This window comes from Perca fluviatilis, chromosome 15 (assembly GCF_010015445.1).
Source record: "Perca fluviatilis chromosome 15, GENO_Pfluv_1.0, whole genome shotgun sequence".
In the NCBI taxonomy this organism is placed as follows: domain Eukaryota; kingdom Metazoa; phylum Chordata; class Actinopteri; order Perciformes; family Percidae; genus Perca; species Perca fluviatilis.
In genome coordinates this window covers 38098636-38170724 of record NC_053126.1, presented here as the reverse complement: position 1 = coordinate 38170724, position 72089 = coordinate 38098636, and the positions used below count along the sequence as shown (strand labels likewise).

The 72089-nt window shown below is 42.9% G+C and overlaps 2 protein-coding genes across 9 annotated transcripts in view; one reads left to right on the top strand and one right to left on the bottom strand.

Moving 5' to 3' along the window:
- The window catches only part of samd14 (sterile alpha motif domain containing 14), a 42441-nt gene extending 31708 nt beyond the window's left edge, over positions 1–10733 (bottom strand). Inside the window, exons 1-6 of one of the 2 annotated variants that reach the window (XM_039826179.1) lie at positions 10303–10731; positions 4776–4797; positions 4494–4543; positions 3498–3652; positions 3197–3307; positions 2952–3102 (exon numbers count right to left, since the gene is read on the bottom strand). In XM_039826179.1, the coding sequence (XP_039682113.1) occupies positions 2952–3102; positions 3197–3307; positions 3498–3652; positions 4494–4530 (454 nt within the window). In that variant the 5' untranslated portion in view covers positions 4531–4543; positions 4776–4797; positions 10303–10731. Of the gene's footprint in view, positions 1–2951; positions 3103–3196; positions 3308–3497; positions 3653–4493; positions 4544–4775; positions 4798–10302 lie in introns of both variants that reach the window. The other variant, XM_039826180.1, reaches the window with a different exon arrangement.
- Positions 10734–18705: 7972 nt separating this feature from the next.
- On the top strand, positions 18706–63799 carry arhgap27l (Rho GTPase activating protein 27, like). 7 transcript variants are annotated; one of them, XM_039826161.1, is made up of 24 exons: positions 18706–18791; positions 33023–33155; positions 33984–34304; positions 42899–43059; positions 43096–43626; positions 46655–46852; positions 48735–48902; positions 52008–52163; positions 53448–53507; positions 53693–53749; positions 53826–53921; positions 54068–54148; positions 55278–55343; positions 55760–55827; positions 55920–56007; positions 56324–56425; positions 56555–56653; positions 56784–56856; positions 57535–57654; positions 57748–57846; positions 59874–59951; positions 60697–60831; positions 60996–61101; positions 63357–63799. In XM_039826161.1, the coding sequence occupies exons 2-24, from the start codon at positions 33125–33127 to the stop codon at positions 63532–63534; spliced, it is 3072 nt and encodes a 1023-aa protein (XP_039682095.1). In that variant the 5' UTR covers positions 18706–18791; positions 33023–33124; the 3' UTR covers positions 63535–63799. The 7 variants fall into 7 exon arrangements, with proteins under 7 accessions (XP_039682095.1, XP_039682091.1, XP_039682097.1 ...); XM_039826157.1 differs by having other exon boundaries at positions 42899–43626; XM_039826160.1 differs by lacking the exon at positions 18706–18791 and adding an exon at positions 26258–26390 and having other exon boundaries at positions 42899–43626.
- Positions 63800–72089: the final 8290 nt, after the last annotated feature.

Sequence of the window (72089 nt, the reverse complement as noted above, 5' to 3'; positions counted from 1 at the left end):
CTTATATGCAGTGGCATAACGAACCAACACCGGACCCCTATGCAGGATTATCAAGGCGGCCCCCCTACTACAGCACGTGATGACGGCGCAATGTCCCCGAGTAGGCTACCATGAATAGGACAGGAGAAGATCATAGACACACTGCAAGTCCTGTTTTCACCTTTATGAGGCAAAACAAATAATAACTGGCTGGTAAAAAGTCACAGTGACTGGTGGTCAAAAAAGTTAACTTCATGCCCTGTGTGTGTGTGTGTGTTGTTGTTGGGACCAAGCAGGGGGTTAAACATTGATCTTAACCAAAAATGGCTCAGATTGAGCAGACTGCAGAGACAAGGGACACAGGAAAAGCAAGACAAAGGATCTTGGCCTACATGTGAATCCCAAAGCCAGTTTCACCAAACTCCTACAGGCCGCCACTTGGAAGCAGAGTCGCCAAAATGGAGAATCTACCTCCAACACGAGGAGGTCAAGGCAGACTGGTGGTGAGACAAAGAACTGCTTCACACCTGTGACAAGGTTGCTCTTTTCCCATTGGCTGTCGGGCCTTTGAATGCACCACCCCGCCACTAGGAGGTGGAGGAAGGATAAAAGCTGTCGCCGTTGGTGTCTCTTGGCTTTCCACGGTAACCCATTTTACTGACAGGAGGTGCACTAGTCCGGACTAGCTAGCCAGCGTCACCTCGCTGGTCGAGATTGAGCTGGGACATTTTCTATCTTTCTGATATACAAGGGGATCCCAGGAATACTGGCCCAGTATTTCCTCTATCTGCAGCGGGTTTAATCAGCCCGGATTCAAGAAAGGGACTACATTCCGGTTTGCTGCCGTCCCTGATCGCGTGGTCGTCCCCGCTCTGGACGAAACGGATCGTTAAACTCTGGCGAGAGATTAACTACAAACAACACATGTACTGTAAGAGGCTTACACAGTTCTGGGCAGATGTTAGAACTAGTGTGTTTGGTTTGTTTATTAATGAGCAAAGGGTTCGCTACCACTTGTTGCCATTAATGTGATCTCTGATTTTAATTATGTATTGGTCTATACTTGATTATTAATCTGTTTCTGTGAATGTATCATTGATCACGATACTGTTGATATGTTGTGTTAAGTAGCTGGGTAAAACCGTAAGCGCTACCTGCTAAATCACTCCTTTCACGGAGTTTAGTTACTGTCTGCAAGATCATTGCGGGAATCAGCTGTTAGCCACTGAGCTGGCCGTTATCAATAACTAAGATCAGAGTGTTTTGTTTTTCCTCCTTTTACTCTTCTCCTTTTACTAAAACACACACAAACATACACACGGACATAAGCTAGCCACGTAGCTCCCGAGCTAACGTTGCTAGCTTAACCACGTGGGGATAGTCGGCTTACGTTTGTACAGAGCTAACACATGACCAGGGCTGGGTTAAGCGTGCGCGTTGCCTAGCAACCCCCTTGACCTTTTCAGCCCCTCCTCGTGCACCCAGCACCACTACCGCCACAACCGGCTCGTCAGACACCGCCTACCAAGAGTCTGGGTCTGTCCCAGGTTTCTTCCCAAGAGGGAGTTTTTCCTCCCCACTGTCGCACTGCTTGCTCTTGAGGGAGTTACTGGAATTGTTGGAATTGTTGGGGCTTTGTAAATTATAGAGTGTGGTCTAGACCTACTCTATCTGTAAAGTGTCTCGAGATAACTTATGTTATGATTTGATACTATAAATAAAATTGAATTGAATTGAATTGAATTGAGGCTAAATAGTTTTGTGCAGCTCACAGGAGTAGCCATTTTGGGAGTTGCTTTTGTGTTAGAACTACATTTCGACACCGCCCCCTTTACTTTCACTCACCCTTACACAAACACACACACACACACACACACACACATCTCTCACACACGCCCACACACACACACAGACACAGACGTGTCCATGACATATGCTGCTTTGTTTTTGCTTTGTTTGGTTGTGATATTGTAAAAGGTATATACGTTTTATTATTGAAGGATTATTGATTGGCTACTGATAATTGTGACGTTAATAAATTCGATTATACTTAATTAGCAGTTGCTGGTGATTATTTGTGTACTGTTTGTAATAATTGCTGGCTGAACAGGTCCGTGCTCAAATTCACCCCTTCCTTTGTTTCCTTTTTAAAGGATTACCACAGAAATGAGTCTGTTCCACAGTTTGATTATTGGTCCCTGACTTGCAGGGTGGTGCCCCGTTTTGATTGTTTGTTGATTTGATAAAGTTTAATTTTAAATTTTAAATTAATAACCATATTCATAACTTTATTAATATTGATAAAACATCTTTGATAATTTGCCAATGATCAAATCTGTACCCTACGTGTATCCTACAGTGTGTGTGTCTGTGTCTGTGTGCGTGTCTGTATGTTGTGAAAATGTGTGATATGCAAAAGTGATGGTTTGAATCACTCACCTTTTCAAGCTTCATGCTCCATATCTATGTTATCTATAAACAACGAATCTAAGTTATTAATGGTCTACTTATGTATCTTTTCATTCTACTTACATTGAATCTGTAAATTAAATCTTTATTTAACAAATGCAATAATGTTTACATTTACTAGCTACAGATGCATGTCATTTATTATTATTACACTTGTTGCAAAGTCCCCACTAATCACATGGGAATTTGGGTGAATTATGTAAATAACATTCAAATGAGGTCCCCACCAGCATTGTTATCTCAGTTTTTTTAGTCCCTACATAGGATGGTCAAGTAATTACTTTATCAGTTCAGATGTTTGAAGTCGTGTAACTAACAAAAGCTATGCTGGGTATACCTGATTTTTTTCATACCTCTAGCACATTTAGAAACGGTGGTCCCCACAAGTGATTATTTTAAAGTTAGTCCAACATGCAAACCAGTATATGTGTGTGTGTGTGTGTGCGTGTGTGTGTTTGTTTGTCTGTGTGTGTGTGTGTGTGTGTGTGTGTGTGTGTGTGTACCTTCACTGTCCGGCCTCCTGTTCCTCCTCCGTGTGGGTGAGCTGTTTGGCGTCACCAGCGGCTCCTGAGACGTGGCGTTGGTAAGCTGACGGTAACGACCCCTGGGGGGCGGGGCCAATGGCGCTCCGTCATCCTCCGGAGAGCCACGCACCTGAGTAGCCAACGCCAGGTAGCTTAGCTTTAGTTAACATTGCTTAGCGTGCGTATTTCCAACATAAGCAGTGCTGAGCTCTGATTGGTCTCACCAGGGATGTGTCGAAGGAGAAAGCGGAGCTTCGGGCAGACAGCAGCGAATCAGGAGAAGGGGAGGAGCCTCGCAGGTGGAGCGGAGAGCGGGCCCAGTGTAAGGGACTGTCCTGATAACACGCACATGCACACACACACACACACACACACACCCACACACACAAACACACACACAATCATCAGAATACAGTAGTATTTTATAGATTATTGTGCAGAGGAAGGACTTTTACTTTCAGTACTTAAAGTTTATTTTGATGCTGATACTCTGTGTACTTGTACTGCAGTAACAAAGGACTGTACCTTCCTCTCCAGACTGTCGTCTCCCTCCGTGGAGCTCACGCTGTCACGGTAACGAGACCGGGAGGGGCGGGACCGCCGAGCTTTGACGGACAGCTGGGCTCGGCCTTTCTGGATGCTGTTATCCAGCAGCTCCGTCTCCGGGACCTCGTTCAGGTCTGAAACACACACACACACACGGAGGTGTTGCTTTGCAAGCCTTACGTGTCTCAATTTGAAATATTGTATGTTGTTCTTGCACAATGTGTAACGTTGTTTAGGTTGGAAATGTGCAGCTCTTAATTATTATATGTTCAGCTGAATTTGTTGTGTATTGTTGCAGTTAATGTGCAGCAAACAGTGATATAGTGTACTATTGAATTTTAAGTTGTGTGTGTGTGTCTGTGTGTGTATGTGTGTGTGTGTCTGTGTGTGTGTGTGTGTGTGTGTGTGTGTGTGTGTGTGTGTGTCTGTCTCTGCGTGTGTGTGTGTCTCTGTGTGTGTATGTGTGTGTGTGTGGTCTGTGTGTGTGTGTGTGTGTGTGTGTGTGTGTGTGTGTGTGTGTGTGTGTATGTGTGTGTGTCTCTGGTGTGTGTGTGTGTGTGTGTGTGTGTGTGTGTGTCTCTGTGTGTATGTGTGTGTGTCTCTGTGGTGTGTGTGTGTGTGTGTGTCTCTGTGTGTATGTGTGTGTCTCTGTGGTGTGTGATGAATATTTAATGGCACTCTGAGTGGGAGGATGAAGACTCATTACGGTGAAAACTTGAAGCGTCATCAGAAATAAAGCTGCAGCTGTTAGTGAACAACATTCATTCATTGATTCATGGTTTCATAAACAGAGAGATGATTTAGGAAACACACATAAATTAAAGTATTTTTTCAAATTCAGTGCTATTTGTGAACTTTTGTCATACATATTCCAACATTTTCATGATTTCTAATCTGAAGTTGTGTGTGTGTGTGTTTGTGTGTCTGTGTGTGTCTGTGTGTGTGTACGTTTGTGTGTGTCTGTGTGAGACTCACCAAACACGTTGTCTGTATCGTCCAGGTCGGCAGACATGACTCAGCAGTTTCTGTTCAGAGAGAAAGACACATAAAGAAACAGTTTAACATTCAAACATTTCTTCTGGTTTTCTGTCTTTAAGACGTTGTGGGGTCTAACGTTATAGAGATTTAACGTTAGAGTCGGGTTCAGGACACCTTAGCCTAGCATAGCACTCAGAATTATCTGTGTATGAACAGTTGACTTTATATTTTATTTCAACAGAAATTCTCTATAAAACGTGAAACAAAATGAAGACTCACCCAGGAAACAGGTGTTCATGTCCTGAAGAAGTTAAGGAGAAAACACAAGACTATCACAGAGGAAACAGGTGTTCAAAAACAACATGTTGGGTTATAAAACACAGGAAATGCATGTTCCTGGGATTGTTTTAATCCTAAACTTAACTAGTCGTTTTTGTGCCTAAACATAAATTTACTCACCGCATAAGGCTCACACTTTTGGCCTAAAGTTAACCTTAACCTCCGCTGAAATGAGCGGCAACTCTTGGTGCTCTGTACCCGGCTCACAGTCACCTATTCTGGGGGAACTGAACCACCAACTACCGCTGATACAACCGAGCGGTTTTGGAGGATAGCTCACGTGCTGGTGTGCGTACATTTTAGTACGATATGATACCAACCCGTTCATGAGAATGCGTTGATTTGTTACACTGTTTTCTTAACTTCACTGACTGCAACATGGGGGAATGCATAGTAAAGCCTTCATAAGTTTTGGCAGCGCACCGTCTCTGTCGTAGCGTCCATCATCCGTCTCTGTTTTTTTTCTTCTTTTTTCCCCGCGTTGTCACTCATCATCTGACCTCACACACTAACCTCGCGACAACTGCCACCTACAGTACCTGTATTAGGCTACTGCAGGTGGCAATTATCGCGAGGCTAGTGACAGAGCTCAGATTGGGAATGTTTTTTTTTGTTCCGCTCGGGCCCGGGGTATTATTATTTTTTAATAACACAGGTTAAAATAATGGAGATTTACGGGAAAATACTAATACGGGAGGACGGCGGGAAAGAAGAGTAAAATACGGAACTTTCCCGGCCAAAACTGGATACTTGACAGGTATGTGTCTGCTACATGTACAGATGATATATCTGCTATATCTGCTACATGTACAGGTGATATATCTGCTACATGTGATATATCTGCTGCATGTACAGGTGATATATCTGCTACATGTACAGATGATATATCTGCTACATGTGATATATCTGCTACATGTACAGGTGATATATCTGCTACATGTGATATATCTGCTGCATGTACAGGTGATATATCTGCTACATGTACAGGTGATATATCTGCTACATGTACAGATGATATATCTGCTACATGTGATATATCTGCTACATGTACAGATGATATATCTGCTACATGTACAGATGATATATCTGCTACATGTACAGGTGATATATCTGCTACATGTACAGATGATATATCTGCTACATGTACAGGTGCTATGTCTGCTACATGTACAGATGATATATCTGCTACATGTACAGGTGATATATCTGCTACATGTACAGATGATATATCTGCTACATGTACAGGTGATATATCTGCTACATGTACAGATGATATATCTGCTACATGTACAGGTGCTATGTCTGCTACATGTACAGGTGATATATCTGCTACATGTACAGGTGCTATGTCTGCTACATGTACAGGTGATATATCTGCTACATGTACAGGTGATATGTCTGCTACATGTACAGGTGATATATCTGCTACATGTACAGGTGATATGTCTGCTACATGTACAGGTGATATATCTGCAACATGTACAGATGATATATCTGCTACATGTACAGGTGATATATCTGCTACATGTACAGGTAATATGTCTGCTACATGTACAGGTGATATATCTGGTACATGTACAGTTGATATATCTGGTACATGTACAGATGCTTCATGAGGACAGACTGCTGCGTAACAAGCTCTCTTTAAATCCGGGCTCAGTTGCATTTTTCTGTCTTTTATGCCGACCTTCCACCAAAACGACTCCTCTGTCTCAAACTAATGTCCAATAATCTTGCTAGAGTCGGGGTGCTCTACCTCCAGCACCACACAGGAAGCAGCCAACGGCTAGAGCCAGTGGTCTTTATGGTTTACGGAGATTTACCAGCAGATAAATACAGACCTCCAGGTACTGGAGACATTCATCTGCAGACTCTCTTAAAGTTAGCGGCCTACACTAGCGGTAGAATCTAGTTGTAGTCTTGCAATGTGTGACCCTGCAAAATCTCCTGTCTTTACATAGATCACCACAGTCTCTAACGTCAGACTTTAGTCTTCTTTAGAATCTGCTAGGCAGAACTTGTAATTGTGATATTCCTGGGCCACATTTCATGCATCAAGTCTAAGAACCCTGCTGATTGGGATGAATATAGGAGGTTACGAAATCTAAGTAAAACTATGACGAGAAATGCCAAATCTAACTATTACAAAGAATCTCTTATTGAAGACTTCAAAAATCCTAAACAATTCTGGTCCAAGATAAAATCAATAACTAATGCATCTGTTAAATCTGTACCTAAGCAAATTAAAGTTAATAATGAAATCTTACATGAACCGCTTTTAATGGCCCAGGCCTTTAATAAGCATTTTTCATCAGTCTCTTCTATATTGCCTGAATCATCTATTTGTGGTAATTTACAACTTAAAAAAACACTGACTATTAACAGTGTATTTTCTTTTAGGTTTATCACACCTGTTGAGGTACAGAATGCTATTAATGACCTTAAAATGAGTAATAGTTCTGGGTTGGATGGTATCGAAACTCTGATCTCTTTAATATGTCTTTGTCTACATATGAATTACCCAGTATCTGGAAATGTTCACGCATTATTCCCTTACATAAAGGAGGAGATATACTAGATTTGAACAATTACAGACCAATTTCTATTATTAGTTCTGTTGTTAAAGTGTTCGAAAAATTTATATATAATCAATTGTCATGTTATCTTAATGAAAACAATATCCTTTCACCTTTTCAGTCTGGCTTTCATTCAAATCACTCTACAACTACTGCACTGCTAAAACTAACCAACGATATTCTTACTGCCTCAAACAATTCGGAACTAACTGGTGCTATTTTCATTGATTTGACAAAGGCTTTTGATTTGGTCAGTCATTACGTTCTTCTGGATAAACTTTACGCTATTGGCCTTTCACGCACTGCATTACTCTGGTTTAACTCATACCATCACAATAGAAAACAACGTGTTGTTATTAATGGAAACAAATCTGACATTCTAACTCAACAGTGTGGTGTGCCTCAAGGATCAACACTTGGTCCACTTCTTTTTTCTATATTTATTAATGATCTTCCCTCTATATGTAAGTGTTCTGTTCAGCTTTATGCTGATGATACGGTTATATATACTTCACATACAAATTTAGTACAGATTGAGGTAGATTTACAGTCTGATTTTAATAACTTGCAAAACTGGCTTGCAGTTAATAAATTACTCCTCAATAAAACTAAAACACATACTATGATTTTTGGCACTCAACAGAACATTAAACTTAAATGCTAATCACATTCATGTCGTATTTCTTGTCTTGATGGCATTACATTGCAGAAAGTTGACCATATTTAATATCTGGGCTTATACTTGGACTCTGAGCTTTCTTTTAATTAACATATTAATCACATTGTACATAAATTGAATTATAGTCTTAGTCTTCTTTTCCGTTCGAGAAACTGTTTTCCACTTAAGGTTAAAAACAAAATTGCCTTTCAACTTATATTGCCAATAATGGATTATGCTGATTCTGTGTATTGCATTGCTTCTAATGCCTCTCTTACTCCTCTTACTAGAGTGTATAATAGATTGTATAGATTTTTCTAAACTGCGCATTTACAACTCATCACTGTACAATGTATGATCTTCTTGACTTGCCACATATAAGAAGACAGATTCATTGGTTGCACTTTGTCTTTAAGTGTGTTCATTTCAATTATCCTTTTTATCTAAAACAGTTTTTGGTTCCTTTTTCCTCCAATCATCATTTAAGACATACTTTTCAGCTTTTCTTTTCAGTACCTCATGTTTCTAAGTCTAGATCAAAAAATGCTTTATGTTTAAAGCACCTTCAGATTGGAATAAATTAAATAATAGTAAATATTTGTTCCATTTCATCTTTCAGATTGTTTAAACATGCCTTGGCAATTCACTTTCATACTAACTGTACATGTAGACTTTAATTCTCTCCAGTTTTATTTTATCTCATTCTTCACTCTTCTTTACTTATTGAACCACTTGATTTCACTGTCTTTCTACAGTAACGTTTGGTTATAGTTTGATTGATCATTTTTCCCTGTTATTTATTATGTTGTAATTGTAGGCTCTGTTTTTATTTTTTATTTTTTTTATTGTTGTGATATTGTATATGTTTTTGTTGTGTTTTGTTTATCATGTTTGTATGTCTGTAATGTCTTTTGTTTAGGACCCCCTCGAAAACGAGATGGTACATCTCAAGGGGTTATCCTAATAAAATAATTCAAATATATCTGCTACATGTAGAGGTGATATGTCTGCTACATATACAGATGAAATATCTGCTATATGTACAGATGATATATCTGCTACATGTACAGGTGATATATCTGCTACATGTACAGATGATATCTCCACTACATGTACAGGTGATATATCTGCTACATGTACAGGTAATATGTCTGCTACATGTACAGGTGATATATCTGGTACATGTACAGTTGATATATCTGGTACATGTACAGATGCTTCATGAGGACAGACTGCTGCGTAACAAGCTCTCTTTAAATCCGTGCTCAGTTGCATTTTTCTGTCTTTTATGCCGACCTTCCACCAAAACGACTCCTCTGTCTCAGACTAATGTCCAATAATCTTGCTAGAGTCGGGGTGCTCTACCTCCAGCACCACACAGGAAGCAGCCAACGGCTAGAGCCAGTGGTCTTTATGGTTTACGGAGATTTACCAGCAGATAAACACAGACCTCCAGGTACTGGAGACATTCATCTGCAGACTCTCTTAAAGTTAGCGGTCTACATTAGCGGTAGAATCTAGTTGTAGTCTTGCAATGTGTGACCCTGCAAAATCTCCTGTCTTTACATAGATCACCACAGTCTCTAACGTCAGACTTTAGTCTTCTTTAGAATCTGCTAGGCAGAACTTGTAATTGTGATATTCCTTTAATGTTCTACGTGACACAAGCATTATTTAGTTTGGTTTTAAAGCTGCTTTAGTATTCTTTGAGGGAATCTCTCTCTCTCTCTCTCTCTCTCTCTCTCTCTCTCTCTCTCTTATATCTTGTTTGTTGGTACCTTGAGGATTTATGCCAGATTTTAAGTGCTCACGCCATCTGAGAGAGGAAACATTTAGAGAACATGAGATTGATCTGTTCACTCGGACTGGGTGGAGATGGACACACACACACACACGCACCCACACGCACACACACACACACACACATGCACACACAGAGACACACACACATACACGCACACACACACACACACACATACACGCGCACACACACACACACACACACACACACACACACACACACACAGATGTAATGAGGCTCGGTCCCAAAGGACTGAAGCTTCGACAGGAAAACGCAGCATCAGACCGAGAGAGCAGGAAGATGTTTGACGGCAGAAAAGATGGAGGATGAAAAACACATTAAAGGAGTGATGATGGAGAGGTAGAGACAGAGAGGAGAGAGACATGATGACAAGCAGCAGAAATATGAAGCAGGGAAACAGAATAAACTCACCTTCCTGTCTCTCCAATGGCTGTCATCGCACGTCTCTGTCTCTCTTTCTCTCTGTCTGTCTGTCTCTCTGTCTCTCTGCCTCTCTGCCTCTCTGCCTCTCTGTCTGTCTCTACCTGCAGCCGGGTAGCAAGGACTGCAACTCCCAGAGTTCCATGGGACTTCACTCCAGGCCCAGCAACAGTCTGGGCTGCGAGCTGAGGATTGTGGGTGCTGAAGTTTCCTCTTCCAGGACTCTGTGATTCTCGTCTCTCAGTCGGCTGGAGGCAGAGAGAGCGAAATGCTGGCTCACCGCGACTCAGCAGAATACTGCAGCCTCCGACTGGCTCACCGCGACTCAGCAGAATTCTGCAGCCTCCGACAGGCTCACTGCGACTCAGCAGAATACTGCAGCCTCCCACTGAAACAGGAAGAGGAGGAGGGATAATGGAAGAGGATGGGGAGGGCAGGGGATGTGTTAGGATAGAGAGGAAGAGAGGATTGGATTAGAGAAAGAGAAAGACAGAGAGAGAGAGAGAGAGAGAGAGAGAGAAAGACAGAGAGAGAGACAGAGAGAGAGAGAAAGACAGAGAGAGAGAGAGAGAAAGACAGAGAGAGAGACAGAGAGAGAGACAGAGAGAGAGAGAGAAAGACAGAGAGAGAGAGAAAGATGGAGAGGGAGAGAGACAGGCAGAGACAGACAGACAGACAGACAGACAGACAGAGAGTAGGGAGTAGACCAGTACTAGTGTCTGGTAGCGGTACACCAGTACTAGTGTCTGGAGGGAGTAGACCAGTACTAGTGTCTGGTAGCGGTACACCAGTACTAGTGTCTGGAGGGAGTAGACTAGTACTAGTGTCTGGAGGGGGTACACCAGTCTGGAGGTGGTACACCAGTCTGGAGGCGAAAGCGGGCAGTAACTGGTAACCAGTGAATGGAGCGGAGGAGCGGTGTAGTAGAACTTGGGGAGGTTGAAGACCATTCGAGCTGCTGCATTCTGAATGATCTGCAGGGACCGCATGGACATTGTAGTTGCAGCAATGTTGGCAGTGAAGGAGAGTTGGTCGTCAAGCGTCACACCCAGGTTCCTAGCAGTCTGGGTGGGGACTACCACAGAGTTGTTAAAGGGGTAGAATGATTATATAGGGTATTTTACACTGTTCCTTAAGGTCTCCTAATGGGGTATGTAAGATTGGTTGGGCTGAAAATTGCCCGAATGCTATTTTATTAGGGCCTTAACTACCCTGTGAATATGGCTCTATTTGGAACAAGAGCCTTTCTTCCAAATATGGTATGCTCATGAATATTCAGAATGAGCTACGCGATGATTGGTTTGAGCAAACTACATAGAAACATATGGGAGACTCGGCAGCAGGCCTCATATTTCAGACACTGTAAAGTTATACATTGTTTGTCGGGCCATTTCGTTATTAAATTCACTTCTGAGACTTTTTTAAGCGAGAAATCAACTATATAAAGCTCAAATATGGGCTGTTTTACGAAAATTGATGGCTAATTGCAAATTTGGTAAGACTGTGTGTCAGAGTTCAGCCGCTGGTGCTGCCTCGCCGCCCGCCGGTGCTGCCTCGCCGCCCGGCCTGCCTTCCTTCCTTCACATACCCCGGCCTGCTATGAGGTACTTGGAGCTCGGTCACGGCTCGCAGCCCACAGCAGGGATTACCAACACCGCTGCCCTGACAGAGCTCCAGGGCCTTCAACTCCCCTCTTCCTGCTAGCTAAATGGCCCGTTGTGTGAGAGTGAGAGCGCCGTCAGCGAGCTTGTTACACCAGCAATCTCTTACCACATGTCACACATATGTCACGCCACTTATACAAAATCTAACTAAAGGTCTTATAAAGCTAACAACGGTGTCCGATTTCAAGTTAATGAATATTTTTGAAGACAAAGTGTTTCGTTAGCTGCGACTGTCCCTTCAATCCTAGCTATGTGTAGCTACAAACCACGGATAGTTAGCTTCCTTTTCGCCTTAATTCAAGTATATTTACAGTTTGAATTTCGTCACGCCACTTACACAACATCTAACTATATGTCTTATAAACCTAACAACGGTGTCCGATTTCAAGTTAATATTTGTGAAGACTAGCTAGGTGTTTCGTTAGCTGTGACTGTCCCTTCAATCCTTGCTACAAATCACGGATAGTTAGCTTCTTTTTCGCCTTAATTTGAGTATATTTACAGTTTGAATTTTGTCACGCCACTTACACAACATCTTTACATTACATTACATTACATGTCATTTAGCTGAGGCGTTTATCCAAAGCGACTTACAATTAAGTGCATTCAACTGAGAAGGTCCAAACTCTAGACAACAAGTAGTAAGTGCAAGTACATTAGCTTTAAATAAGCTAAGCTACAAAGAAACAAAAGTGCAGGTTAAAGAGTTGTTGTTGTTTTTTTTGTTGTTTTTTTTTACCGAGGTGTAGTCGGAAGAGATGTGTTTTTAGCCTTTGGCGGAAGATGTGTAGGCTTTCAGCCATCCTGATGTCGGTGGGGAGCTCATTCCACCATTTGGGAGCCAGGACAGTGAACAGTCTGGATTTGGTTGAGTGATTAGTTCTCCCTCGCTGTGGGGGGGCAGCAAGCAGTTTGGCTGATGCAGAGCGAAGTGAGCGGGTTGGGGTATATGGTTTGACCATGTCCTGGATATAAGCTGGGGCTGATCCGTTCATGGCCCTGTATGTAAGTACTAGTGTCTTGAAGCGGATGCGGGCAGCCACTGGTAACCAGTGAAGAGAGCGGAGGACAGGTGTAGTGTGAGAGAACTTGGGGAGGTTGAACAAGTCTTCTGCTGCGTTCTGAATGAGCTGCAGGGGTCGGATGGCACATGCAGGCAGGCCAATCAGAAGGGAGTTGCAGTAGTCTAGACGTGAGATGACTAGAGCCTGAACCAGAACCTGAGCCGCCTTCTGCGTTAGAGGGGACGTATCCTTCTGATGTTATGCAGCATGTATCTGCACGATCGGGTGGTTGCAGCAATGTTGGCAGTGAAGGAGAGTTGGTCGTCAAGTGTCACACCCAGGTTTCTAGCAGTCTGGGTGGGGACTACCACAGAGTTGTCAATTGTTATAGTCAGGTTTTGGGTAGGAGAGCCCTTCCCTGGAAGGAAAAGGAGCTCAGTCTTGTCAAGGTTGAGTTTCAGATGGTTAGTGGACATCCAACAAGAGATGTTGGTCAGACAGGCCGAGATACGTGCTGCTACTTGGTGTCAGACTCAGGAAAGGAAAGAATTAGTTGGGTGTCGTCTGCGTAGCTGTTATAAGAAAAGCGCGTGCGACTGAATGACAGACCCAAGAGAGAGTTGGTATAGAGAGAGAAGAGGAGCGGGACCCAGGACTGATCCCTGAGGAACCCCAGTTTTGAGTGGGCAAGGCTCTGAGCTGGATCCTCTCCAAGTTACCCGGTAGGTTCGGTCTGACAGGTAAGATGTCAGCAAAGAGACGCAGAGCGCCTGAGACACCGATTCTGGAGTGTTGAAATGAGGATCTGGTGGTTCACTGTGTCAAATGCAGCTGAAAGGTCTAGAAGGATGATGATGGAAGAGAGAGAGGTTGTTTTAGCAATGTGAAGCTGCTCAGTGACAGCAAGGAGGGCGGTTTCTGTTGAGTGGCCAGCCTTGAAGCCAGACTGGTGGGGATCGAGAAGGTTGTTCTGGTTGAGATAAGTAGAGAGTTGATTATAAATGGCACGCTCAAGAGTTTTAGATAGAAAAGGAAGAAGGGAGACAGGTCTATAGTTATTTACATCAGAGGAGTCGAGTGTTGGTTTTTTGAGTAGTGGGGTCACTCTTGCCTCTTTGAGGGCATCGGGGAAACAGCCAGTTGACAGGGAGATGTTAATGAGATGGATGAGGAAAGGAAGGAGGTCAGGAGCAATGGACTGGAGAAGGTGAGAAGGGATAGGATCCAGGGGGCAGGTGGTTTGGCGGGCAGAGGTAATCAAAGTAAGAATTTGATTTGGAGATAGAGGGGTGAAAGAGGCAAGAGTACTAGATGTGACGGATGGTAAGGTGATTTCAGAAGGTGTGGTGGAGAATGAAGAGCGTATATCATCTATCTTTTTTACAAAGTAGTTGACAAAGTGGATTGGTCGAAGGGAGGAGGGAGGAGGTGAAATGGGGGGGATCTAGCAGGTTAGAGAAGATGGAGAAAAGTTTTTTGGGGTTTGAGTAAGAGGATTCAATTTTGGTTTGATAGAAGGAGCTTTTGCTGCAGAAATAGAGGCGCGCAAGGAGGAAAGAAGAGAACTGATAAGTAAGCAGATCATCTGGGTGTTTAGATTTCCGCCATTTCCTTTCCGTGCCCGTATAGTTGATCTTTCAGCACGCATACTGAGTCAGATAGCCACGGGCGCTGGGGAGGATACTTACGAGCCGGTCTTGAAGTAATAGGGCAGAGAGAGGTCGAAGAGGAGGATAGAGTAGAGAGTAGAGTGTCTGGGAAAGCGTTGGGAGGCATGAGTAAGAAAGAGTCAGATGGAGGGAGGGTAGCTAGAGAACATGCCGCCAGAGAAGAAGGAGAGATGCGCGACTATTCCGGCGGGCAGGTACAGTGTCTTTGCGAATATATGGTTGTGAGCTTGTGAGAGTGGGAGAGAGTATGAGATGAAGAAATGGTCTGAGATATGGAGTGGGGTAACAGTGAGGTTGGATGTAGAGCAGTTTCTGGTGAATATGAGATCTAGGTGGTTACCAGCTTTGTGAGTGGGTGGTGAAGGAGAGAGTGAGAGGGCAAAAGAAGAGAGAAGGTGAAGAAAGACAGCTGACTTCTCTGTCTGGATGTTGAAATCACCCAGAAGTACCAGCGGAGGGCCAGTTTCAGGGATGTTTGAAAGAAGGACATCCAGTTCCTCCAAAAATTCCCCCAGAGGACCAGGTGGGCGATAGATAACAATGATGACTAGTTGCACCGGATGAGTTATGGTGACAGCATGAAGTTCAAAAGAGAGAGGAGTGAACTCTGGCAGTTGGTAGAGAGAAAATCTCCACTTGGGGTTAATGAGAAGGCCAGTACCTCCACCTCTCCCAGTGGGTCTGGGTGTGTGAGTGAAAGAGTAGGCAGAAGAGAGAGCAGCAGGGCTGGATGTGTTGGTTGGTGTAATCCAGGTCTCTGTGAGAGCAAGGAAGTCAAGGGATTGCAGGGATGCAAAGCCAGATATGAACTCAGTCTTGCGAGTGGCAGACTGGCAGTTCCACAGGCCACCTGCAACAAGGTGTTGTGTGTGTGTGGAACGGGTGGGATAGGTAAGAGAGTTAGGGTTGCGGAAATCTTGCGAGCTAATGCGTGGTTTGTAGTATCTCCGAGAGGACACGCGGACAGGAATGGAGAAACAGCACATTTCCGGATTAAGTCACCAAGCAATGTAGGTCGGATATGAGATATCAGCCTACTTAGCTTCCCACTTAGCCTCCCGCAAAGACTCCTGCGTAGACTCCTTTGTCTTTGTCCTCCGAGTCTTCGTCCGCTGAAGCTGCCGCTTCACGCAAATACCAATGTTAAATAAAAAGAGGGGACTGTGTTGGCTACCGGTGGGAGGCCACACCCTCGCTAATCAGTCAAAGCACCTGGGAGTCGTTAGGCCCCACTCCCAAAGTCACACTTCACACTAACTAGTTTCACTCTAACAAAACCACTAACTTTGCTCAACCAAAAACCAATTACAGCAAATACACAGCAGCAGCAATAGAAAGAAAGTAGAACAGTCAAAGAAGCAGCAGAAAACCCAAATAAAGTAAGTACTTAACTTAGTAGCTAGCTGTCCAGTAGTCAATTCCTTCAGCAATCAAAAGCACTGAAGGAATCTAACTAAATGTCTTATAAAGCTAACAATGGTGTCTGATTTCAAGTTAATTAATATTATATTATATGAATTCCAGAGGTATTCTAAGAGGAAGCTAGCTAGCTTGCTCTCATTGATAGAGCTCCATCCAGCCGCAGGCTCTATCAATGAGACTCACGGACAAGCAGCGTTTATTTCCCCAATCGTTTGTTTAAATAACTCAACACATTATAATTACACACATTAAAAGAGTAACTGGAACCTGTGGTAAGAGAATGCTGGCGTAACAAGCTCGCTGACCGCGCTTTGACTCACATACACCGGCCATTTAGCAGAAAGAGGGGAGCTGCAAGCCCTGGAGCTCTGTCAGAGCAGCGGCGTTTCGTAGTCCATTAGCCCAAAACGGTGACTTTGCGCGGGTATGGAGTGCTGTGGGCTGCCAGTCGTGACTGAGCTCCATCTACCTCACAGCAGGCCGGGGCCTGTGAAGGAAGGCAGGCCGGGCGGCGAGGCAGCTACACAGGCAGCACCAGCCTCTGAACTCCGACACACAGTCGGACAAAATTTGCAATTAGACATACATTTTCGTAAAACGGCCCATATTTGACCTCTACGTAGTTGATTTCTCGCATAAAAAAGTCTCAGAAGTGAATTTAATGGTAAAATAGCATATGAACAATGTATACAATTTCTGAGATCTGCACGACCTAGATTCAGAAGACTAACTGATCTCAGGTCAGTTGTGTAGCCTATGCAAATGTTGGGGCGTGACAAAGAGAGAGACTAGAGCCAAATGAGGAGGAGCCGCAATAGTTGACGTCAACTATGGGGCTCGTTGAGATCCGCCCGTTTTCAGAGGCAGTTTCAAATAGTGAGATTTGCAGAGAAAAGAGATGTCAATGGGATTTAGAGGTTCTATGTATGTCCTAGTTACCCACTAAACTGTCGTTATTCAACTATGACAAGGTAAAATCAGTTTTGCATTCTATCACCCCTTTAATAGTTATAGTAAAGTCCTGGGTGGAAGAGCTCTTCCCTGGACGGAAAAGGAGCTCAGTGTTGTTGGGTACATCCAAGAAGAGATGTCAGTCAGACAGATGTCAGTCAGACAGGCTGCTACCTGCCTTTCAGACTGGGGAAAGGAGAGAATCAGTTGGGTGTCATCTGCGTAGCTGTGGTAGGAAAAGCCATGGGAATGAATAATAACAATTAATAATCTGTCCGTAAACCGCCTATAAACATTATATTGGTGGCTTTTATAAAGTTATGTATGTCTAAAATGCGCTACTATTTATTAACCATGTAAAGGTCTAATGTGTAATGTTTTTATTTGTTCATTATCAAAATCTGTGTTGCCCATTTACAAACTTGTCCTTTTTCATGAATATTTACCTCCACCATCAATTCCAAATATTCTTATTGGCTTGAAATTTTGAAATATGTTAGCAGTTAAGGGACATACAGAACATACTGCTCTGCCTTTCACGTTTTCTCTGTCACATGATAAACTCACAGCTGCTGCTAATGCTGCTAATGCTGCTAATGCTGCTAATGGGTATCGTAGCTTCCCGGCCCCCGGCACGTTTGAAGAAGTAAACATGGAGGACCACACATATTCAAAATCCTAATTTCAGGAACAGGAGTCTTCTTCTTCTTCGCCCAGAAAAAGTACAAGGATATTGAAAAAAGCAAGAGACCGGCATCGTTATAAAAAAAGAGTGAACAATGGAGCTGCCTTTCAAAGATGGAAGACACCGAACGGCTACCGTAGCTGTAATACCTACTTTGAACTGCGTGGTGCCAGAGAGTTGATTGCGATATATGATCTCAACGCTAGATGGGAGAAATTCCCACACACTGGACCTTTAACGAGGTATTATAATGATCTGTCCTGACACGTCGGCTGAACACCGTGGTAATGTTCAGGACGAAGAAGTTTAGTTATTTTGCACAAACGAAGATCTAAAGTACATAAGTTTAAAAATAGATTAAAAAACAATTTCAGTGCAGAAGAGAAGGAAGCCTGAAGTCCTCCCCTAATACAAATAAAACATTACAAACAAATTACTTTACAAAAGTAAAACAAGCAAACAGGGAAATATTTAACACACTATATATATCTATATATATATATATATATATATATATATATATATATATATATATATATATATATATATATATTCATATATTTTACAAAAAATAAAGCGCATAAAAAGACAAGGCAAACCATAGAGTCAGACAGTAAATACAAGAAGGTTTAAGATGAAATGAGAAACTTCTTTAAATGTGACCTAAAGAAAGTTCATGCTTTTAATGAATTCCACAGCTGTGGACTTCTGTATCTGATAGAAATAGATGTCTTTATGAACAACCACTAGACAAACGGTCATCTTTCTTTAGCTGAATCGGAGTGACTTCAGTAAGTGGATGGGACGATGCACCGGCCGCTAGAGGGCGCCGGTGGTCCCCCCAAAGAGAGACCTGCAGGTTTCCTCCTGTCAAACAGGATGGAAAGTCAGGGGGAGGAAGAGGGGGAGGACAAGCTGAGACTGGCAGCACAGGGAGGGGCGGGGCCAGAGAGAGAGAGAGAGAGAGAGAGAGAGAGAGAGAGAGAGAGAGAGAGGAACCTGTTTCAGTGGTTTGGACTCGCCCCTACAGGAATACAAGAGCAAAAAAACAGAGCAGGATGGTTGGATCTGACTTTTACTGCCGGTAAATATCTATCTATCTATCTATCTATCTATCTATCTATCTATCTATCCATCTGTCATTCCACACTCTCTTTACAGGGACTGTTTAATTTCAGGGATAAGACTTGACTTTTGGTTAAGTGTGTGTCTTTGTGTGTATATGTGTGTGTGTGTGTGTGTGTGTGTGTGTGTGTGTGTGTGTGTGTGTGTGTGTGTGTGTGTGCGCGAGTGCGTGTCTGTTTCTGTGTGTGTGTTGGCAGGGATGTGTCACCGGGTGTGTTTAGCTTGTGCACTGTGTCCCGACAACACACTAACTGTCAGCAGGTTCTAGTGTGGTTAAATGGAAGTTCACTTACAGGATAATGATGTCAGGCCTTCTCTACAGGAAACAACACCAACCTTGTAGCTAGCGAGTTACACGCTGAAATATCAAGTTATGAAGAAGATGTGGACGGTTACAACAAGACAGACCTGCTGGGTCTTTCAGAGAATGATATATATAATAAAGATTTATAAAGAATATGTTTAGGTAATTTCCTCTCTAACTGGGAGGTTTTATAAAGAATATGTTTAGGTAATTTCCTCTCTAACTGGGAGGTTTTATAAAGAATATGTTTAGGTAATTTCCTCTCTAACTGGGAGGTTTTATAAAGAATATGTTTAGGTAATTTCCTCTCTAACTGGGAGGTTTTATAAAGAATATGTTAGATCATTTCCTCTCTAACTGGGAGGTTTTATAAAGAATATGTTTAGGTAATTTCATCTCTAACTGGGAGGTTTTATAAAGAATATGTTTAGATCATCTCCTCTCTAACTGGGAGGCTTTATAAAGAATATGTTAGATAATTTCCTCTCTAACTGGGAGGTTTTGGGACTGATTGGTGGAATTACTGTGGATGAAGTCCACACAGAGATCCACTGGTAAGAGCCAATGAGGTTTAACCATGTATCAGCTGATTTAAATAGCTCACGTTACTGGATTGTGTCAACAGTTAACTTCATTTAATAGTGGATGTTTTCTTTTGCGGGGTGCAAATGTTCCACCAGAACCAGTTCCTTCCTGAGACTATTTAGCAGAGCTGGAGCTCAAGATGATTTTTGATTGGTTTAAAGAAATGCAAACAACCCAGAGAGTTTTATTGTCTTTATATCCCAGAATGCATCTGTGGTGTAGCCCTGTGGAGACAGAGCTGGCATCACATCTGTTCATCAAACAGCTGTTTAAAACGATCGAACTGGATTTTATTATGAAGCCTATTTCTACTTTCACCGTGCGATCTCTGTTGTTACGGTTCCCGGCACACTGGTTAACCTTCAGAGTCAGGATACCGTGAGAACAGGTTGAAGATGTTCTTTACAAGGTTGGAGGTTGGATTTCAGTGCTGATCACTTTATCGAGTATTTTAAGTATTTGTTAATGGTTAATATTTTGCTTGTAAACTGCCAACAATATTTGGGTGGCTATCATAAAGTTGCAATGCTACACAATATTTACTGACCATTTCACTGTATCTTGAGAAGGATGCAGAGAGCTGAATTCCTGTATTTGTTGGTGAGTGATCCACATGTTCAGTGTGTGATTGCACGCACACACACACACACACACACACACACACACACACACAGAAACATTCCTTTTCAGCCTCCAGGAGGTGGAGTCAGTCGGTGGTTTTATGATTTAAACTCAGCTATTTCTGTTTCTGTGTGTGTTTCTGTGTGTGTGTGTGTGTGTGTGTGTGTGTGTGTGTGTGTGTGAGTGAGAGAGGGTAAAGGTTGGAGCTTCTCCTTTAAGTTGTGTGTCTCCTCTGATTGGTCGGCGGGGCGTGTTGACCTCGGTTTTAATGATTGACAGTTTATTTTCTCTCACACTTCAGCCTTGTTTCTGTGTGTGTGTGTGTGTGTGTGTGTGTGTGTGTGTTACATTCCTGGCGGGGTGGGTGTGGCTGAGAGACAAACAGAGGGGGGAGGAATGTGATACTCTCTCTCTCTCCTACCTGCCTCAGGTGTGTTTCTGTGTCCCAGATCAGGTTGGACTGTTTACCTCTTAAAGGGCCGGCAGCAGATTCAGTTCAACACAGTAAAACTTTATTGAGCCCTGCTGCAGCTTAAACTGAAAACAATCAAAGGTTAGAAGGTCATAAACTTTAAACTGAGTTATTGACAAGTATGTTTAAATACCTACTAAACACGTATAATGACAAGGCAATCTGATTGGTCCTAAACTTAGCAAGCAAGCTAGCTAACCAGGTGGGCGGTCACTAAATTAGTAAAGTGTCTGAAATGTTCCAGTACTCAGCCATACTGAGTCCTTACTTCTCATTGTTGTTATCAGTTTAATAAATAAGCTGATATTTATCCCACAACAGGCTATATATCGTGATTTATTGGGGGGAAACTAAGGGATTCTCTGTACAATCAGACATTGTGCGCCCCATATATCCTGAATGGGTTGATCCTTTGTTTCATAAACACATTTTTAGACACTGAGACGACTCGACTGTCGCATCAGACTCCTTAGATCCAATCTTCCAAACATCATCTATTCAGGGTCCTCCCTGCAAGATCTACATATAAATATAGATATATCCGAGCCTGGATCCCGGTGCTGGCAGCTGTCTTTGATCCAGTTCAGGATCATTTTTCATCCACATGCTCTAGTCACATCGGAGCAAAGCAGATGAGTGACTGTCTTGCTTGTAATTTTGTGTTTTAGATATTTTATGATATGCTCCTGTGTGTAGAATTGAATTGACTTTGTTTGGATCACTTTCGGTAACTAGTGCTGTTGTGTGCACTACATACTGTATATGTTGGGTGGAATTAGCAATCTAGCTAACTAACGTTAACGTTAGCCTGGACGACGGCCCAGAGAGGGACAGTCTGGTTATCTCCCGGTGTCGGGGGGGGAAAGCAGCGCGACAGTAGACTCTGTTGGGTTCTGCCGCTGCTGATTCAGGCAAACACTGTTTCTATATCTATTTTTGCACATTATGTCCATAACAAGATACATAACTACTTGTGTAGGTATATTTATTCTCACATAAATATGTTTTCTAAAAGATCGACACATACCGACACATTACAAAATAAACCAACGTTAATAAACTGATGTTCTACCGTTAAATGTAACGTAGAGACCGTAACATTACACCTGTGTCTGTACTGTGGTTGGTGCTAGACCAACTATGCCGGCCGGCCGGCCGGCCTCTAAATTAGTAAAATATAACAACCTAACCCTTCTGTTGTCCTCGGGTCAAATTTGACCCCTTTTCAAAAGATTTTTATATCAGAAATATGGGTTTCTTACAACCAAATTGCCACAAAACAACATGGATGCATGCATGTACGTTGTATGGAACCCAGACAACATGTCCATGCATCCATGTTCTTCGCAGGTAAGATTAATGCTTACGTGGCCGGGTTGGCTCAGTGGGTAGAGCAGGCGCACTTATACTTTGAGGCTTATGCCTCAACGCAGAGGTCCAGTGTTCGAGTCTGACCTGTGATGATTTCCTGCATGTCTTCCCCCTCTCTCTCCCCTTTCTCACCTAGCTGTCCTGTCAATTAAAGGCGGAAAAGCCCCAAAAAAATTATCTTTAAAAAAATAAATAAATGTAGGATTACATCCACTGAATTTTGGTTGATTTATTTAACTGGGGGGAGCAAGGGGACCGTAGGCTCTGTTGGGTTCTGCTGCTGTGTCCCCGGTGGTGGGGGGAGGGGGAGCAGAGGGACCGTAGGCTCTGTTGGGTTCCCTGCTGATGCTGTTTGTTGTGGGTATCATAGCAACGTTTGTGTCCGGTTTCCCTTATTAAATAGATAGATAGACATTTATTGATCCTTTCGGAAATTCATCTTGCACCATACAGCTCATCAAAAAGACATAAGACCATAAACAACAGACAACAAGGCCACCAACCCCTCCCTCCTCCCCACACAACCCCAATACACAATCAATCAATGCATGCAGTATTGTTAGCCAGAAAGGATCAAGTTATTTTCCCTAATTTATTTAGTAGTGTAATGCTGGTAGGAATGAATGATTGGTTGGTTTGTAAGGATGGCACCCTATATCTTCTGCCTGATGGAAGCACCTCATATGCCTGAAATAGGGGATGTAGCCCATCCCCGCAAATAGCTTGTCCTTTCCTCACTACCCTAGATTCGCAGATTGTGGTCAATAAGGAAGAGATCAGCGCCGCCTCCGTCACCACGAGTTCTTGGCGGTCTGCTCAGTGGTCAGGGCCTTTACTGGAACCCATGCTCTAGACCAGGGGTTGGCAACCTTTTTAATATGAAGTGCCCTTTCAAAGTGTCTTGTTTATTAGTGTGCCATGTCAACATTAAGTTTAATTATGACATCACATTGAAATGTAATATCCAGGGAATCTGTAATTTTATTCCATAGCAACATTTGATACCATTTATTTCCCATAATCAGGACATTGTAATTATATCTGGAGTATGATACAAGGCTGCCATCCTTATGAAAACATCCACATCTGAGTTTATTACACCCATCTTGTTTATCATCTTACACTTCCCTCAGTTATAATGGCAGTACATGTCAAAAAAGGAGAATTAAGAGTAACAAACAGAAATATGAGAACTATACAATAATGCTGCCATGCTTATGAAACATCTACATCTGAGTTGAAATCATTAATCTTATCAGCAATACACTTAATACTTGTATTTTTTATAGATTTATATGCACAGTTCCCATTTTGCATGTGCTTGCAGTTATATTCCCTCATTTCAAAAAAGGTTGCAATGGCAGTAAATGTCACAAAGGGAGAATTAAGTGTAGCAAACACTATACAAGATGAAAAAAAGGGACTGGGACCGAGCCCTTGTATGTAAAGTCATATGTGCTACTACATTAAACAGATGCCTACCAGTCAATGTGATCCCTGGCCCTGCTTTTCTGTACTTAGTCACTTTAAGTTGCACACAAGCTTCGGAGTGGTCAGTTGTCAAACGACTGCGGGAGGGGCTGAGCACGCTCTTCATGTGTGAGAATATCTGCTCACAGAGATAGGTTGATCTGAAGACTGTCAGTAAAGCCAATGTAATGTTCCTGAGACAGCAACACTGCTCTGGTACAGATCTCCAGCAGGTGAAGATGCAACTTCCATGATCATGCGTTGATCAAACGTTCCTGCAGCTTAGCCACCTCACTGCTGTGTGGAGAGGGATATCTTTGTTTGCGCAGTTCATTTCCTCATATATTTTCTTGGTGTATTATGCAGTGAAGTTACATGATGGGGCGACCAACTTGTTCCTCGATTAATGTGACTGCTCCCCGCCGTTTCCCGACCATGGCGGGGGCACCATCTGTTGTCACTGCAAAAATCTTGCTAATGTCAATCCCTCGCTCCTCAAAATGCTCCAGAAAAACTCTGGCTATGTCCTCACCTTTGGTTGTTTCAGGCATGGCTTTAAGCAGCAGAGTTCCTCTCTTACAGTCACATCACCGTATCTTGCCATGACTGCCAAACGTGGTATGTCATTTACAGCCACACTCTTGCCGGCATACCGCTACCGAGCAGGCTCTGCCAGCAGCGTTACTAGTAGCCTACTAGCCAATCAGAGCAGAGCAGAGCAGAGCCAGAGTAGGGTGGGTCTTTGCTGCAAGAGGACGGGGATAGTTTTTACACACAGTCTATGGTGGGGATACAAGTCAATCAAACTACTGTAAATAACAGGTCGCGCAACTATGAACGTTGTCATTTGGCATGCGGATGACAGAGTGCTTCAGCATTTCAACCATGATTTCAACACATCAATAACTCACATACACACATATTGGCAGCGTGCCATTGGTTAAGGCCTTAACCAATGGCACCACGCCAAGGTCATGCGGGCCTAAGGTTGCTGACCCCTGCTTTAGACCCAAGGGGGTAAGCTTCGCTTCAGAATTTGAACCTCCTATGGCGCCATTTTGATGCTACCAAGCCTTCACCTCCCGTTAGCATTCCACTGACTGGCATTCATTTTGACGTCACTTGACAGTGAATAACTTTACATCTGAAGCTTTTAAAGACTCTATTTGTCCATTGTTTATTTCTAAAGCAACACTGCAACAATGTATAAAAGGCTCCATTACCTTGTACCTTGGTTGTGCGTGTTGTGGCTTCACAAATGCTTTGCTGCATACCTCGGTTGTAACGAGTTGTTATTTGAGTCAAAGTTGATTTTCTATCAGCTGGAATCAGTTGGCCCATTCTCCTCTGACCTCTAGCATCAACAAGGCATTTTGGCCCCCCCAGGACTGCAGCATACTGGATGTTTTTCCTTTTTCAGACCATTCTTTGTAAACCCTAGAAATGGTTGTGGGTGAGAATCCCAGTAACTGAGCAGATTGTGAAATACTCAGACCAGCCCGTCTGGCACCAACAACCATGCCACGCTCAAAGTGGCTTAGATCACCTTTCTTTCCCATTCTGACATTCAGTTTGGAGTTCAGGAGATAGTCTAGACCTGTACCACACCCCTAAATGCATTGAAGCAGCTGCCATGTGATTGGTTGATTAGATAATTGCATTAACGAGAAATCTTACAGGTGTTCCTAATAATCTTTAAGGTGAGTGTATATTACGTACAATATTCATTTTATTTCAGCAGCTATCTTAGTTATAACACAATTGAGCTACTACAGCAGTTTAGTGTTTCTATGTGTGGTATTTATTCATTTTGGGGAAATCCCAGGACAACTACAAAGCTAACATTAGCTTAGCTTATCAGTCATTGATGTTCTTTGAGACAAAAAGACACATGAAGACGAGGAAAATCAAACCGTGAATGTTCAGCAGTCAGACTATTGTTGCTGCACAAAGACAGGAAACACACACAGACACACAGACACACACATACACAGACACACAAACACACACACACACACACAGAGTGAGATGTCACCGAGGGGTGGAGTTGAATGTGGGCGGGGCTTGCTGCAGACAGGAAGAACAGACACTTCCCTCTAAAAACAGAACAGAACTGAGTTCAGCCTCCTGCTATTGTTCTGAGTGTGTGTGTGTGTGTGTGTGTGTGTGTGTGTGTGTGTGTGTGTGTGTGTGTGTGTGTGTGAGAGAGAGAGATAGAAAAAGGACAGAAAGAATATATATGTAGGCTATCCAGATAAATAAGTTGAATAAAGAAATCAAAACAGAGAATATGAACAGAGAATATGAGAGACATCTAGAGGTAGAGTGACAGCTCACAAATAAGAAATACTAGATAGTAAGTGGGTCATGTAACCATGGTTACTCCTGATTTCCTGCAGGATTTTCAGAGTAAAGTGCAGGTGAACACACAGTAAACAGAAGAGGATTAGGGCAACAAAAATGTATTAAAGTTCTCTTCAAACTCAGAACTCAAAACATTTTCCACGTGGCCCTAATTGTCTTCCGTAGCTGCCACCTGAGCAGCAGGTGATGTCACAGCTACAGGCCCCGCCCCCGTACCTGTGAGTGGGTGGGGCTTCGCTGTATCTCTGGTGTGGAAGCTGTGATATGATCCGGCTGTGTTTACTCTGAAGGGCTGACGCCAGAGAGGACTGAGCCTGTTCACAGAGACCGGGGAGGGAACCGGACTGTGCAGAACTTCCCTTAGACAGCAGGTGACTTACTTACAGAACACGCCGACACCAAGTGAAGACATGAGGGTGAAGACATGAAGACGTGAAGACATGAAGACATGAGGGTTAGCGTTAGCGTTAGCAGCAGGAGCCGGATGGAGCTTGACTTGTTGTGACAGGAAACATTCCTGAGTGAGTGTGTTTGTGTTCACATTCATCCAGAGATGGCAAAAGTACTCACTTCCCGTACTTAAGTAGAAGTACAGATACTTGTGTTAAAAAATACTCTTGTAAAAGTAGAAGTACTGATTTAACTTCTTTACTTAAGTAAAAGTAACAAAGTACAGGCTTTGAAATGTACTTAAAGTATAAAAGTAAAAGTAGCCTTGCGAATGACAACCACTTTTTATGCAAAGCTACCTGGACCACACGTTACTAGAGTGCAAGATGAGAAACTTCAGTGGACATAAAAACCAGGCTCTTTATATGCCATCGTCTACATTTTAAATGGATGTCTGCCAAACATCACATATATGATTATTGTGACAGAGACTGGGACTCAGCTTAATAAGATTCTGACTGAGTAGCAAGATATGAATTCAGTTGTGATTCTGTGAGAATTCACAGATCCAGTTTCTCTTTTTTAATCGTCCCCTTAACATTTAAAGGAATCTACATGTATGTGTGCTCAAATATAGAAAGAAAATAAAGGATACAATATGAATTACTAAACATAGATTAATTAAGAAGTTCCCCATACTTTTAGAGTTACACAGCACATTGGCCAGGAGTCATACTTGATGCCTCCTAGCCTATCTCAAACATCTCTCTCAGATAAGGCCAGGGATGATTGGGAATGTCTTGCTGCTTGTCTGCCTAATCTCTGGGATCTCTGTTTTCTTCATTTTCAATCATGCGCCGTCCATACTACTAGTAATCGCGTTACCACCATCAAGCTGCAATTATTTGCCACAAATGAATGCAGAATGCGGCGAATCTGTCGAATTCGTCTTGTAGTGGTGCGTTACGTGCAACGTAGCCTACAGTATATTCCCATCCGTTAGATTGAATTCGGTATTGATCACGTGAAAAATAATAACGCGTAACTCCATTGAAATTATTTGAAACTTGCTAGTGAGGACTAGATTAGGACCGTATTTAAAGCTGATGCTGGTTTCAAACTTCGCCCCAGTTGTGTCTGAAAACACGGACAACTTCTCTCTTTTGATGCTTGGGAATGACGTTGCGTGTAGCACGTGAAACCTAAGCTAACAGGTGAAGAACACAAACAACTAAATCACTAGCTAACCTACTTTAACTGTGCAGGAACTATAGACCAATACAACAACAGGCTTACATGAACTGACAACATAAGTTATAAGACTTACAGTTCTCAAAGGACGTCACACACCATCTCAACTGATTATCCTCCGGACAGCAGTCTCTCTTTCTTTTTCTCACTTTTTTTCTGTGTGGCGCCGCCCGCGCTCATGGTGTGAGGTGCGTGTCCGCGCTATTCTCCGACATTACGACCTCTTGTACAAAACTAAAGTAACGAGCCAATTTTTAAAATGTAAGGAGTAGAAAGTACCGATATTCGTGTTAAAATGTAAGGAGTAAAAGTAAAAAGTCGCCACAAAAAAAAATAGTAAAGTAGAAATATCCGAAAAATCTACTTAAGTAAAGTAACGAAGTATTTGTACTTCGTTACTTCCCATCTCTGCATTCATCACACCTGTAACACATCAGCTAACTGCTCTACTACAATACTCTACTATACTACAATACTCTACTACAATACTCTACTATACTACAATACTATACTATACTACAATACTCTACTACAATACTCTACTATACTACAATGCTCTACTCTACTAGAATACTCCTGTAACACATGTATCTATGGATGTCTGTGTGTGTGTGTTCTTCATGGTTTCAGTCTGTCTTGTGTTGTCTCTGTGTGTGTGTGTGTTCTTCATGGTGTCAGTCTGTATTGTGTGTGTGTGTGTGTGTGTGTGTTCTTCATGTTGTCAGTCTGTATTGTGTGTGTGTGTGTGTGTGTGTTGTGTGTGTGTGTGTGTGTGTGTGTGTGTGTGTGTGTGTGTGTGTGTGTGTGTGTTCTTCATGGTGTCAGTCTGTATTGTGTGTGTGTGTGTGTGTGTGTGTGTGTTGTGTGTGTGTGTGTGTGTGTGTGTGTTCTTCTTGGTGTCAGTCTGTATTGTGTGTGTGTGTGTGTGTGTGTGTGTGTGTGTGTGTGTGTGTGTGTGTGTGTGTGTGTGTGTGTGTGTGTGTGTGTGTGTTCTTCATGTTGTCAGTCTGTCTTGTGTTGTCTGTGTGTGTGTGTGTGTTCTTCATGGTGTCAGTCTGTATTGTGTTGTCTCTGTGTGTGTGTGTGTGTGTGTGTTCTTCATGGTGTCAGTCTGTCTTGTGTTGTCTCTGTGTGTGTGTGTGTGTGTGTGTGTGTGTGTGTGTTTCTTCATGGTGTCAGTCTGTATTGTGTTGTCTCTCTGTGTGTGTATGCAGGGCTCCAGACTAACTTTTTGCCTTGGTTGCACTGGTGTGCCTACATTTTTTTATTTAGGTGCACCAGCACAAAATTTAGGTGCACCCAAATTTTTCCTCGCGTCGTCATTAACGCCACAATTTCAAGGTCACCTTTTTATCACACTCCATATACATTCATATATATATTATGTCAATTATTTTAAACAAGAATAAGGAGTAGGTACATTTTTCTTTTTTTATTTGAAGCACAATTATACTGTACTCAAAGTCTTATAGCGCCCCCCCCCCTTGCTGTCAAATGCCCCTCAGATGGCCAACACCTGTAATTTGGCCTTCTTTCCCTTTGACCTCGGCTAAACCAGCTCGCCACACTCCCTAGCATCAAAATCCTCCAAACTGGGCCCCTCCACACTGATTATTATCAGATCTTTCACTAGTCCACTAGTCACTAGTCACTAGTCTCTGTATTTTTCAGCTGAATGGCGATACACAATATATATCTCTACCTCAAATCTTTTACAAAGTGGGCTAAATGTTGAGTTTTAAGTCAAAGCCACTTTTCACAAGCTCTTTTATTAAAACAGATGTGATTAAAATAAAATGCAAAGACAGAGTTTCCGTCCCAATTTGAAAATATACAGCTGCAACACGTAAATTATCTGAAATAAATAGCCTGGGATATATTTAAAAATATATATCTCTGAGAAAGCTCCTTCACTTGTTTTAAATAACAGACCTGGATACCCAGTAGCTCATATAGGGAGAGAGGGGGAGACAGAGGGAGAGAGGGGGAGTATGATGGACTGAAGCTCCTCCCAGAGTGACGGCTGACTCATTATGAACGGGTCCAGCAGGGGTCGAATGCGGGTCAGCGGCGTTACACTTGTGTAGGCGATGAAATGTCTGTATCGTCACTGGCTGCGCTGCATTTTTATGAACTATGATATTCTGGCCATGGGTCACATCTCTGGCCCAGGTCTCACACGCTATTACTCAACACACTGAAGTTAGTTCCATTTAATAACTTCTAATGTGTTTTTCGCGGTGGCGGCCGCAATAACAGATAGTTACCAGCGGAAACACTGGTACCAATACAGGTTTCCTCTCATACTTAACAATATACAGCTGTGTTAATAATACAGGTTTCCTCTCATACTTAACAATATACAGCTGTGTTAATAATACAGGTTTCCTCTCATACTATTAATATACAGCTGTGTTAATAATACAGGTTTCCTCTCATACTATTAATATACAGCTGTGTTAATAATACAGGTTTCCTCTCATACTTAATATACAGCTGTGTTAATAATACAGGTTTCCTCTCATACTATTAATATACAGCTGTGTTAATAATACAGGTTTCCTCTCATACTATTAATATACAGCTGTGTTAATAATACAGGTTTCCTCTCATACTTAACAATATACAGCTGTGTTAATAACAATTAAAACTGTAGATGAATGTCAGCAGTTTGGATCGACGGCGCTGTGTCTCTCCATGTTGCATGTTGCAGGGTGTGAGTGAATGGGGGGGAGGGGGGGCTGCGCGGAGGAGAGATCCAAACACAGGCACGGCTTTCCAGAAGGAATGGGTCATATAACGCAACATTAAACCATATCCATAGAAACGACATCGCTTCATTGGTGGAGAGGCAGCGGATGCGAGGACGTTAGGTGCACCGGTGCTACCTAGGAAAAATCTTAGTCGCACCCTTACACAGTTTGGTCACATTCTAGAGCCCTGGGGTCTCATTTATAAAACTGTGCGTAGGATCCTTACTATAAGTGTACGTGCGCCCAAAAGCCCAAATTGGCGTACGCCGAAAAAAAGTCAGATTTATAAAACCGTGTGTACGCACACCTGTAAGCAATGTTCCCTTTATAAATCACAGATTGACTACAAGTGTGCGTACGTGGATCAGCCTCTTATCCCGCCCTGTACACGCCCATTTTTAACCATAAATAGTCAATGTAAAGCACCTCGTGAATGCTGATCAGTACGTTAATGACCCTGGCAGTTGTTCTTCGTTACACCGAAACATGCCGAATCATGACGACTGGCGGAGAAAACAAACAACCAAAAAAAAAACTCTCAGATACTCGGGAATTGCTGCCAATTGAATTATAATTTCGGCCTGTTGTCGCACAGCGTAGGGAAACCGGATCTATAGACTACCTTTATTAATAACCTCTTCCAAATCAGCAGGCATTACGGTACTCGTGGACAGCTTCGATATACCAGACGTATATAATAAGATTTAACAGAACTATATATTATATCCAAACAAGCCTTAGTGATGAAGTTGAAGATTATATATAATATTTATTTAAAAAAACACTTAGCTGTCAGCCATTTCCCTCTGAAAACAGCCAGTTTCACCCAGAGTGGCGAGGACCTGTATTTGGACCGGGATGGCAAGGTTCCGGCGCGTTGCCCTCTCTACTGGGCCCAATTCAGTACATAAATCCAAGAGCGCAGCTATATTACTATTACAGCTACATTAGGGAATTTAAATCGGCATATTAGCCAGTCATCGTCATGGTCCCTGAAGTCTCTTTTTCTCCTGATTCTTCCATTCCAGTCCTCCAGCAGGGCCATCATGCAGCATTACGCACGGGTTCACCGCAGTATTTATATGTTTAGTCTACAACAATTTGTGATTGTTAACACCTTGCTAAAATCACAGCAACAACTAGTGGTATCCCCCACCCCGAGATACAATTTGAAATCGAAATGTAATAAGCAAACACACTTTTCTTCATGCAGGGTTTGTTATAAACAGTATTACATTTTAGACCGATGTTGTGTGTGTGTGTGTGTGTGTGTGTGTGTGTGTGTGTGTGTGTGTGTGTTCTTCATGGTGTCAGTCTGTCTTGTGTTGTCTGTGTGTGTGTGTGTGTGTGTGTGTGTTCTTCATGGTGTCAGTCTGTCTTGTGTTGTCTGTGTGTGTGTGTGTGTGTGTGTGTGTGTGTGTGTGTGTGTGTGTGTGTGTGTGTGTGTGTGTGTGTGTGTGTTCTTCATGGTGTCAGTCTGTCTTATGTTGTTGTCTGTGTGTGTGTGTTCTTGTTGAGTTCAGAGTTGTCCTGTCTGTCTGTGTGTGTCTTTCTGGACTTTGGGTTGTGTACTGTGTGTCTGTTATGTATTGTTGTAGAGTTTGATGTATAGTAAAGGCCCATTTAGGGACTCAGGGAGTCAGGAATGTAGAAGGATTAATAGTATCCCATGCAGCAACAATACCTTAATGAATGCATCAGTTAAGGTTTATGATTTATTAATGATGTCTTCTTCATAGGTACATGTGTTGTTAAAGAGACCCTAACCCTACCTCATCTCTTCAGTGATTGGATGGAGTTAAAGAGACCCTAACTCATCTCTTCAGTGATTGGATGGAGTTAAAGAGACCCTAACCCATCTCTTCAGTGATTGGATTGAAACGCTCCGCCCAGTTCTTGTGAAAGGTGTTTGGTGGGAACTCACCATCACAGTTTCAGTTCCTCAGGTTGTTCTGAATGAACAACTATCACAATACATACTACAGTAGTACTCTGTAGTTGTGTGTAAAAACTTCATACTTTAAATGTTATTACACCATTATTCATGTTATCATATCATCTTATTTATCAAAGTTAAAGATGTTAAAGATCAGGTCAGCACCACAAACATGAAGAAGTAATTTATTGGCCAAGTATACTTACATACACAAGTAGTATTAAACATTCAGTTGATAAATAGTAATATAGACACATACTGTACTGAGACAACAATATACATACAGGCACATATCAACATAATCTACAAAAATACAAACATACAAATAAGACATAATATCAAGACAAGTACACATGGACTGGGATGGAAAGTGCAAAAAGTAATAGTGCAAAGTAGTGTGCAAGATGCGTATTGGAATGATAAGTATGTAATGTGTAGAGAAGAGGGTGAGTGGCCAACAACATACAAGTGATAACAACACTACTATTCAGTCTCTTTAACTACAGATGGACCTTTGAAGAAGATATGAACATCATCAATAAATCACAAATCATGATGGTTGATGCATTCATTAACGTACTGTTCCTGAATGAGACTATTAATCCTTCTACATGACTGATAGTTCATCGACAACTACATGAATGAATGAATGCTTCTGTTTCTCTCTCTTCAGACGGCTTCGATGATGATCAGCTGTGACCTTTGACCCCTCACCTGCAGACTCACCTGCCCTGTCCACCTGAGTGGGGGGGGCGGGGCCCGAGGAGCCGTCGCCATGGCAACAACCTCCTCCCTGCTTAGCAGAGGTGAGTCTTGAGTTGGCATCAAAACGGCAACCTTTTCTGTCTCTGTCACACAGATCTGATAACAATATGAACAGTAACAGAGTCCCACTCAAGTAACTGAACTAGTTCTGTCTGTCTGTCTGTCTGTCTGTCTGTCTGCCTGCCTGCCTGCCTGCCTGCCTGTCTGTCTGTCTGTCTGTCTGTCTGTCTGTCTGTCTGTCTGTCTGTCTTTCTTTAACCCCCAATGTTAGACCCAGTTCATGTTTTGAGTTGTTTGACCTCTTTGAGGTATGATATGTACGCCTACGGTTGTGTTTCTCTGCAGGTATTTCTCTCTTTGTTAGTCCTGGGGGTGTGTTGGTGATATCAGGTTTCCACCACACCCTCTCATGGCTTTCACACTTCTTCATCTCACAGTGTTTGTGTGTGCATAGGTGTGATTTACAGGGGACCCTCCCAATAATCCACTGTGGGCTTTTTCCAAAGTTTTTGTTTCTTTTTGGGACGTTTTTGTTGCGATTTTTTTTTTGAGTTATTTTTTGCAGACAAATAATAATAATAATAATAATAATAATAATAATAATAATAATAAGTTTATTTGATATAGCACCTTTCACAGAGTCACAAAGTGCTTCACATGATAAACATTTGTACAAAACATAGTAAGTTATACAACTAAAAAGACTAAAAGACTAAAAACAATCAATAAAAGACAAAATTTTACATACATGAATCAAAAGCAAATTTAAACAAGTGCGTCTTCAGCTGTCCCAGGCCCTCCCTAGAGAGTTGGAGATCTCAACCCCAACCCCCCCAGAGTGTGTGACAGTGTCCTCCCTGTGTGTGCAGGTCTGGGTCTGGTTCTGGTGGAGTTCCAGTATGAGTACCAGGGCCGGGACGGTGCGCTGGTCTCCATCAAACCCAACGAGCGCTACGTGCTGCTGGCCAAGAGCAACGACCACTGGTGGCAGGTGCAGAGCGACCACGACCGCGGCTCCAAGCCCTTCTACATCCCCGCCAAGTACGTCAAGGAGCTTCCGCCGGACGTCCCCTCGCCGCTGGACTTCCACCCGCCCAGTCCCAGTCCTGACCCGGTGCTGCTTCCTGCAGCCGCGCCGGTCCCGGTCCCGGTCCCGGTTCCCGTTCCCGTTGCAAAGACTCTGGACCAAGGTTATTATCTGTGTGTGTGTGTGTGTGTGTGTGTGTGTGTGTGTGTGTGTGTGTGTGTGTGTGTGTGTGTGTGTGTGTGTGTGTGTGTGTGTGTGTGTGTGTGTGTGTGTGTGTGTGTGTCTTTGACATCCCTTATATTGGCCCTAATTTATTTGTCCATTCTAAAGCTTTGGCTACATTACAGCGTACCGTATGCGGACCGTTAGCGTTAGCCGCTAAACATATCTTTTAAAGGAACACGCCGACTTATTGGGAATTTATCTTATTCACCGTAACCCCCAGAGTCAGACAAGTCCATACATACCCTTCTCATCTCCGTGCGTGCTGTAATGCTGTCTGACGGCTCCAGCAGCATCAGGCCAGCAGAACATGCAGGTGACTGGTTCCAGTAATCCTACTGCTCCGAATAAGTGACAAAATGACGCCAACATGTTCCTATTTACATGTTGTGATTTGTAGAGTCACAGCGTGTACAAAAAACAACGTAACATGAGACACAGCCATCTTCTAACAGTAAACAAACCGGGAACTATATTCACAGGCGGAAGAATATAGTACTTGGGCGGAGTGATATGCTCGCAGCAAGCCTGTCTGAGAATATAGTTCCCGGTTTGTTTACTGTTAGAAGATGGCTGTGTCTCATGTTACGTTGTTTTTTTCGCCTTCGACTCTACAAATCACAACATGTAAATAGTAACATTTGCTTATTTTGTCACTTTGTCACAATTGGGAGCAGTAGGCTAGTTGGAACCAGTTACCTGCAGGATCTGTGCTGGGCTAAGCTAATGCTGGAGCCGTCAGACAGCGTTACAGCACGCACAGAGATGAGAAGGGTATGTATCGACTTGTCTCACTGTGGGGGTTACGGTGAATAAGCTAAATTCCCAATAAGTCGGCGTGTTCCTTTAACCGTCTCCACCTGCAGCGCCACACGGCGTAGGATTGTGTGAGTCACAGCGAGACGGAGAGCTTTCTCTCTGGGATCGTTTTTGTTTCTTCAGTTGTTGGAGCCGGCACAGAGCTGAGAAACATCAATCTACTGTCAGCTGTTATCAGAGGACGCAGGGGAGGAAAACAAGAAATAAAAACAGAAACTCTCCAAACCAAACTGTTATCACGCTCACTGACAGTCATACAGGCGTTTCCTGTGTATCGGTAGTTTAATTTAAAAGAAATCGAGACACTTTATGATCTGTTTCACACCGCGCGTGAAACATATACACTAAATAGAAGACTGTCCTGTATTTAGGTTTGCAGAGTGGATCACCACTATGCTGCTCTCTGTACCGTGTCTCCAGTTTCTCGGATTCTAGTATTTACAGCAGCATCCACTCTGCAGACGTAATGCTACAATGTAGCCTGTAAGAAACATCTGTGTATTAACAGCTGTATGACTGTATGACCGCTGTATATTTTAACACAAATTGTCCATAGAATGTGATTCAGTTTGTATTTGTGTTAACCCAATTGCATAATTTGTGTTCCGACAACTTCCGTTGGCCACCGAGGGTTTGAGATTAGTGAAGTCCACACTGTTACTTTTGTTGATGTTTGACACTTTTTTACGACAATCTTGAAGATTTTTGCAACAATTTCAGAAGTTTACTAACTGAGCAGCTTTGTATGAGATAATGTTCTATAACGTACAGTGTATATATATATATATATATATATATATATATATATATATATATATATATAAAAAATAATAATAATAATAATAATAATAATAATTATTATTTGATATAGCACCTTTTACAGAGAGTCACAAAGTGCTTCACACAAGACATTTGTTAAAATAGAGTCTTCTACAGGCAGACACATGTAGAAACCATATCTCAGTCTGATCAGTCTGCTCTGTCCACTCTTGTCCACCGCCCTGTGCAAACACAGCTCTACTCTGGAAATAGCGACTTTTTACAAACAAGCTAAAATGAAAGATGTCACTTTGTAGTCTAACTTTTTATCTTAGTTTGCAACGAATCTTGAAGTTTGGACAAACTCTTGTAAACTTAGCTGCTGTCTAAACGAGCCATCCTCTCCGCTGGAGCGGTAAACCTGTGGATGTATAAGACCAAAACAGATACATGTGGCTACTTAATATGCACGTGAATGACGCCTCAACATGTTTTCAATTTACTAAGCGACAACTGTACATTTAGTAATAGGTAGGCTATGTTATGAAAAAATACATTATCCATCGCTACTGTAAAGGAAAAAAAAATTCCTACCTATCCCTTGCTGCCGCTGGGAAAAAAATTAAAGCTGCAAGCAGCGATGACGGGCCCTCGCTTCTTGCCCCGGGGGGGGCAAATGCAACATCACATGTAGACAACACATTCTAAGTTTCATGTAAATCGGAATAACTTTTGCCAAGATAGAACCGTTCATGTTTCGACACCCACCTACAGGAAGTTGTTCCTCCATAACTTGCGCATTGTGTTAGCTATCAAAATTCTTTTAATAGCTTTTAGTCACGAGGGTCCATCGAGTCTATATCCAAGTTTTCGTGCACATTGGACTCACGGCCCAGGAGGAGTTAGACAAAGTAGGTTTCCCATATATCGCAATGTGAAAAATTTATAAAAAAAATTCTAACAGCGCCATCTAATGGCCGATTCACTCTAAATTTGGCATGGATGCTCAAGCCCCTATGCGGAACAACTGTGTCATGGTGGGTGGCAATCTGAATAAGACTTGGTAAGATACGCAACTTCCTGTTTTGACAGCCCCCTTCAGGAAGTTGGTCCTCTGTAACTTGCACATTGTGTCAGCTATCAAAATTCTTTTGATAACTTTTTGTCAGGAGGGTCCACAGAGTCTCGCGTAAATATTTGTGCAGATGGTACTCCCGCTCTACGAGGAGTTAAAAAAAGGAGGTTTCGCATAAAGCGAATTTGTTAATTAATTAACAAAATGAAAACAGCGCCATCTAAAGGCCGATTGACACCATATTTGGCACACAGCCTCATTGGCATATGAGGAACAACTGTCTTAAGTTTTGTGTCTATCGGAACAGCCGTGTGCAAGATACAACCGTTCCTGTTTCGACACCCACCAACAGGAAGTTGGTCCTCTGTAACTTGCACATTGTGTTAGCTATCAATATTCATTTGATACATTTTTGTCACCAGGGTCCTCCAAGTCTATCTGCAAGTTTTCGTGCCGATCGGACTCACGTCCCAGGAGTAGTTAGACAAAGTAGGCTTCCCATATATCAATATTTTGCTGATTAATAAAAAAAAAAATTAAAACCGCACCATCTAATGGCCGATTGCCGCTAACTTTGGCACAGATTCTAAACCGGCCATGAGGAACAACCTTGTCAAGTTTCGGGGCAATGCGAATAATTGTTGCCACGATAAGGCAACTTCCTGTTTAGACAGGAAGTTCCTATAACTTGTGCATTTTTTCAACTATCAAAATTCTCTGGATAACTTTTCGTCATGAGGGTCAACAGATACTACCTGCAAAGATTCGAGAAGATTGAAATCACGGCCTAGGACGAGTTCGAAAGAATGTAAAACACCTGAAAAATGCATAATTAAAAATGGCCGCCTTCCGGTTGGGCGGAGCTAATGAAGGTAAATGGGAAATATGTCCGCAATGATTAGAGCAATATGTGTATTAAATCTGGTGATGATCGGAGCAACTATGTCCATGTTAAGGCCTTCCACACCTTAGGGGGCGCTATGGAGCCCGCTTAGAGGTATGGCCCAAATCACTGTACAGTCTCACAAAGCTCCCAGGTGTTTATGTGTGCACCAATTTTTGTGAGTTTTCGTGTATAAAGAGGCCGTCATGTGCCCAAGGGCTAAAATCAATTAGGGTCACATAGGCCACGCCCACTTTGACCAGTCCGTACCTTACTATAGGGGTGGCCTCATGAGTGGCCCTAGATGGTACCCATCAAATTTTGTAAAAATCGGATGAGTAGTTCATGAGGTATAAACTTTATGTACTTGTAGTGCCCCCTAGTGGCCAATGTTCGTAAAATGTGTGGGGCACCTCCAGAGGGTCATGGCAAACAAGAATCTTAAGTTTTGCGTTAATAGCAATTATTTTGGTTGAGATATGGCAAAGTTGGTGTTTTCATACTTAGCTACACACATTTGTTTGTACGTAATATGGGCAATTTTTATCCTATAAAAATTCTTTGGATAACTTTTGTCAGGTCCATCTAGAGATGCTACCTGCCAAGTTTCATGCAGATTGGTTGCACGGTCTAGGAGGAGTTCGGCAAAGTAGGTTTTCAATAAATCGCCATTTTTCACGCATAAAAGTCTAGGCGGAAATGGGCGTGGCCTATATCAGGAGATTCAGCTGGATCCAGGGAATGTGAAGATATATGGTTTTTGAATGTGCGATGTACGGCTTGGGAGTTATAGGGCCAAACGCGGGTTTTTCTGCAATAGTGCCACCTAGTGGTGCATATGAGTAATTATTTTGAATCTTTGCAATTTTCACCAGTTGTGACATGTTTGCAAATTGTTGTGAGTTTTCGTGCATGCTAACCCCCTCAAAAATGCGACGATGGACTCGGAAAAATAATCTGACGAAAAACAATAGGTTCCTTCGCACTTTCAGTGCAAGGCACCGTTGGGGCCTTGCACTTTCGTGCTCGGGCCCTAATAAATTCCCTATCAACCCATGACCTCAACTGACAACCAACCAGAACCAAACAATTTTTTTTTTAAGCCTTAGCAATGTTTCTCAGTTGAAAGAAACGTGTGCAGGTTAGTGATTTGATATGTTGGTCAAGAAATATATTCTGATCAAATATGACACCAAGATTTCGGAGTTTGGCCTGTACTGCTGAAGAAAAAGACCCCAAAAGCTGAACAACCTTGGAGGCTGTAGTATCCGGAGCAAGAATAAGGACTTCGGTCTTATCTTCATTAAGCTGCAAGAAATTGTTTGCCAACCACTCCTTAATGGAAGACAAACATTTGAGCAGTACTGACACTTTGTTAGTTTCCTCCGGATTAAAAGAAACATACAGCTGGATGTCATCAGCATAGAAATGATAACATATATTTCCAAATTGCCTAATTATGTGGCCTAGGGGATGCATATACAATGTAAATAAAATAGGACCTAACACAGAGCCCTGCGGCACCCCACAAGAAATGGCAGCAGTTTCAGAGAAATAGGGACGCAGTGACACAGAAAAACTTCTATCTGAATGATAGGAGGAGAACCAATCCAGGGCGCGCCATGAGATACCAACCCAGTGCTTAAGTCTTTCAAGCAAGATGGCGTGATCCACTGTATCAAAAGCTGCGCTAAGGTCCAGCATCACCAAAACAGAACATTTACCCATATCAGAAGACATCATTAAATCATTGGACACTCTAAGAAGAGCGGTTTCTGTAGAGTGTTTCTGGCGGAAGCCCGATTTGAAATGTGTCTAGTATGTTGTGTCTGGCCAAAACAGCAGAGAACTGTTTGGCAAAAACTTTTTATAAAATTTTGGAAATAAAAGGCATTTTGGAGATTGGCCTATAGTTTGCGGGAATTGATGGATCCAGATTTGTTTTCTTTAATAGTGGCTGAACAACTACATGTTTAAAATACAATGGGACACAACCAGTTTGCGGAGAGCAGTGGATTATAGAGAGTACACAAGTACTTACAGACCCAAGGACATTTATAAATAGGGAAGTTGGTATAACATCTACCGGGCTCAAGGAAAATTTCATACTGCTCACCAAGTCAGTGAGTTCTTGCAATGAAATAGGAGCAAAACAATTCAAAATTGATGGCCGAGTGAACTGAAAAGAACATGCAGTAGCACAAGAGATGATGCTATTCTTGACATCTCTGATCTTATTTTCAAAGAACAATAGAAAGTCACTGCAGTCTTTATTTGAAAAGATTGGCACTTCGTTCAGCCCTCCGACATAAACGTGAAAGAGCAAGTGGAGTCCTTTAACCATGGGGATGAGTTGACAGCTGGAACAAGTCACATTTTATTTGGAGCCACTTTATCCAAAACTGATGAGCAATATGTGTTGAAGGAGTGGACCAGACAATTAATGTCTGTATTAGAAGACAACACTACACTTTGGTCAAAAGCTGCAGAAAACCTTTCAGCTGAGAAGGCAAGTTAAAGTGATGGTTAGGAGTAATTCACCCTAGGGTCCTTTGCACCATGACCTCGAGCCAAACACCCCCCCAGAAGCTTTTTTCACCTGGGTCTAACATTGGGAGAGTTAGCGTAGAGTAGCGTTATCAGCTGAATAGCTTAGCGCAGGGGCTAACGGACACACGTTTGTATCTCGTAAGTTACCCCACTAATAATGCCCGAAATGATACCAAACGTCTACAAGTAGTACAAATAAGTTATGCTCTCATAAAACGATGGATTGGAAAGTTTGTAAGTACACCAAAAGTTTATGTAAATAACACTTGCCTGCTGGCTTCTGCTCTCTGCTGTTGTTGTTGCTGCTGTGAGACGAGTGCTTAGGGCGTCTACAAATTACAACACCGAAAAGACATGCAACAAAAATATTTATTAATTTAACTTTTTTTTTAAAGTAAGTGATGTAGTATAACTAGCAGGAGACAAGTAATAATTGAGGTAAGTTTGGAGACATAACCTTATTTAATCATTGAATTAATAAATATTTTTCTTGTAACTCTTTTCAGTGTAGTAATTTGTAGACGGCCCTAAGCACTCGTCTAACTGCAGGTAGCAGCAGCAGCAACAGAGAGCTGAGGAGAGCAGGCAAGTGTTCATAAACTTCTGGTGTACTTACAAACTTTCCAATCCATCGTTTTATGAGAGCATAACCTATTTGTACTACTTGTAGACGTTTGGTATCATTTCGGGCATTATTAGTGGGGTAACTTACAAGATACAAACGTGGGTCCGTTAGCCCCTGCGCTAAGCTATTCAGCTGATAACGCTACTCTAGCTAACTCTCCCAATGTTAGACCCAGGTGAAAAAAGCTTCTCGGGGGGTGTTTGGCTCGAGGTCATGGTGCAAAGGACCCTAGGGTGAATTACTCCGAACCATCACTTTAAGATGCAAGAACAGCTTATACGTTTACTGGGCCATAAATCTAAATTAAAAGACAGGCTGAATAAAATGCAGTCATGGTCAGTGACATGCAGCTCCTCAGTGCAGATAGAGTCAAGATTAAGACCAAGTGTAAAAACAAGTTCCAAAGTATGACCCCCCAACGTGTGTGGGACCAGACATATGTTGGATACAATTAAAAGACTCAGTGACATTACGAAAATCCGCAGCAAAGGTGCAAGACATGTCATCGACGTGAATGTTAAAGTCACCAACCATAACCACTTTATCCAACCTAATAATAGAGGACAAAAGTTCACTGAATTCAGACATAAAAGAACTCTTTGAACCAGGGGCCCAGTAAATTAAAATACAATAAAATGGATTTGAAATTCCAACTTTGGTCACCTGTAGTTCAAATGTGGAAAAAAAACCAATGGTTTACTGTCCGACTTTGAAAGCGGTTTTTAAACACCACCGCAAGCCCTCCACCCCGGCCCGAGATCCTTGGAGCACTGATAAATCAACAGTCTGGTGGACAAAGTTCAATTAGACTTCCGAATTCTGTGTTTCTGTGTCAAGTCTCAGTCAGGAATAAGAAATCAAGGCATTTGTCAGTGAATAAATCATTCAAGATAAAATACTTGTTGGTGATGGCACGGACCCACTGCTAGGCACAGCAGAAGCTCGGGCCAGGGGGCGCAGATACCTGGACACGGATCTGCTGGTACGCTTCCCAGGGAGCAAAGACCTCACTGTTAAAATGAATAGGGAGCAGAGGACGTGTTATTGCCAATGACTGGCAGTAGGGGGAGTTTACAATGTCTTGAGAAATATTGGTGGTAGTAGTTAATATTTTCAACTGCAATGGGGGGTTAGAGGGGCTATATATATATATATATATATATATATATATATATAACATTCTGTTATTTTAACTGTAGTACAGTGATAATTTTCCTTTTTTAATTGAGAGACAAAGTCCAGGTAATGAACTACCATAACTTTTTCTGTTATTTTAAAGATTTAATTCTTAGAGTGAATCTATATCCTCAACGTTCCACTTATATTCCTCTGGTGCCGCCAGATGTCCGTCCCCTTCCTCTGTCTTTGTGTTGGCGTTCTAACCTCCGGTGGATTTGTGAGGACTATGGTTATCTGCTCCTCAGATCTCTGCAGGGTAAATCCAGACAGCTAGCTAGACTATCTGTCCAATCTGAGTTTTCTGTGGCACGACTAAAACTACTTTTGAACGTACACATGTTCCACCAAAACAAGTTCCTTCCTGAGACTATTTAGCAGAGGCACCGGGGCTCCGTCTGGAGCTTAGCCCCGCCCAAGACGATTGTGATTGGTTTAAAGAAATGCCAATAAATCAGAGCACGTTTTCCTCCCATCCCATATGGATAAACCTGCAAAAAAACGAAAAGACTGCAGCTAGAATAACCATGGCTCAGCGCTGACTCAACAACAGCTTTCTCTACTTTTATTTAGCAACATAGCTTCAGCTTTCTTTTTATTCAGATAGAGTTTACTAAAAGTGTGTTTCACTGTTTCTTTTACGTTAAGTTTCCGGTAATAAAGCGGTGCTGGAGGAACCCAGAACCAAACCAGCGGACGAGGTTCTGATCCGGCTCAGACCCGACAGATACCGGAAGACCGAGAACCGCATGTCCACGTTTGGATTCCCGCCGGACGTCCACGACGCCTCCCCCTTGACGGCGCCGCGACTTCCCAGCAGCCTTCCCAGCAGCCTTCCCAGCAGCCTTCCCAGCAGCCTTCCCAGCAGCCTTCCCGCTGGTCCTGCAGATAAACCAACGGGCAAACCAGCAACGGGCAAACCAGCAACGGGCAAACCAGCAACGGGCAAACCAACGACGGGCAGCGTGACTACAAACATGGCCGACAGCGCCGTCAACAAGAAGCTCCCCGTGTTCTTGGACGAACACAAAGACTCGGACAGACCCAGAGTTCCCGGTTTCAACCCGGCGGACCCCGTCGTCGTGGCGCCGCGGCCCCACGCCCCTCTCATCGCCGTGGCGACGCCGTCTGTCCCCGTGGTTACCGCCGCACCCTCACCATCCACGGCTTGCCAGGACACGCAGGAGTCGCCGATAGAGACGGAGGAGGAGGAGGAAGAGGAAGAGGAGGAGAGAAAAGGAGACTCGCTGAAGGAGGAAGAATCAAACCACATCTACGAGTCAATCCAGGACCTGAACCTGGACCTGGACACTCTGATTGGAGGACGGGAGAGTCCTGCAGCGCCGCCTCAACCCCCAGCCCCACCCCCAACACAGGTAACACACACAGAGAGAGAGACACACACACACACACACACACACACACACACACACACACACACACACACACACACTCATTGGCCTTTGGCATTTGTTACTGTGCATGCGTGCGTGCGTGCGTGCGTGCGTGCGTGCGTGCGTTCGTGCGTTCGTGCGTGCGTGCGTGTACTAAACATCATATAGAATATAAAACAGTCAGGTTTCAGAGCAGCGTGTCATTTCCTGCAGCGTCCACACAGGAAGTCAGAGCAGAAAAAAAATTTCTGTTTCCTCTGCTGACCTTTGACCTCTGATCTGCAGCGCCGCACCAGACTTTAATCACACCTATTAGGTGGTTTTCATTCATTAGCTTTTATATTTATATACATGTTCTATTACTAATTTTTTTATTTATTATGGTTTAGAAAAGAACTACTAATTTTCATTTTTATTTAATTTAATTTATTTTTTGTTTTTTATTTAGATTTTTTAATTCATTTTAATCTTAAATGGTTGTAATTTAATTTTTAATTTATTGTTTAGATAAATCCTTTCATGTATTATACATCTATTATTTTTGTTTAATTTAAAAAAAATTAATTTCTTATAATTATCTCCTTTACTTTTGGTGTTCATTCTTAGTTTCTCTTCTTTAAAAACCAAAGGGAGGGAGGTCAGGGTCAGTGTGATGTCACAGCAGGATGTGATGAGGTCAGCAGGATGCAGTGATGTCACAGCCGGCAGGATGTGTTCAGGGTCGGACAGGAAACTGGGAGAGAGTGGCGCTGCAGCGACGCCTGCAGGAGGTACACGCTGTCAAATGTTTACAAAAAGATTACAAGTTTTAATCAACACACACACACACACACACACATGCACACAGACACACACACAGACACAGACACACAGACACACACAGACACACACAGACACACACACAGACACAGACACACAGACACACACAGACACACACACACACACACACACACACACACACACACACACACACACACACACAGACACACAGACACACACACACACACACACAGACAGACACACACACACACACAGACACACAGACATTATTATTGAGTAATTATTGTACATAATCCCCCAAGAATATTGAGATGTGATGTGGAGATCTGTGCTGTGAGTCCCGTGTTAACACTCAGTTGGTGGAGTTATATAGTTTGACTTGCTGTGGTGCATTGTGGGTGTTGGAGTCTGCTCCTCAGACTGTCTGGTGTGTTGTGTTGTTGAGCTGAGAATTAATATGTGAAAAGCGCCACACATTGTCATTCATGCCAGAAGCATGCCAAAAAGAGGAGTTTAGGACATTGTGTTCAGGGCTGGCTTTACATTGACAACCACCAACCCGCCAATTTGTGGGTATGTATGTACGTACTTTGGTGGGAACATTGGAAACATGGGAAACTGAATAGCCAATTTGGCCAGTGATTACACTCAACACCGTCACAGGGGGTGGGACTACAGGCTGCCCAGAGGCAGGGGGCGGGACTACAGGCTGCCCAGGTACAGGGGGCGGGACTACAGGCTGCCCTGGGACAGGGGGCGGGACTACAGGCTGCCCTGGGACGGGGGGCAGGACTACAGGCTGCCCAGGGACAGGGGGCAGGACTACAGGCTGCCCAGGGACAGGGGGCAGGACTACAGGCTGCAGTCTGCCAGCTTCAGTTACAGACCGGTTCCACACTTTGAGTTGGATGTTGAGGAGACTTTACGGACACAAACAGAGAGAGGCATTATGGGTAAGTCCACTCCTCCTGAACTAGAGGTAAACTTTTAGTTGACTTGAAACAAACCGATGGAAGACTTTTTAGTTGTGTTTCAGGCTGTTGTTATGTTTAAAGAGCTGATCTGCAGTCAGCTGACAGGCTGTTACACATTCACCTGATCCTTTAAACTGGAAACTACTCTGTTACAGGTCACCTCAGCTAACTGAAGAAGGGCACGGTGCAAACTAATAACAGATATGATTATACACGGGTTACAAATGCCAGGATGTGTTTTCATCTGTAGGCCTGGATGTTAAAATGCTTTTTAAAATTCAAAGACAGCAGAGAGGAAGCCAACCGGAGCAGAAGGTAGAGCTACAGAGATTAGAACAGACAGAATAGGGAGCGAGCTGACAGATAAACAGGACAACAGGAGAACTAGTCACTTAGAGAGTTCACACAAAATGACTCCGACTGATGAATGCAGATGAATTTAATAAGTCAACTATTATTGTTCAACAGAAAGAAAAGAAACAGGCTGCTACTGACGTGTGTGTGTGTGTGTGTGTGTGTGTGTGTGTGTGTGTGTGTGTGTGTGTGTGTGTGTGTGTGTGTGTGTGTGTGTGTGTGTGTGTGTGTGTGTGTGTGTGTGTGTGTGTGTGTGTGTGTGTGTGTGTGTGTGTGTCTGTTTATAAAACATAGGAGTGGTTCTTCCTGTCCCTCCACCCAGAGAAAGACTGTCAGAGTTAACGAGGAAAACCTCACGAAACAGAAAACTCTTAACGCGTTAAAGCCTGAGTGCGTGCGTGTGTCCGTGCATGCGTGCGTGTGTGCATGCGTGTGCATGCATGTGTGTGTGCATGTGTGTGGCAGGTAAAGACATACTCTGCTGCTAGACTGCAGCTCTCTGTGTGCTCTCTCAACAGGATTAGCATTTTGTTCATTGGGTCAAATTTGGGATGTTTGTGTTTGAATTTGGAGAAATATGTAGTTGGGACTGGCTGCAGTTTGTGTCAGGAAGTGCAGCTCTGTCTCGACTTGGTCTTTGTGTCAGCTGGCAGAGGTGCTCCTCTTTGGGGAGCCATGATGTCTGTAGCGTAGATATTATGTATTTAATTTAACCTTTATTCATACAGCTAATCATTCTCAAGAGAGACCTGTTTGGGACAGTTACAGATAGACCAACACATTACATAACATGTGTGGCTGTGGTGGGTTGTGTGTCTTTAGGGCGAGCTAGCGCTGCGTTCTGCGTTGTGTTTCTGTCTGTAGTTTTGTTTATGTTGTGCTATAATGTGATTGGTTCTCAGATTGGTCCTGAGGCGGCCCCGCTCTCGCCCGTCTACGCTAACGTCTCCTCTCTGAAGAAAGCGTCCCTCCCTCAGATCTCCGTCTCTGGCCCCGCCCTCCCGCCATCGCCGCCACCAGGCCCCGCCCCCTCACCACCAGGCTCCTCCTCTGGGATGATAAGCCCCGCCTCCCCGCTCCACCCACAGGATGGCTGGCAGGTAAGCTGAAATATTTGGTAGGGTTTCTACTCCCGTCACACACTTTAGTAGCATTAGTTTAGTTTGAATAACGGTATGTATTATTAGCAACCAGCTGTTGTCATTGCTCCAATGCTGACATTACTATAAAGCTACTACTGCTAAAACTTAGGTCCCTGTCTCGCACCTGGCGCAGCACAAAGCCCCACCCAAGTCTCTTTGCTAGTTTAAGACCGACCCAGGGAGGTGTGTTCAGGTGCATTCTGGGCGTGCTGGTCTTACAGGGAGCTGTGTTCCGGTGCATTCTGGGTGTGCTGGTCTTACAGGGAGGTGTGTTCAGGTGCATTCTGGGAGTATTGCTATCTTGAGGCAGCGGGAAGTGATCGCACCCAGACCAACAAAAACCTGGTCTAAAGTCAATAACGCAGCATTTCATTTTTATTTTAACAGATCATTGGTAAAATGCTCCTAGGCTCGTGCACAGCACACGCACACACTATGCTTGTAACACACACAGGGACGCACAGCAGCACACACACATGCAGAAGATTACAAATAAAAATATTACGGTGCAAATCCTCCATCATGATCGCAATGCTCCAAGGTCCAAACGCGCCTGGCTTTTAAAGGGAATGGGAGATGATCTCTGATTGGTTACGCCCAAAATGAAGACACTAAGTACAACCCTTTTGGACCATGCGCCCGACACACGGACCCTTTTTTCCGCCGTCAAACTAGCTAAAGTAGATTTGGACACACACTAAACACACCTGCATCAAGCGCTTCACGTCGTGTGCTCAGATCATTAAAATAGGGCCCTAAATCTATATATAAAAACCCAGCAGGAGTACCAACTGCCTGGGCAACCCTCTGCTAAGCTAGCTGTTAGTAAGTAAGCTATAGGATTTTAAACTGCACGTATAGCATGTATAGCATGTGTGTGATCTAAACTGAAGTCATTGCCACTTTGCATAATAAATGGTCAACTTCAACATGTTTTCCCAAAGCGTCCCTCTGTGCCCTCGCTTCATGTTTCAGTCTCTCTCAGCTGAGCTCATTAAAGTTTCATGGCTGGAATCTGATCCCTTCAGTTTACAGCTCACATGTTTCTGAGGAACAGCTGATGCTCTGCTGCCTGGCTCAGAGGCATTTCAACAGATAAACAACGTTTAAGAAAAGTTTCCATTCCAATGTTTCGTCCAGATTGGATGGAGGAGTTTGAAAAAGTGGGCCTTTGCATATATATTATTGTCTTAAATGAAGTGCTGGTTGGGAGTAATTTCACCCTAGGGTCCTTTGCACCACGACCTCGAGCCAAACCCCCCAGAAGCTTTTTTCACCTGGGTCAAACAATGGGAGAGTTAGCGTTATCAGCTGAATAGCTTAGTGCAGGCGCTAATGGATCCAAGAGTGTATCTTGTACATTACCCCAGTAATAATGCCCGAAATGGTACCAAACGTCTACACTAGTACAAATAGGTTATGCAATCATAAAACGATGGATTGGAAAGTTTGTAAGTACACCAGAAGTTTATGTAAATAGCACTTGCCTGTTGGCTTCTGCTCTCTGCTGCTACTGGCAGTAAGACGAGTGCTTAGGGACGTCTACAAATTACAACACCGAAAAGAGATGCAACAACAATATTTATTTATTGTATCTGCCTGTCTGTCTGTCTGTCTGTCTGTCTGTCTGTCTGTCTGTCTGTCTGCCTTCCTTCCTTCCTTCCTTCCTTCCTTCCTTCCTGTCTGTCTGTCTGTCTGTCTGTCTGTCTGTCTGTCTGTCTTCCTACCTGCCTGTCTCTCTGTCTGTCTGTCTGTCTGTCTCTGTCTGTCTGTCTGTCTGTCTGTCTGTCTGCCTACCTGCCTGTCTGTCTGCCTTCCTTCCTGTCTGTCTGTCTGTCAGGTGCACACAGACCAGGACAGTGGGAAGGTGTTTTATTTCCATACTGTGAGTAAACAGACCACGTGGTCCGACCCCCGTGGGGCCACCCCCCCGCCGTCTGCAGACATGGACCGGTCCAGAGGGTGCTCCCCATCCCCCTCCCCTCTGCTCTCCCCCGCCTCCTCGCAGGTACGAGTCACCAGTCGCCATGTTTAGGACCAAGTAGTCTTTTTTATTGCAGCAGCAATACGACAAAACAGCATAATCAAAGGAATTCAGGTAGCCAACGTACAACACAAAATGAGTTTATATGCAGATGATCTTTGACTTTATTTACAGAACCCACAGGTATCACTTAAAGAAACGTTCAATAACATCAACAGATTCTCCCATGTCTCGCATTACACTATCAACTGGAACAAATCAATCTTACTACCCCTCTCAGATGACGCATGGGATTTTGGAGCTCAGGACACTTCCCTCCACCTTCACACAGGCAACATCAAGTACCTAGGGATTCAGATTTCCCCCAAGCTATCAGAACTTTACGCCCTCAACTATACTCCCCTTCTCAGGAAAATCAAAAACAAATATAAAAGCTTGTCTAAACACCCACTCACACTCATTGGAAGAATATCTGCAGTCAAAATGAAAACCCTACCCCAGATTAATTACCTTTTTTCGATGATCCCCATCACTCCTACAGACAAATGGTTAAAAAATCTCAATTCCTTAACAACACAATTTTATTGGAAAAACAAAAAAAATGAGAATATCACTCTCAACACTGCAAAATAAAAAATCACATGGTGGGCTTGAGGCACCAAACTTCTTTCACTACTTCCTGGCAAATCAATTACAGTACAGGGTAAATGGATCAATATACATAAGCACAATTACCCATGGCTGGAACTGGAACAAAACCAATGTACAAACATCCCAATTGCAGATCTCCCCTTCCTCTCACAATCAATCAAGAAATCCAACTTCTGCCAACGCATTACCATCTATTCAACTCTGACAGCCTGGTGGAAAACGACCCAAATCACAAAATCATCACTACAGTTAAACAAGTTCACCCCACTCTGGCACAACCCAGTGTTCATGTTACAGAACAAACCTTTTTACTTCTCCATATGGGCACAAAAAGGAATCACACACCTTCACCACCTATTTGAGAACAACCATTTCATGTCATTTAACACACTCACAGAGAAATATGGGGTTGGGAGAGAACAGTTCCTTCAATATCAACAACTTAGACTTAAAATCAAAGATAAAATCGGAATCACCAATAACACATTACAACCCTCTCAGCTCACAGAAGATCTTTTGAAAATTAATAACTTCAAATCAACTAACCTCCTGGCTATAAACAATGATTTCCAACCTAAACACAACAATAACACTCCCAACAACCAAGTGGGAAGCTGATCTGGCCTTCTCTCCCACCCCTGATTACTGGGAACAAATCTGTAAGAATACCTTCTCCATGACCGCTAACACCAACCTACAGCTAATACAATATAAAGTCATTCATAGGACTCATATCACCCAAAGGAAAATGTTCAAAATGGGCCTAGCAACACAGGTATCTGTTCACAATGCACCTTAGGTAGCACAGACGACTATCTGCACACCATGTGGCTCTGTCAACCAGTTCACTCATTCTGGATCCTGGTCACTGAGACACAGTCCACCACCCTGAGCTACAGCATCCCATAATCTCCAACACTCTGTCTCCTTGGTGATATCTCTGAAATCCACATCCCGCAAAAATTCACGAATCTGTTGTTCATTTCTCTAGCTGTCGCTAAGAAAGTAGACCTCCAAAACTGGAAATCAAAGAATTCTTGCCACATCAATCAATCTCAGAATACATATCAGTGGAAAAACACAATGCACACAGAAAGAAGCAAATGTCAGCCTTTGAAGATACCTGGTCCCCTAAGTCTATGAATCGTAGATCATTCTACCCAATTATTAATACATCCTGGTGTTTGTCAACTGTCCTGTCCAGTCCCGTCTTGTCAGTTCTGTTATTGTTCCGTCTCACTTCCTTCTGTTGTTCTGTTTGTCAGAAAAAAGAAAGAAAAGAAAAAAAGAAGAAGAAGAAAAAAAAGAAGTAGTCTTTATTGTTATAGTACTTGTGCAAACATCAGCAAACGTGCAAAACAGGTGAATAAGTACATATAAAAGAGACTATGGACCCTATTTTAACGATCTGAGGTCACGGTGTGAAGCGCCTGGTGCAGGTGCGTTTAGGGCGTGTCCAAATCCACTTCTGCTAGTTTGACGGCGGAAGAAAGGGTCCGTGCGCCGGGCGCATGTTCCAAAAGGGTTGTCCTTAGTATCTTCATTAATCAGAGGTGTGTTTTAGGCGTAACATGTAATAAACCAATCAGAGATCATCTCCCTTTCCTTTAAAAGCCAGGCGCGTTTGGACCTTGGAGCATTGCTGTTATGATGGAGGATTTGTCTGTAATATTTTTATTTGTAATCTTCTGCGTGTGTGTGTGTGTGTGTGTGTGTGTGTGCTGCTGTGCGTCCCTGTGTGTGTAACAAGCATAGTGTGCACGTTCTGTGCACGAGCCTAGTAGCATTTTACTAATGCTCTGTTAAAATAAAAATGAAATGCTGCGTTATTGACTTTAGACCAGGTTTTTGTTGGTCTATGGCGCGATCACTTCCCGCTGCCTCAAGATAGCAATACTCCCAGAATGCACCTGAACACACCTCCCTGTAAGACTAGCACGCCCAGAATGCACCTGAACACACCTCCCTGTAAGACCAGCACGCCCAGAATGCACCTGAACACACCTCCCTGTAAGACCAGCACGCCCATGGGCCACAGATGAGCCCAGGTGTATTTGTTATTTAAACGACGTGGGCGCTGGACAGGAAACTGACAACTGCGTTGGTCTTAAACTAGCAAAGAGACTTGGGTCAGGCTTTTTGCTGCACCAGGTGCGAGATAGTATGTCATTATGAATATATATGAAAGAAAGTAAAAACAAAATTTTCTGCTGAATTCATCCCTAATCTTGAGATGTGTTAAGAGCAGTTCTGTGTTTCTGGGTCTGTTAGTTTGTGTTTGAATTGTCCTGAAACGTTGTAAACAGAGGGTGTCTGTATGCTCGGGGCTTTCTTTCAGTCAAACTAGTTTTGGGGAGGTGTGCAGATCTTGCAGGCAGTCTGCTCTCTACGGAGCGGTAGAAACACACCTGTCGTCTTCCTAACTAAAGAAGAGTAGTAGTATTCTACTTAAAGTAAACCGTGTCTGCTTCCTGTCAGGGTTCCTGTGTTTGGGAGCAGCTGGTGGACGAAGTCTCTGGGAGGTTTTACTACTACAATCCCGCATCAGGAGCCACGTCCTGGGACGCCCCGGAGCCGCCGTCGCCCTCCTCACCCCCAGGATCCACCACCAACAGGAAGCCCACCGCAGGCCCGGTACGATCCAGACACACGTCTGCTTTTAGATGACTCAAGTCTTCCAGACTTAACCCTCGTGTTATCTTCCCGTCGACCATGCAACTTAATGTTTTTCTGGGTCAAATTTGGAAAAAAAATTTGGTTGTCTTTTTTTAACACTTTTGTCACTTTTCCTGACGTTTTTGTTACATTATCTGATGTTTTTGTCAATTTTTTTTCCCTTTTTTCTGCACTTTTTCTGACATTTTTGTCACATTTTTCAACGTTCATTCATAATCTTTTCAGCAATGCTATAAAATAAAATAAAACACCCAAATTCACTGAAAGAAGTGAACCGATCATTTATTTAACTTGTGAAGAACGTTGTATGGAACCATCCACGTTATTTTCTTTTGACAATTTGGTTGAAAGAAACCCAAATTTCCGATATAGAAACTTTTAGAAAATGGGTCAAGGAGGGTTAAAGGCTGTAATTAAATTCCCTCTTTGTAGCATATGTCTAGGGCTTTTATTGTGAAAGGCAAGAATGGAAAGATCGTCTCTGGTAAACGCTGCCTTTGTCAGGGTTGAATGGAGTAATAAAGTTTTCTGTTTGTACAGTCTGTAGTTAGGACAGCAGCCTCTGTGTTGTTGTGTTATGATCCTAGTAATTAAACAACACAAGGTGATTGGTTGATGTCTTTAAGCTCAGAAAATTCAACCTTGTTCGCCGCGCAATAATGCCGTTCTGTGTGAAAGTACTTGGGACAAAAACAACTTTTTTTACGTCTGAATGAATCCCATGTTTCATTGTTTGCGTGAAAACGTTTAAAGTGAAATGTTAAACCGGCTCTGTGCCTCTGCAGTGTGGGCAGTATATGCAGAAGAAGGTTTTTGTTCTTCTGGCGGACTTTTGTTGGTAAATGAGTGAAGGGTCTCCACACCATTGCAACATGCAGGGAAGCCAAACACCATTTTGCTGCATTTACTGGCCACACTGCAAAGACACAGAGCTGCATTTGCTCCCCACACTGCAAAGACACAGAGCTACATTTACTCCCCACCAGGGCATGAAGTTAACCTTTTTGACCACCAGTGGCAACCGCGTACCCTGCTTACCGATAGTTACGCATCTGAATCACTCAATTCTAGAAGGCTGCTGTCTGATTCCAGAATAAATCAGCATCACCATGGTCACCTACACATGTTCTATTGTGTGAAATATTGAAAAGAAAGTAAATAAATATCAGTGAAACCAGTCATGTTTATAATGTTTAACGTGTTTCAACATGTTTAATAACTGTGTTTGTGTTTAAACTGAAGCCTCCGCTGCCAGAGGAAGATTATCCTGTTAACCACCACAATGACACCGTCTTCACAACGGTACACACACACACACACACACACACACACAGACACACACACACACACACAGACACACACACACACACACACACACAGACACACACACACACACACAGACACACAAACACACAGACACACACACACACACACACTTTTTTATCTTGTCATCTTGAATATTAAATGTCCGTTTTTGTTTTTCCCAGAATCCTCAGCAGCAGCCAGCGGTGGTGCCGCTGATTCCCAGAGCCCATCTACAGGAGGTAACCAGGCAACACATCAAGTCGTCTGGCCACCGCAGCTCTCATTCTCACTTTAACCATTCTTTGATTGTTCCAGATTCCGTCTCTGCCCCAGAGGCTGATGGGAAACGGAGTTTCTGAGGAGGGAACGACGGCGTCGGCCAGGAACTGGAGACACAGCGTGGCCGAAGACGTGAGTCAAACAGCAAGATAACTTCTCAAGAAAACAATGCTTTTTTAATGGGTTGAAAAAAACGCATTTTAAACCCCCACATTTTTTTTTTTCAATGCTTATATCAAATTTTTTTTCGACTAATTAAAACTGTTTGTGTGTTTTAGACGTTTGCTCCGAGCCACCGGAGGAACGTCTCCGACTTCACCGACATCTCCGTCAACAGACAATCTCCAGACAGTCAACAGGTACACACTCACCTGTCTCACACACACTCTCACCTGTCTCACACACACTCTCACCTGTCTCACACACTCTCACATGTCTCACACACTCACCTGTCTCAAACACTCTGACCTGTCTCTCACACACACACTCTCACCTGTCTCTCACACTCACCTGTCTCACACACACTCACCTATCTCACACACTCTCACCTGTCTCACACACTCACCTGTCTTATACACACACTCACCTGTCTCACACACACACCTGTCTCTCACACTCACCTGTCTCACACACACACTCACCTGTCTCTCACCTGTCTCACACACACTCACCTGTCTCACACACACACTCACCTGTCTCTCACCTGTCTCACACACACTCACCTGTCTCACACACTCTCACCTGTCTCACACACACTCACCTGTCTCACACACACTCTCACCTGTCTCACACATACTCATCTGTCTCACATACTCACCTGCCTCACACACACTCACTGTCTCTCACACACTCACCTGTCTCACACACACTCACCTGTCTCACACACTCAATTGTCTCACACACACTCACCTACCTCTCACACTCACCTATCTCACACACACTCACCTGTCTCACACACACACACACTCACCTGTCTCACACACACAAACACACACACACTCACCTGTCTCTCACTCACACTCACCTGTCTCACTCACACTCTCCTGTCTCACACACACACACTGTCTCTCACACACTCACCTGTCTCTCTCACACACTCACCTGTCTCACACCTTTCTCACACACTCACCTGTCTCTCACACACTCACCTGTCTCACATGTCTCTCCTTTACTGTTAAAATGTCTGTTCTTTACATTTTTCAGACTATTTTTCAATGTTTTTTCATGGGGGTTTTTACGCTTAGTTTTTGTTTTTTTTCTCCAAACTTTTTCAACGCTATTTTGACTTTTTTTGAAAAAAAATTTCGCTGCTTTTTTCGACATTTCTTTCAACTTTTTGATAAACTTTTTTGTGTGAAGATAACTTTTGCAAACACGTCGAGACAGTCTCACCCTTCCTCTCAACCCTGTCCATCTGTTCTTCTGTCTTTCACCCATCATTCATTGATCCACCCCCTGTGATGTCACCCTGTGATGTCATCCCGTTAGCTTCCTGACAGACCCGCCCTGAAGAGGAATCTGTCCGACCGGAGCGTCGGCTCCCGCCAGCCACACGTACGTGCCGCGACCTGATTGGCTGTCGGGTGTCTGTCTGGTGGCCGTGGGTCAGATCTCCTGTAGTTACCATGGAAACGTGTCCATGGGGCCGGGTGTTTTTACTAACCGTTGTTCTAACTAACGAAGAAAAATTAAACTAACATCTTGGTCACTAACGGGGGGTCTAATAAAGATTAGATTTCTCAAGAGCACGCTGTGCAATTCTTTAAAAAAAGTATTTTTCCCAAAATGATACTTATTATACCACAAAGTTTTTCAACCAACTACTAACCAAAAATCCTGAAGCTCTGGTGATGGTTCTCACACACACACACACACACACACACACACACACACACACACACACACACACACACACACACACACACACACACACCCCACTCCCATGTTGACCTGTCTCTGTGTCTGTGCAGGGCCATCTGCTGGAGAAAGCAGGCATCATGAATAAGACCAAAGTAGCCGATAACGGCAAAAAGATCAGGTGAGCCATTTCTTCTCTCTGTTTGTGAGTAAGAGTCTTCTCCATGATGTTCTTGTACATGATGGGATGTTGTGTGTTTCTGTGTCTGACAGGAAGAACTGGAGTCAGTCGTGGACCGTCCTGCACGGAGGGATCCTAACCTTCCACAGAGACCCCAAATCTGCCCCTCCTGGGACCGCTGTAAGACCCACCACACAGCATCTTATTATCACATATATAAGCCATCAGGGCCACACACAATCTGCACACGCACAATCTGCACACGCACAATCTGCACACACAAAATCTGCACACACACAATCTGCACACGCACAATCTGCACACACACAATCTGCACACGCACAATCTTTAGCCGATTTCAAACCAATTAAAATAAAAAAATTTAACACATGTCACTGCACATTCAGTTTGAGGATATTAAATATAACAACAATATGTTATATGTGATTGGACCTTCTGATTGGATGCTGCTGACTTCCTGTGTCCTGCCCTTCAGAATAAATCGTCTCAGATCGTTCCGGAGTACACGGTGGAGTTGCGAGGAGCCTCGGTGGGTCGCGCCGCCAAGGACAAGTCCTCCAAGAAGAACGTCCTGGAGGTAGGCCGCCCGCTACCGCGCCCACTACACGCACTCTCAGGGTTCTCTCACCATGGCAACGGTTGCTGTAGTAACCTGTGTGTGTGTGTGTGTGTGTGTGTGTGTGTGTGTGTGTGTGTGATTGTGCAGCTGAAGACACGTCACGGCTGCGAGTATCTGATGCAGTACGACACGGAGAGCATCATCACCGACTGGCTCAAAGTGATGCAGGACACCATCAAACAGCTGGTAACACACACACACACACACACACACACACACACACACACACACACACACACACACACACACACACACACACACACACACACACACACACACACCTCCTCTCAGGTCTCAGCTGTAGTGTGTGTTTCAGGATCAGGGTTATCTGACGGAGGACGAGGACGAAGCTGCTTCAGATAAAGAGGACAAAGACAGGAAGAGGACCGGTGAGTCCCTGTGCTTTCTGATCCTATCACATGGTCTTCATCTGTCCCTGGTCACTCCCAACTGGTCAGACTACGGCGCAGCGGCAGCCTTGGACCAGTCAGCTTCCCCTCGCTACAGAAACACTGTCTTTTCAAAATAAAGTCCCAACATGGGCGGGATTCAACCAAACTATAAACAGTGTCTTTTCAAAATAAAGTCCCAACATGGGCGGGATTCAACCAAACTATAAACAGTGTCTTTTCAAAATAAAGTCCCAACATGGGCGGGATTCGACCAAACTATAAACAGTGTCTTTTCAAAATAAAGTCCCAACATGGGTAGGATTCAACCAGACTATAAACAGTGTCTTTTCAAAATAAAGTCCCAACATGGGTGGGATTCAACCAGACTATAAACAGTGTCTTTTCAAAATAAAGTCCCAACATGGGTGGCATTCAACCAGACTATAAACAGTGTCTTTTCAAAATAAAGTCCAAACATGGGTGGCATTCAACCAGACTATAAACAGTGTCTTTTCAAAATAAAGTCCCAACATGGGTGGGATTCTACCAAAGTAAAAGTCCCTTCAGAGACCCAAACACTGGCTCCCAGGGAGCTCTAAGTCTGAAGTTATGACACAGAGGAGATGGATGTTATATCCCTGAAATGTCTCTTCTTCATCTTCTCCTGTGCTTTAGCGAGCCGGACGTCAACAGGAACCGCCGACTCAGAGCAGACGCGAGTTCGGACCAAACTCCGGCGCTTCCTCCAGCGAAGGCCGACGCTGCAGAGCGTCAAGGAGAAGGGCTATATCAGAGGTAAGCTGTTTCCATGGTGACCCACAATAAGAAGTGTATGTGATGTCGTCATCATCATCATCATCATCATCTTGCTGATGCTGTGTGTTTCAGACAACGTGTTTGGCTGTCACCTGGACACGCTCTGCCACAGAGAGAACGCCACCATCCCAAAGTTCCTGGAGAAGTGTATCCGAACGGTGGAGAGGAGAGGTACACTACATAATGCTATATAATTCTACATACTATATACTGCTATATACTTCTATACACTACATACTTCTATATACTATATACTTCTATACACTACATGTAAGGGTTAATGCCCGACGAGGTGTCCATTGTCAGGTAGTAATGGACTTCGGCGGAGGCAACCGTCCTCCGCGTCGGACGAAGTCCATTACTACCTGACAATGGACACCTCGAAGGGCATTAACCCGCTTATACCATGGTCACTTGCCAAATAACACATTTTTAAAACAGTAGTTCATATTTTAGTTTTACAATCAAGATCTAAAGTTTATCCAAACAATAACTCCGTTTCCCTGGTTACGCCTGACGGTTTGACTAATACCTGGAACAATCATTCCCATCCTTCAGGTTCCTAAGGGAGGCAAGTCGTATCTATGGTTCTTCTTGAACCATAGATACGACTTGCCTCCCTTAGCAACCGGAGATATTTATATAGTCCGCTCAGCTGATAGAACCCCATAGATATATAATAGAAGCCTTCAGTTTAGCTACGAGCCAGAAAGCTAACGCTATGCTAGCAAGATCCAAAGTCAATAACATTGTGTACAGTTGGCAATCAGTAAAAATAATTTGACAGTATGTTGAACAACAAGACAAGCTAGCCATCAGCCATGTCATTGTCCCCAAAACAATATAACGACTTTTACGAAGAATTAGATCCGCGATGTGTAACGTTACTGTCGGCTGCAGCGGCGCAGCCTGAAGCAGCGAGCTGAGATATGTGAGATAACGTTATTCTCTGTGAAACAAAGTCAGTCCAGAGGGCCAGTAGAACTGACTTCTTGCAGCCTGTGTGTGTTAGCGCCATCCTGTGGTGTTCAGAGGACGAGTTGGAAATAATAAATCCACATTTCCTTTTTGATTTAATGTAGCGCATTCATTTAGAACAGTAAACAGTCAGTTTCACCGAACTCCTTTAGTAGGTGTCCTACATCACTTTATAATGGACACCCAGCAGCCAATCAGAATCGAGTATTCACCCAGACCATGGCATAAACTGCTATATACTACATACTTCTATACACTACATACTTCTATATACTACATACTGCAAATACTATATACTTCTATACACTACATACTGCTATATACTATATACTTCTATACACTACATACTGCTATATACTTCTATATACTATATACTGCTATATACTATATACTTCTATACACTCCATACTGCTATATACTATATACTTCTATACACTACATGCTGCTATATACTATATACTTCTATATACTACATACTGCAAATACTATATACTTCTATACACTACATACTGCTATATACTATATACTTCTATACACTACATACTGCTATATACTATATACTTCTATACACTACATACTGCTATATACTTCTATATACTATATACTGCTATATACTATATACTTCTATACACTCCATACTGCTATATACTATATACTTCTATACACTACATGCTGCTATATACTATATACTTCTATACACTCCATACTGCAAATACTATATACTTCTATACACTACATGCTGCTATATACTATATACTTCTATACACTCCATACTGCAAATACTATATACTTCTATACACTACATGCTGCTATATACTATATACTTCTATATACTACATACTGCAAATACTATATACTTCTATACACTACATACTGCTATATACTATATACTTCTATACACTACATACTGCTATATACTATATACTTCTATACACTACATACTGCTATTTACTTCTATATACTATATACTTCTATACACTACATACTGCTATACACTACATACTTCTATATACTATATCCTTCTACATACTATATACTTTGTTCAAAGTTTCTCAATGTTTTTGGGGCCTTTATAGTATATTTAGCAGTTTTTGTGCACTTTTTTTAATTCACATTTAATACAAACACACAGACTGAATGTGTAACTGTGTGTGTGTGTGTGTGTGTGTGTGTGTGTGTGTGTGTGTGTGTGTGTGTGTGTGTGTGTGTGTGTTGTTCAGGTCTGGACGTAGACGGGATCTACAGAGTGAGTGGGAACCTGGCTGTGATCCAGAAGCTGCGACACAGAGCAGATCACGGTAACAGTCTGATTATTATATTATATATATATATATATATATATATAAACTGATTGAGAATATCAGTGTGAATGTAGACGTAGTGTAAACAGTCTCTCTGTCAGTTATGCTAAACTGTCTGTTTTACTACTACCAGCTGTGGCCTGATAATGCTGTTTTAATAAAGCTGAGGCACGGCTACATTGATCATCAGAACACGCAGAGAGACAGATGGAAGGTGTTAGCGTCTTTTATTAAAGGAACTCGTATTAGAGAAGGTATTAGCGTCTGTTTTTTAATTGAGTGCATTAGACCCTGATCTGCCAGAGACAGCAGATAAAGCTAACACTGATCAGCTGCAGTGATCAGTCGGACAGACACTGGCTTATAGTTTTGGGAATAGTTCATGCCATTAGACAGAGACTAAAGTGGAATCTTTATTTCTCTCCAACAAATATATAGACCGTTTCCCTGGCATCGCTAGGCAACAGATTAGGTCCATGTTTACTTCCTGTAGGAAGAAAGTGAATGTAAACATAGTCCTTGTGTCTTTTCCTCATTCTGTCCCAGTTTCTGTCCCTGTTGTCTCATTGGGTGTGTCTGTCTGTATGTTTCTGTCCCTGTGTGTGTGTGTGTGTGTGTGTGTGTGTGTGTGTGTGTGTGTGTGTGTGTGTGTGTGTGTGTGTGTGTGTGTGTGTGTGTGTGTGTGTGTGTGTGTGTGTGTGTGTGTGTGTGTGTGTGTGTGTGTGTGTGTGTGTGTGTGCAGAGGAGCACCTGGACCTGGAGGACGGCCAGTGGGAGGAGATCCATGTGATCACCGGAGCTCTGAAGCTCTTCCTGCGGGAGCTCCCCGAGCCGCTGTTCCCCTTCAGCTGCTTCGACAAGTTCATCGCCGCCATCCGTCAGTACACACACACACACACACACACATCCCATACTGAACACACCTCAGCCATGCTAACATATGCTAACATATACACAAACACCCTACATCATCACAGCCATGCTAACATTTACATAAATGAAACATATTTATAAGATGTCTGTGTGTTTGTCTCCCTGCAGAAGTCCAGGACTACAGCCTGAGGGTGTCCTACATGAAGGACCTGGTTCGCTCTCTGCCTCTGCCCAACCACGACACCATGGAGCTGCTGTTCAAACACCTGCGCAGGTGAGCTCACTCCCAGACACACCCACTGTAAAATAACCTCACCCATTGGTTGAGGTTGCCGTCGCCATCTTGTCTTTTTGGAGCCAGACATGACGAGAGGGTGGAGCCGGGGAAGATGATCCATGTCAGCCAGTGTTGTTTATGGTTTAATTGAGTTCATTTGTTGCAGAACATAAAGAACTAGAGGGCCTGATTTACTAACACTAGCGCAGTTTGCGCTGCGTCTGTTTATGCGAGTTCGGTAATAGCGCACGCTATGCTTCCACATTTTGCGTAGTATTTATCAACCCTGACACCCATCAGCCAATCAGCGTCTTTCTCCGCCCACTAGACCGTAGATTGCGCTGTAGCAAAACGGTACTGGTGCTATGATACGGCTGAGTGCAGACTGCCATATTCCCACTGCTGATGCAATGACTGTTTGAAATGATCCTGATGCCAATATATTTGTAATGTAGCGAGGAGTTTAACAACTGCTGGAATGGGATGTGAACGCTGAGTGGGAGATTCAATTTCATCTTTGATTTCTTCCAGTAACTCTAATATTGCATGGCTGCTTGATCTGTAACGCTAAATGATGTTGTGTTCACTGACAAAGTATGATTCTTGTGTTAAAAATATTTTCAGCCTCGCCTATGTCTTCGTCTTGCTCAGATTACTGTTGCCATTTCACCAGCGGCATAAAGGTCTACTAGGAAACTCGACTGCGGCTGGTTTAAAGAGGCGGAGAATTTCCCCCGCAGAATAGAGACGCGCTCTTACTGACAGTCTTTGTAAACACCACGGGATATATAATTAGGTGCACTTTGAGCTTATCCTCCCACCTTTTTGGGTGGAACTCCCACTTTCCCCACGACCCTCCCACGAACGCATATTGACAGCGCAACTTGTCTCTTCTCGCTCATGTGGCAGACAATCTGCCATTTTACCCAAGTGCGCCCTGTTTGTAAATAGCCCGCATCGGTTACGTCCGTCTTTGCGACCAATTAGCGCCTGGAAACAGGCGCAGACGGCTTGATAAATCTAGCCCAGAGAATGCATGTGTGAATGCTGAAAGGCTGACGCTTCCCATAACATATGAAAGATGAGGAACATTTAAAGTTTGAATGGTGTTTCTCAGTCAATGTATGAATGAGTAGACAGCAGTTGAAAATGTATGAATTTGTGTCAAATTTGAAAATTCCATCCATTCACTTGAATGGGGGAAAATTTCCCTGAAAATGTTGAATACTTCTGAAATTGTAAAAGTTATGGAAATTTTGTATAGAAGCAGCAATGTCCTAATGGTGCTGAACGTTTTGATGTTTGAATGCAGTTTCTATGTTGAAAAGTGTGGAACGAGTTAATGTGGAAAAAAAGGTTCAGAAAAATAATAATAAATACGTAGAAGAACATAGGGTTGCCTTCTAGCATTCACACCAACACATTACATAGAAGAAATACAAAATCACATCCAAGGTTTCTATGGCGCTGCGCTAAGCCTTCTGCAGGGTTTGTGCAGCGGTGCATAGGTTATTACTCAGCTCTATTTTAATTAGATTAGATTGACTTTATTGATCCCAAATTGGGAAATGTCAGTGCTACAATAGAAAAATATCAGAGACACAGCACACATACAGAATATACAAGACATAATAAATAGGATAGAATACAAAAACAACTATTCAAAAAATATTCACAAGGAAGAATGTACAAATGTGCAACTACTTCAATAGTATTTATAAAGTCACAATCATCGTGGGCGGGGCTAAGCTCCCGACGGAGCCCCGGTGTCTCTGCTAAATAGTCTCAGGAAGGAACTGGTTTTGGTGGAACATGTGGACGTTCAAAAGTAGTTTTAGTCGTGCTACAGAAAACTCCGATTAAACAGATAGTCTAGCTAGCTGTCTGGATTTACCCTGCAGAGATCTGAGCAGCAGTTAACCATAGTCCTCACAAATCCATGAGGGCTCATCCGGCGAAATTTTCGGTGGCAACGGAGCAATCCCGGAAGTGAAACATTGAGGATATAGACTAGAATACATACAACATACAAACAATTGCAAAATGAAATAGCCCTCTAAATAAAGGCTATTAGGTCTTTGAACTTTTTGTGTTCCCTTCCAAAGAGCACCTTCATTATTAGTTTGAACTTCTTTGCACTCTAAACTTGGAGACTCTAAACAGGAGACTTATTGTTGGATTTCTCTCTCTCTCTCTCTCTCTCTCTCTCTCTCTCTCTCTCTCTCTCTCTCTCTCTGCCTCTCTCTCTGCAGGGTTATTGAGCACAAGGACTCTAACAGGATGTCAGTTCAGAGCGTTGCCATTGTGTTTGGCCCCACGTTGCTCCGCCCGCAGACTGAGTCAGCCAACATGACGGTCCACATGGTGTTCCAGAGCCAAATAGTGGAGCTCATGCTCAACGAGTACCACACCGTCTTCTCCCAGAGTTAAAGGAAACAGACCTCTTCTCCCAGGGGGAGAGGAACCTCCAGAACATCCAGAACCTGCGACGGTTCTCCGAGAAGCCTCCCAACCACCGCGAGACCTGCCAAACATCTTCCAAAGTGTCTCCGGGTACATCTACACTGCTACGTTTTAGTTTAAAAAGGAAGATCTTCTGCTACGTTTCACCTTCTCATTCCCCCTGCTCTGGTGTTTGGTGTTTCCCCCTTTCATTCCCCCTGCTCTGACATTTCCCCCTCTCCTTCCCCCTGCTCTGACATTTCCCCCTCTCCTTCCCCCTGCTCTGGTGTTTCCCCCTCTCATTCCCCCTGCTCTGATATTTCCCCCTCTCATTCCCCCTGCTCTGGCGTTTCTGAGCCCCTAAACTAGAGACATTTGGAAACGCCGACACTGACGCCAACGTTTCTCCACTTACAAACTAAAACGTAGCAGTGTAAATGTTGCCTGAACCTTCTCGAATTTTGGACCTCCTTTCGAACCTGGAATCTGCGGCTACATGATGCCTTTTTCTAACCACTGTGCCTTAAATAACCCAAGAAGACCTTCAGAGGAACCACCTAGAACCCTGGACTGGTTTGAACCCTTTGACAGCAGCGTTGCTCTTTTTTTCCACGGTAACAGACCAAAATGGAACGTATTTTCTTGGCACCTTAAAACCTCAAGATATCTCACTTTGAGCAAAACTCTCCCAACAATGTCCAGATCCTGCCTAAAACCCTGGACTAGTTTTTAACCCTAACCCTAGCCTGCAGACTATATGATGCCTTTCACTAGCCGCTGTGCTCTGAATAATCCAGGTAGAAGTTGAGTGTAACTACATCGAACCCTTGCCTCATCCTGAAACTTTAACCAGCAGCTTCACAGCTCCTTCAACGCAACAGACCAAACAGAAACACGATCACTTGGCACCTTAAATAAACATTTTCTCACTTTGAGAAAGAACTGTCCCAACAAGTTCATCTACAACCTCGTAAAACTCCGGACCCAAACATCATCTCCGCCTTTCATTGGAAATATGGGCTGTTGAACCTTGAAACTGTTGAGTACTTAATGCTCCAACTACCAGACCCCCAGCCTTACATCACCAGCCTTATTTTACGCCAGGGCTACATGGAAAACATAACGGCGCAGGATTGTGTGAGTCACAGGCGAGACGCTGAGCTCCTGCTTTGGGATTGTTGTTTCTTCAGTTTTTGGAGCCGGCACGGCGGTGTGAAATTGTTCATTGAACATTGTCAGCTGTTATTAGAGGAGGCAGGTGACAGGAAACTGTCCCAACAAGTTTATCTACAACCTGGTAGAACTCGGGACCCCAAACATCACCTCCGCCTTTCTTTGGACATCTAAATGTATGGGCTGTTGAACCTGGAACGTGTTGAGTAACATAATGCTCCCATCTCCAGACCACCAGCATTACATCACACTTTTAGACCCTGAGTGGAACCACCTACAACCCTGGACTGGTTCTCAGGTTCAGGTTACTTTATTTGTACCCGTAGGTAAATTTGTTGCTCAGTTAAGAAGTGCAGGGCATCCATGACACACAGTATAGTTTAAGATTAGGACAAATATGGTGGTTTGGATTAAAACACTCCCAAGGAACATGCATTTCCTGGGTGCAAGTCTTGTATGTTTCCCGGGAAGCGAACTCCACTCCCAGCATGCAACTCCTGTGTTTTATGTTTTATGACCCAAACATCCCCCAAAAACTCCTCCCTACGCAGTCCACAGCATTCTTATACAGCACCTTTTAATGTGGTGCATACAGCAAAAGAAACATGGAATACATACAAGCTGCAGTGCTTACCTTGGCGTAGCTTTCTGTACATACATGGTTCATGCTGTGACGCTGCTCTGGTGCATCCAGTCAGCAGATGGTGTCTTTGTAACTGCTGAACTCTGCTGCTCTTCAGGTGGTGTTGTCGGGATGTTTGTTGTTCAGTTAATTAAGAAATTGACGTGTTTATGTACTTGTTCGTAGAGTCTCAGTAAGGAAGTAACAGTAGCACAGAAAAGTCACTTTCTTAGTAGGGCTGCTCCATTTTTAATGAAGCCATTAATACAATTATTTGGGTCAACCAGGATTATTTAACATGGAAAGATGTTGCATTTTTTGAAGTTAAAAAACAGTGAAACAGTGAAAGAAATCAACAGTGAAAACACCTTCAACTGTAACATTTCCCTTCAGACTTAAGAACACAAGACTAAAGAAGAGTTTACTACAAAACATAATGTGCAAAATCATCGTTCTCGATTATTCTGTTTTGGTGATCATAAATCGTAATCAGGATTAAAATTTGGATTAATTGCAGAGCTTCATTTCTTAGTCAGTGTGTGCTGATGCCAAGATCATATTTTACTGTAGTTTGACAAACAAAACATTGGTATTAAACACATCAGTCACATACAGCATGAAGTGTTGTTTTTAACAGATGAATAACACTAAAGGAGGATGGAGATTAGAGAAAGATAAACCGAGAAGTTACTTTAAATCAAAATAAGGGTTAATAGAAAGTTGAGAGGACCCAGAATATTTCCCTGAGGGACTCCACAAGTTATTAGGCAGAAAACTACAGGAAATGTTAATTTTTAAGGGATTCTAGGTTTTACAGGAACATTTTTACTGCTGTTGCTGAGTTTTAGAATTGATAATCTGCACAATGCTGTATGTTTTTATAGTATTGAGTTTCTGTATTACAGATATAGAACAAAGTTAACACGGACGATTAGCAGTTTAAACTCTGTACATAAGAGGGTATTTTACTGACCTTTAATACAAATAAAAACTGATCTGTATGTCACTGTTCCTGAGTGTTTTTTCATATATAATATGCAAGGGCGTAATGGGATATGTAACGGTGGAGAGATAGTCTCCATACTATAGAGAACGTAAGCCATGGCAACGAGTGATGCCAGATTAACTTCTACCTACCGTTGATTGTGTTTTATATTGAATTCTACCGCCATGCATCATTCTCATCACTATGATAGTCTACACCAGTGGTGTAGTCTAATGTATTGTAGTGGGTATACTGTACTGTATGTATGGGCCTATATATATGTGGGCCAGAATGGGGGGGGCATATCATAGTGGGGGGTCTGGGTGTCCTCCCCCATGGAAATTTTGAGCGTCAAAGACTTCATTACCTGTATTATGATACACTTTTATGCACCAATTTTACAGCGGAAATACCTTTATTTATCCCTTGTGAAGAAGAAAAAACACAGATGACATTTCAAAATATATCTAAAATATAATATAATATAAAGTATGTTGTTACGTGTCAGTTCACGGCACTGCTACTGGACGAGACGGTGGATCATAACTCTTTACTTCTGTGCTTCTGTCAGCTTTGTTTGGCGCAGCTCTGTGGAAACGGGACGTCATAGCATCATCTTAAGCAGCGTCCTGTTGTGTTCTTTAACCCCCCAGTGTAGCACAAGTAGACTTTATATTTCCCAAAGTCCCAGTTTTTTACAAGGGGGTAAGCCTCTCTCCACAACTGGTAGCTCCTATGGCGCCATTTTGTTACTAACAAGCCTTCACCCGCCGTTAGCATCCCATTGACTCCCATTCATTTTGACGTCACTTTGACAGTGAATAACTTCACATCTGAAGAGTTTAAAGACTCTTATTTGTCCGTTGTTTATTTCTAAAGAAACACGACAATGTATAAAAGGCTCCATTACCTTGTATCTCACGTTATGGCTCCGTAGCAGACGCTTTTATAAAAATAGGCAAACGATTGAGTCATAACCACGAGACTTACAACCCGGTCTCACGGCAGTTCGTGTAAATGTCCATGTTATTCTTAATCTATTGACACGTGTTCACGGAGACGTTTTTCTCGTTTTTTACGTGTAAATGTCCATGTTATTCTTAATCTATTGACACGTGTTCACGGAGACGTTTTTCTCGTTTTTTACGTGTAAATGTCACATTATTTTTTACGTGTAAATGTCACATTATTTTCTCGGGGAAAGGACGCCGGGAGGCGGCCGAAAAGGTCGCTCCATAAGCCGGGAGGCGCCCGCGAGGCGGCCCGCTGGGGACCTGCCGGGAGGCGGCCGAAAAAGACACTCCATAAGCCGGGAGGCGCCCGCGAGACGGCCCGCAAGGCGGCCCGCTGGGGACGCCCCACAATAATGGGATGGCGGAGGTTGGGTTTAGGAAAAAACTTACGGGGAAAGGGCCTTAAACGCCGGGAAAGGGTTTACGCGCGGAGACGCGCCACAGTAACACGCGGGACAAAACGCCACACGCAGGGACGCCATCCCCGGGAAACAAAGCGCTGCAAACGGGACGCGATCCCCGCTCGCCCGGGTGAAAGTCCTGTGTTGTTTGACCCATCATTTTCGTGTTGTCCACCACGTAAAAAAACGACAAAAACGTCTCCGTGAACACGTATCAATAGATTCAAATAACGTCACATTTACACGAACTTCCATGAGACCGAGCTGAGACTTACTGTCACACAGTAGAGGAATTACCGTATAGTACAGGAGAAGCTCTCAGGCAGTTTGGACTTCCATTAGCTGTTTAAGTTTAATTACTAATGTTAACTAGCATGTTAGTGATCAATAATTAGCCTGTGCCTTATCTCCTTACATATACCTATGCTCTCCGCAGGGGCTGATTATCAGGGGCCCCTAGGCTGCTCTTTGTGTGAGGCCCCCCCTTAATCATTGTTCTTTACTGGAAAAATGTATTTAGTGCCATACATGGTCCTCACGCAAATAAGTTGAACTGACACACACACACACACACACACACACACACACACGTGAAATGAGAAAACTACATCATAAAACTAACATCAACAGAGATGTAAGTGGAAAGAATACCAGATATTAACCTCTGCCACCACAGCCCCAAAAAATTACAATGGAAATGTAACTAAACTGGAAAGCAGCACAATTCCCTGGATTCACAGTTCAACAGCAAGCTGTTAATCACTTTTAGCTTAATACACCAACAGGCTACAGCATCGGTTAGCTTTATAACCAACAGACTACAGCATCTGTTAGCTTTATAACCAACAGGCTACAGCATCTGTTAGCTTTATAACCAACAGACTACAGCATCTGTTAGCTTTATAACCAACAGGCTACAGCATCTGTTAGCTTTATAACCAACAGGTTACAGCATCTGTTAGCTTTATAACCAACAGGCTACAGCATCGGTTAGCTTTATAACCAACAGGTAGGCTACAGCATCTGTTAGCTTTATAACCAACAGGCTACAGCATCGGATAGCTTTATAACCAACAGGCTACAGCATCTGTTAGCTTTATAACCAACAGGCTACAGCATCTGTTAGCTTTATAACCAACAGGCTACAGCATCGGTTAGCTTTATAACCAACAGGCTACAGCATCTGTTAGCTTTATAACCAACAGGCTACAGCATCGGTTAGCTTTATAACCAACAGGTAGGCTACAACATCTGTTAGCTTTATAACCAAGAGGCTACAGCATTGGTTAGCTTTATAACCAACAGGTAGGCTACAACATCTGTTAGCTTTATAACCAAGAGGCTACAGCATTGGTTAGCTTTATAACCAACAGGCTACAGCATCGGTTAGCTTTATAACCAACAGGCTACAGCATCTGTTAGCTTTATAACCAACAGGCTACAGCATCTGTTAGCTTTATAACCAACAGGTAGGCTACAGCATCTGTTAGCTTTATAACCAACAGGCTACAGCATCGGTTAGCTTTATAACCAACAGGCTACAGCATCTGTTAGCTTTATAACCAACAGGTAGGCTACAGCATCTGTTAGCTTTATAACCAACAGGCTACAGCATCGGATAGCTTTATAACCAACAGGCTACAGCATCTGTTAGCTTTATAACCAACAGGCTACAGCATCGGTTAGCTTTATAACCAACTGGCTACAGCATCTGTTAGCTTTATAACCAACAGGCTACAGCATCGGATAGCTTTATAACCAACAGGCTACAGCATCTGTTAGCTTTATAACCAACAGGCTACAGCATCGGTTAGCTTTATAACCAACTGGCTACAGCATCTGTTAGCTTTATAACCAACAGGCTACAGCATCGGTTAGCTTTATAACCAACAGGTAGGCTACAGCATCTGTTAGCTTTATAACCAAGAGGCTACAGCATTGGTTAGCTTTATAACCAACAGGCTACAGCATCGGTAAGCTTTATAACCAACAGGCTACAGCATCTGTTAGCTTTATAACCAACAGGCTACAGCATCTGTTAGCTTTATAACCAACAGGTAGGCTACAGCATCGGTTATCTTTATAACCAACAGGCTACAGCATCGGTTAGCTTTATAACCAACAGGCTACAGCATCGGTTAGCTTTATAACCAACAGGTAGGCTACAGCATCTGTTAGCTTTATAACCAACAGGCTACAGCATCGGTTAGCTTTATAACCAACAGGCTACAGCATCTGTTAGCTTTATAACCAACAGGCTACAGCATCGGTTATCTTTATAACCAACAGGCTACAGCATCTGCAGCAGTGCAGAACACCATGTTTTACTGAGGCAACATCACAACATCATTACCAGTGGTGGAAGAAGTATTCAGATCTTTTACTTCAGTAAAAGTACTAATACCATACTGGCATTGGAAATGTTACTTAAGTAAAAGTATGTAGGTATCATCAGGAAAATAATCTTGAAATATTAAAAGTGAAACTACTGAATGTCGAAAAAATCCTGACGTTTTTTAAACAAACCAAACAGTTCTGTCAATCAACTAGTGGTTAATGGTCTAATCATCTCAGCGTGACTTGTAGCCGTTATATTGTCGGCTAGTTTACTTTAGAATCAAACATCAGATTTATAAACTCCATGTGTTCTGTGTGCAGAAATCTGAACATGTAAAGTAACTAGTAACTAAAGCTGTAACAGATGAATGTAATGGAGTAACTAAAGTAACTAGTAACTAAAGCTGGAACAGATGAATGTAGTGGAGTAACTAAAGGAACTAGTAACTAAAGCTGGAACAGATGAATGTAGTGGAGTAACTAAAGGAACTAGTAACTAAAGCTGGAACAGATGAATGTAGCGGAGTAACTAAAGTAACTAGTAACTAAAGCTGGAACAGATGAATGTAGCGGAGTAACTAAAGTAACTAGTAACTAAAGCTGGAACAGATGAATGTAGCGGAGTAACTAAAGGAACTAGTAACTAAAGCTGGAACAGATGAATGTAGCGGAGTAACTAAAGTAACTAGTAACTAAAGCTGGAACAGATGAATGTAGCGGAGTAACTAAAGTAACTAGTAACTAAAGCTGTAACAGATGAATGTAGCGGAGTAACTAAAGGAACTAGTAACTAAAGTTGGAACAGATGAATGTAATGGAGTAACTAAAGTAACTAGTAACTAAAGCTGGAACAGATGAATGTAATGGAGTAACTAAAGTAACGAGTAACTAAAGCTGGAACAGATGAATGTAGTGGAGTAACTAAAGTAACTAGTAACTAAAGCTGGAACAGATGAATGTAGAGGAGTAACTAAAGTAACTAGTAACTAAAGCTGGAACAGATTAATGTAGCGGAGTAACTAAAGTAACTAGTAACTAAAGCTGGAACAGATGAATGTAGCGGAGTAACTAAAGTAACTAGTAACTAAAGCTGGAACAGATGAATGTAGTGGAGTAACTAAAGTAACTAGTAACTAAAGCTGGAACAGATGAATGTAGTGGAGTAACTAAAGGAACTAGTAACTAAAGCTGGAACAGATGAATGTAGTGGAGTAACTATAGTAACTAGTAACTAAAGCTGGAACAGATGAATGTAGTGGAGTAACTATAGTAACTAGTAACTAAAGCTGGAACAGATGAGTGTAGTGGAGAAATAAGTCCAATATTTCTCTCTGAAATGTAGCGGAGTAGAAGTAGAAAGTGGCATGAAAAGAAAAGACTCAAGTAAAGTACAAGTACCTCAACATTTGGACTCAAGTACAGTACTGGAGTACATTCCATCACTGATAATTACTGAGACACAAACCACTGTGCAAAACACTAAACTGTGAATAAAATAAAAAAAAATAAAAACAATAACACAGCAGCAGCACATAACACTGTTACTAACAACAATAATGAAACAGCAGCACAACATAGGCTACATATTGTTGCATAATCATCCCACCTTTAGTATTTTTTCTTTCTTGATTTTCACCACCGCAACCACCCTCTTTAAAATCTTGGTCCAATATTAGCATTCATTGTCAACTCCTTTTTTTAGATCTAAATCTCTCAGCGCGAAACATAAGCAAGCATTGCCTATCTGTGGCACTCGGATCCCTCATGTCCAGCTAGGCGTACGGCTGCATTTTTTAAAGTCACTTGAATATCACTGTTCCCAAATAATTAGTGCGACACAACACGATGCCTTTTGAGGGGGAATACAACAGCCATTCTTTTGGCTGCGATTCACCATTTTCCAGTTTCCTTTTAAACAGGGTTTTGGAAAAGCAGCCTACCTCTTTTGGTGTTTATGTTGTCTTTCTGAGGCAGCAACATCTGCGTCTTTGTTCTGGCAACTTTTAGGTTCC

Coding starts and splice junctions, on each gene's coding strand:
- arhgap27l (XM_039826157.1), top strand. CDS start 33,125: ATGGCAACAACCTCCTCCCTGCTTAGCAGAG. Junction 33,156..33,983: donor CTCCTCCCTGCTTAGCAGAG/GTGAGTCTTGAG, acceptor CTGTGTGTGCAG/GTCTGGGTCTGGTTCTGGTG. Junction 57,847..59,873: donor CCGAACGGTGGAGAGGAGAG/GTACACTACATA, acceptor TGTGTTGTTCAG/GTCTGGACGTAGACGGGATC.